At 32.6% G+C, this 69,296-nt stretch overlaps 8 protein-coding genes across 12 annotated transcripts; 2 read left to right on the top strand and 6 right to left on the bottom strand.

Annotated features, from left to right (window-relative positions):
• Positions 1 to 4,122: 4,122 nt before the first annotated feature.
• Positions 4,123 to 10,772, bottom strand: LOC114423503 (ABC transporter C family member 3-like). Its single transcript, XM_028390287.1, has 10 exons — positions 8,207 to 10,772; positions 7,928 to 8,014; positions 6,812 to 7,441; positions 6,452 to 6,616; positions 6,072 to 6,366; positions 5,752 to 5,966; positions 5,237 to 5,542; positions 5,054 to 5,117; positions 4,465 to 4,704; positions 4,123 to 4,374 (listed from the first exon to the last, which is right to left on the bottom strand). The coding sequence occupies exons 1-10, from the start codon at positions 10,574 to 10,576 to the stop codon at positions 4,256 to 4,258; spliced, it is 4,491 nt and encodes a 1,496-aa protein (XP_028246088.1). The 5' UTR covers positions 10,577 to 10,772; the 3' UTR covers positions 4,123 to 4,255.
• A 7,806-nt stretch (positions 10,773 to 18,578) lies between these two features.
• Positions 18,579 to 21,508, bottom strand: LOC114424219. Its single transcript, XM_028391071.1, has 7 exons — positions 21,428 to 21,508; positions 20,924 to 21,301; positions 20,429 to 20,514; positions 19,980 to 20,052; positions 19,105 to 19,323; positions 18,829 to 19,020; positions 18,579 to 18,743 (listed from the first exon to the last, which is right to left on the bottom strand). Exons 1-7 carry the CDS (start codon positions 21,506 to 21,508, stop codon positions 18,579 to 18,581), a joined length of 1,194 nt encoding a protein of 397 aa, XP_028246872.1.
• Positions 21,509 to 22,744: 1,236 nt separating this feature from the next.
• On the top strand, positions 22,745 to 28,289 carry LOC114423504. Of its 4 annotated transcripts, none has more exons than XM_028390291.1 (8): positions 22,745 to 22,961; positions 23,077 to 23,132; positions 23,636 to 23,926; positions 26,469 to 26,776; positions 26,851 to 26,977; positions 27,060 to 27,335; positions 27,452 to 27,553; positions 27,632 to 27,802. In XM_028390291.1, the coding sequence occupies exons 2-8, from the start codon at positions 23,109 to 23,111 to the stop codon at positions 27,650 to 27,652; spliced, it is 1,149 nt and encodes a 382-aa protein (XP_028246092.1). In that variant the 5' UTR covers positions 22,745 to 22,961; positions 23,077 to 23,108; the 3' UTR covers positions 27,653 to 27,802. The 4 variants fall into 4 exon arrangements, with proteins under 4 accessions (XP_028246092.1, XP_028246093.1, XP_028246090.1 ...); XM_028390292.1 differs by having other exon boundaries at positions 27,452 to 27,547; XM_028390289.1 differs by having other exon boundaries at positions 22,747 to 22,961; positions 27,659 to 28,289.
• Positions 28,290 to 30,410: 2,121 nt separating this feature from the next.
• Positions 30,411 to 34,520, top strand: LOC114423505. Of its 2 annotated transcripts, XR_003668846.1 has the most exons (8): positions 30,411 to 30,626; positions 31,063 to 31,359; positions 32,341 to 32,651; positions 32,727 to 32,853; positions 32,941 to 33,144; positions 33,260 to 33,346; positions 33,714 to 33,883; positions 33,991 to 34,133. XR_003668846.1 is itself a non-coding variant. In XM_028390293.1 (7 exons), exons 1-7 carry the CDS (start codon positions 30,579 to 30,581, stop codon positions 34,345 to 34,347), a joined length of 1,431 nt encoding a protein of 476 aa, XP_028246094.1. In that variant the 5' UTR covers positions 30,411 to 30,578; the 3' UTR covers positions 34,348 to 34,520. The 2 variants fall into 2 exon arrangements, 1 of the variants encoding a protein (XP_028246094.1); XM_028390293.1 differs by lacking the exon at positions 33,714 to 33,883 and having other exon boundaries at positions 33,991 to 34,520.
• Positions 34,521 to 43,043: 8,523 nt separating this feature from the next.
• On the bottom strand, positions 43,044 to 45,881 carry LOC114423903 (cytochrome P450 71D9-like). Its single transcript, XM_028390813.1, has 2 exons — positions 44,645 to 45,881; positions 43,044 to 43,801 (listed from the first exon to the last, which is right to left on the bottom strand). The coding sequence occupies exons 1-2, from the start codon at positions 45,599 to 45,601 to the stop codon at positions 43,187 to 43,189; spliced, it is 1,572 nt and encodes a 523-aa protein (XP_028246614.1). The 5' UTR covers positions 45,602 to 45,881; the 3' UTR covers positions 43,044 to 43,186.
• A 6,959-nt stretch (positions 45,882 to 52,840) lies between these two features.
• LOC114423506 (cytochrome P450 71D11-like) lies at positions 52,841 to 54,985 on the bottom strand. Its single transcript, XM_028390294.1, has 2 exons — positions 54,038 to 54,985; positions 52,841 to 53,642 (listed from the first exon to the last, which is right to left on the bottom strand). Exons 1-2 carry the CDS (start codon positions 54,941 to 54,943, stop codon positions 53,019 to 53,021), a joined length of 1,530 nt encoding a protein of 509 aa, XP_028246095.1. The 5' UTR covers positions 54,944 to 54,985; the 3' UTR covers positions 52,841 to 53,018.
• Positions 54,986 to 57,735: 2,750 nt separating this feature from the next.
• Positions 57,736 to 60,094, bottom strand: LOC114424625 (cytochrome P450 71D9-like). Its single transcript, XM_028391490.1, has 2 exons — positions 59,085 to 60,094; positions 57,736 to 58,582 (listed from the first exon to the last, which is right to left on the bottom strand). The coding sequence occupies exons 1-2, from the start codon at positions 59,991 to 59,993 to the stop codon at positions 57,959 to 57,961; spliced, it is 1,533 nt and encodes a 510-aa protein (XP_028247291.1). The 5' UTR covers positions 59,994 to 60,094; the 3' UTR covers positions 57,736 to 57,958.
• Positions 60,095 to 62,606: 2,512 nt separating this feature from the next.
• Positions 62,607 to 64,929, bottom strand: LOC114424686 (cytochrome P450 71D9-like). The gene is made up of 2 exons (XM_028391543.1): positions 64,027 to 64,929; positions 62,607 to 63,442 (listed from the first exon to the last, which is right to left on the bottom strand). The coding sequence occupies exons 1-2, from the start codon at positions 64,927 to 64,929 to the stop codon at positions 62,819 to 62,821; spliced, it is 1,527 nt and encodes a 508-aa protein (XP_028247344.1). The 3' UTR covers positions 62,607 to 62,818.
• Between the last annotated feature and the right edge of the window lie 4,367 nt (positions 64,930 to 69,296).

Below are 69,296 nucleotides of genomic sequence, written 5' to 3' on the forward strand. Positions count from 1 at the left end.
AGTCATGTCACTCTCACTAAGTAAAATCATAGAGAGACCATTCATTTTCACGTTTTGCGAGAATACTTCAACCATGTGAGATCGATAAATGCTTAAAGGAGCACTCAAACTGAGTGTATTTACCCCCAAGGCTTAGACTCTGAAGAGTCTGTTAAGGTTTCTCTCTCCTGATTCGGGTTCAACCCAGAAAGCATTTTAACTCGTAGACTCTATATATGAACTATACAAAACACACGACTCCTCAATTATTCTCAAAATAATTTTAACTCGTCGCACCTCAAAGTGATTTAACTCACCGGGTTCCTATAGTGGATCTCAACACAATATTCGTCGCACATTAACTTATTGTCCTTAAAGGGTCTTACAGTCGTGTGATTGTATGATTCATAATTCATAACTCAATGCACACAACATCTCAATACACGTGTGATTTCACAATTTAGCACATACTCAACTTGTCAATTACTCACAGTTCATCATACTTTCATAATCCCAAGACATCGTGTTATCATACCTCATGTAACATCCCATCTAAAAAATCACACATTCTCTCCCAACCCAATTTTTAGAACATAGTATGACATTTTTGGGAGAAACAAATAGTCAGACGATTGAGAACTCCACATTAGGTTTTATTTTTCCAAATGGAATGATTATTTACAACGATAGTGGTGTTTATATTCAAACTTCCACTCCAGTACCCATTCAAGTACCTAACGCTTGTGATTTTGAAACGCTAAAAACCAGAATATACAATACCCTTCAGCTAACTGACAAACAATATTTGGATGAAATTTACTACCGACAGTCATTCACAGATACAAGTAACCAATTTCGCTTTCAATGTATGCAATTGAAAAATGATGATGATGTTAACACAATGTTAATGTGTAATCATCAATTTTTGTGTGTTGGCCTGCTTGAGTTATTATGGACCATTGGTAGTACACCAGATGATATATTAAATTTACTTCAAGCCATTATGACCCCTACTCATGATGCCCTACTATATTACAATGGGAGGTGGAACATGCCACGCCAACATGACTTTGTCGGTTACTCGTTCACAGGAAAAAATCCACCATCTCTAGTGGTGGTGATCCGAATATAGAAGAAAGAGATGGTGAATTGAGTAAGGGATATGAGACTAAAGAGCTTTGCATTGCTGGATCTGAATTTGATAAAGAAGACACATATAAGTTTGTCAGATACAAGAAAGAAGAATTGAATAAAGATTTCCAGTTCAAGATTGGTATGGATTTTTGCAGCCTACAAGGGTTTAAAGAAGTAATTGTTGAGCATTCTATAATAAATGGGAGACAGGCTGTGTTTCGACCAAATGACAAAGTGAGGGCTAAGGCCAAGTGAAAAGACAAATGTGGGTATGAGATTTTTTGCAACAAGGTTGGCAAGAGTTCCATTTACAGGATTAATACTAGCAGACCAAAATATCATTGTGGAAAGGTTTTTTAACAACAAGAATGTTAACTCTAAATGGGTGTCTAAAATTACTGCTGAGAAGTTGAAGCCCAATGATGATGTAAAATTGACACAAATAATGGATGTTGTGAGGTTCAAGTATGGTATCGGCATAAGTTTGGTTGTTGCTTGAAAAACCAAGATGATTGCTAAAGCAATAGTGGATGAGGATGCTATCAGATAGTACTTTTATCTAGAAGCTTATGGTGAAGAGCTTGAGTGTGTATGTGAAGGGAACAACTACAAACTTATATTAGAAAGATCATCGTGGTTGTTGCTACCTAGGTTTGTGAGATTTTATATGTGTCTAAAAGGAAATAAATTGGCCTCTAAGCATGCTTTTAGACCCATAATAGGTCTTGATGGGTGTCACTTGAAGAGTAAGTTTGGAAGGCAACTATTGATTGTTGTTGGTAGAGATCCTAATGATCAACACTTGCCTATAGCATTTGTTGTGGTGGAGAATGAAACAAAGGATTCATGGAAGTGGTTTTTGGAGCTTCTTATATATGATATTGGAGACATAGAAGCCAACAAATGGTTATGCATTAGTGATTAACAAAAGGTTTGTTATATTTGAATCACTACATTCTTTTAAATCTACATTTTTCATTTATTAACTATACTTTCATGTTTTTTATTTGCCTCTATTTCAGGGATTGGTTCAAACACTACAAGTAATGGGAACTGGTGATGAGAACTGATTTTGCTTAAGACATTTGTATCAAAATTTCAAGAAAAAAATTTGGTGGAGCCGTACTTCTCAGAGATTTAATGATGGTTGCAGCAAAGGCAACATATGAGGAGGCATGGAAAGACAAGATGACCCAAATTAAGGAGGTGAATGGACAAACACATGATTGGCTGATGAATACAGTTGACAAAAATGCATGGTGTAAGCATGCTTTTCTCATTATTCTAAGTGTGATATGTTGTTAAATAATTTAAGTGAGTATTTCAATAGCACCATCTTGGTAGCAAGGGAGAAACCAATTATTACATTGTTTGAGTGAATTAGGTCATACTTAATGGTTGGGTTTGTTACACAAAAGGCAAGGTTAGAATATATAAGGGTGAAATTATGCCTAAATCTATAAAGAGGCTAGATGGGCAAATTGAACATAGTCTTAACTAGACTGTTGTGTATCCTAGTCATAAGAAATTGAAGGTTACTCATGCTTTAAATGGTGACAAGTTTTTTGTCAATTTGATTGATAATTCTTGTTCTTATAAATTTTGGGACATAGTAGGTATTCCATGTTGTCATGCAGTGGTAGCATTATAGTATGATGGCTATAAACCTGAAAAATTTGTGCATGAGTATCATAGTAGAAAATTTTATCCGACGTGATCAGCTTACATGTCACATTTAATCCGACATAATATCACATGTAGCTTGCTAGCGTGTACAATTAAAGGCCACATCAACAATTAATGGATCCCTTTTAATGGCAGGAACCTCGCACAAAGTTTTTCAAATAAGAGGGATCTATTGCAAAGAATACATTTATTAGGGATCAAATGTAAAATTTGAATATATATTAAGGATAAAAAAAATATATTTAAGCTTTATTTTAATTATATTTTAATGAGGAGTAATATTCAAATGAATGATTTTTAGACTTATTGCATTAAAGGGAAAATTTAAATTTTGGTACCTATTTTTAGAACATGGCTATCGGTCCAAGAGGCCTTTTTTTTTCAAGACAAAAGTTTATTTTTATTTTAAACTAAAATACAATTTTGGCCTCCTATTTTTCTAGATACACGATTTTAGTCATCCTATTTTTTAATTGATACATTTCATCTTTTATTTTTAAAAAATTCACAATTTTAGTCTTCTAATTTTTTAATTAAAATATTTCGTTCTCACTTTTAAAAAATTCACAATTCCAATTTTTGTAATCAATTTCAAACATTGACTATGTATTTTTTAATTCTTTTTTCTATAAATTAAAGTTATTATCAACTAAATAATTAAAAAGAATATTTGTCACATTACTAATAAACAGACACATGTCAGTTAATATTAATGGAATACACGATCAACATTTAAAATTGACTACAAACTAAAATCGTGATTTTTTAGAAGTGAGAGACAAAATGTCTTAGTTAATTAAAAGATGAAAAGACTTCAATTACAAATTTGAAAAAAATAAGTGAGTTAAAATGTCTTGATTGCGTAAAACCTTTATTTTTTATAATGGCAATAAGTGAGTTCAAATGAATTTAGATGATCCAAATAAAACTTAACAATAAGTCTTACAATTTGATAATTTGTTAGTTGTTAACCTTTTCTTTTTTTGTCAGAAACCTTTTTTTTTTTTTTTTACAGCAGCTGCCTTTTCTACTAAAAATACTGTTATAGAGCAATTTCGGGTTTGATATTTTTCTATGATAAAGTTTTCTGTAACTAGCCTTCACGAGAACACAGGCTAAATTCTTTCTTGAACAATCTTAAGAGTAAATCTTCAGTGTTTTAGCATTATAAAATTAGTTTTCCTAAATATTGATCAATTTGCAGAATACACCTACTTCTTTAATCTTAAGTTAAGCCATTTAGTATTACTGATAAAAATAAATGAGCACTGATAAAAAAAACTAAGCCATTACATTAAGTTTATTATTTTGTTAGACTAGCCATTAAGTTTTTCTAGTTGTTATTTAAAGAGTACGATAGTATGATATTCTATTAAATGAGAACAAGACACAGTGATTATCATTGTAATTTCACCAACTTGATGCCATTTAACCAAAAAAAAAATTTAAAAAACCCTTATTTTAGTTGGTCAAAACTGGAATTGGACCTTGTCGTATACTCTGCAACAAGTTGAGCAAAAGAAGATAACTTGTCTTCTAGCAACCTTGTTGGGGAATCATACTCCTCAATAAGTCCTGCATCAATGTCCAATAACATCATATATAAAAGTACATTAAAGAATTTGAAGTTCAAAGAAGAATTGTAATATAACAGCCTATTCTCACCTTGATTAAGTAGTAGAACCATTTCACTATCAATGACAGAAGTTATTCTATGTGCAATGGTAATGACTGTGCAATTAAAGAAATGTTGCCTTAGAGTTTGCTGAATCAAATTATCTGTAGCTGTGTCAACAGATGCAGTAGCTTCATCAAGCACCAAGACCTTACTCTTCTTAAGCAACACCCTACCAAGACAGACCAATTGCCTTTGCCCCATACTCCAATTCTCTCCATTCTCACAAACTGCAGCATCCATTTTGAAATTAGATTCACTCCTAGAATATATATATATATATATATATATATATATATATATATATATATATATATATATGTATGTATGTATGTATATGTATAACTTAAAAATAAACACTATGCATTGCATTGTCAGTGTAAAGATTTTTAGACTAGTTAATTAGAAAACACTTCAAATATGACTTTAAAAGTAGTTATTACAAAAGTAAACAATCTTACCATACAATACAAATTGACAATCTATTATTGGATGATAGTGTAAAAAACTTTTACGCTATCCATGTATTTAAATTAAGTTCATATATATTTATGTTCAACAAGTTTAAGAAAATCAAACCTGCAGACTCTAGTTTTCCTTCTTTCCTTCTAACTTCATCTCCAAGTTGACACTTATCAAGGGCCTACATAAAAGAATGCCAATGAGTGAAGGAACTACTAATATGAGGAACAACCACAAGTGCAATGTTTTGGATTGGATAAAACCTAGTCTCTCTTCGTGTGACAAATAAAACCAACCCACCTCCCAAATTTGTTCATCTGTGTACTCTTCCAATGGGTCTAGATTACTTCTCACTGTGCCTTCAAACATAGTTGGATCCTGAGGAATAATGCTCAGTCTAGACCTCAAATCACGCAGTCCAATGGAAGAGATGTTGACGCCATCAATCATAATTCTCCCAACAGTAGGCTCAACGATTCGGAAAAGTGTTTGTATGAGAGTTGATTTACCACTTCCTGTTCTCCCGACAATTCCAGTTTTCAGTCCTCCATGAAATGTGCATGCAAGGCTGTGCAACACAAATGGCATATGTGGAGCATAACGTACCTTCATGCATCATTATAAACGTAGCACAAAAGTCAAGCACTAGACTAATAGCTATGCCATGAGTCCATGACAAATATTGCATACAAGTCAAATTTTGTTCAGAAGCTAACTTCAAACCATAGAGGATAAAGCACCTAAGCTCAAGTTTTGTAAATCAACAACAAAATGAAAGGATAATAAAATGCAAACATATTAAGAACTCCAATTACCTGCAAGTTGTGGATATCAATTCTGCCACATGATGGCCAAGAATCATGTGGTCGGTTTTCCTCTACAACAAGAGGAGGCTCACTAGGAATGGAAGTATACTGAAGTATTCTTTCTACTGATATAATTTTGGTCTCTATGTTGCAAAGTTCCCATATCATCCATGATTGTACAATGTTCAGATTAAGGCCATAGATTACAGCTAAACCAGCAACACCTTCAAAACAAGAAAGAGAAAGGTTGTGGGATTATGTTCTAATGCCCCATTATAAATTGACACACTTTTGACTGGTAAACAAGATACTGGATTTGAGTTTTGTACCTGAATCTATGAATCCCTGTGGAATAGATATCAAGAATATCAAACAAAAGGAAAATGTGATAGAAGACAACATATCTAATCGGAAGCACAACCATTCCATAGCACCAGCATTGTTGAACTTGGGGCGAGAATATCCATCCATTAGTTTCATAATTGTTTGCTGAAATCTTGGTACTTGATCAAAGCTCCTGATGATTGATGCACCTGATATTGTTTCAGCAAAGTGTTGGATGACAGGAGCTTTGCATACCCCAACTAAACGGGATAGCTCCCGAGCCGATGGTAAATAATATTGCTGCAGAAGTTTAAGTTTGTAAGATGTCAACTCATAACATGATAAATAAATTTGGCAAATGATAGCATGGTGCCAAATAAATTACCTGATACCAAATGCTAATTGCTGTGATAGGAACGAAGACAATGAAAACCTGCCATGCTACTTGAGACATCACCACTATAATTCCAAGAAGATGTACCACAGAAGAAGCAAGTGATCCAGCTTGAAAAGGAATGTCTATATCCACTGCACTTTGGTCAGTCGAAGCCTGCAATAAGCATATAATTGATTTCATTTTAAGAAAATTCTCCCTATAAAAATTGAAAAGTGAAAACAACTAACAAAATTAATGTGACTATTAATGAACTAATAAATTGTATGAAAAAAATATTTAAGATTCGTATATCCTTCTCAAAATCAGAACAAAAGAAATAGATAATGTGGTATCCACAGTTCCACATACCCTATTAAGGATTCTTCCACTTGGAGTGGCATCAAAAAATGACATTGGAGCGCGAAAAATGCAGAAATGCATGCTGTTGAAGAGTAGAGTAGCTGTCTTATAACCAGCTGTGGCAACAAGTGTTGCTCTAGCAAGGACACAAACAGAACTTCCTATGGCCAAAGCTACATAGACAACTATAAGCATGCTTCCTCCAACAGAAGGCTCAACATCAGTTGAGATAGGAGTTACCAAAGCCATCCAATAGTTGCTTCCAATTTGAAGAAGTTGGAACAAAATTTCAGCCAACAATATGAGTGGTACAAGTGCTCCTCCATATGCTGCTATTATATATTTCCAATAAACTGAAAACCCAACTTTACCTTTCTCTCTTTCTTCTTCTTGAACAAGCTGACCTTTTAGATGTGATTTGTCATCTTCTCCACCATTTTGCACATCTTTCTTTACTTCTTTTTCTTCAACAGCATGAGAAAGAGAGACACTTATTTTAGCAGATACTGTCCCTCCATCTAATGAATCAAGTGCAAACAAAGCTTCTTTATGAGCACCAACAAGTTCCATAAAATCAGTGCCCGAGATGAGCAGATCATTATATTTTCCACATTGAGTAATATTCCCATCTTTCATGACCTAACAAGGCATAATTAGATATGAATGGTATGAAGAAAACAAACAAACACTTTTGAATTAATAAAAGACTTAAATATGTTTTTGATCTCTAATAAATATCTAACTTTTGATTTTGCTTCCTAATAATTTTTTATTTTGTGTTGCGTCCTTAATAAAGCAACAATTTTGTTTTTGGTGCTTGATACTTTTTTTTTAGTCCCTGGTAAATTAGCGAATTTTATGTTTGCTCTCTGATAAAAAAATTTACATTTGCTATTAGTTAGGACAAAAATAGAATTTGCTAATTTATTGGAGAGAAAACACAAAATTCATTAATTTATCAATGACTAAAAAAAATATCAAAGACTAAAAACAAAATTATTGTTTTATTAGGGACTCAACCCAAAGTAAAAATTTATTAAAGGACAAATGCAGAAATCGAGTATTTATTAGGAATCAAAAACATATTTAAGTCTTAATAAAAACACAACTCTGAAAATTGTTTACCAAGATAAGGTCAGCCGCAGGTAAGAACTCTACTTGGTGAGTGACATAAACCACTGTCTTTGAACTTAAAAGGCCTAGTAAGCATTCCTGCCATACACAAAACATGAAAAGGTTCATTTACTGAAATACTGAAGATATGATGGTTATGGTCATCAGAAGAACCACATTTTTCACAAATGTTTGAGAAAGTTTGCAGTTAGTAATACATAGAAAGAATCTTAGTAGATTGACAGCACAGTCTATATTGCAAATTATAAGAAGGAACCGAAAATGAGTTACCTTAAAAAGATGAGATCCTGTATGAGCATCCACAGCACTAAACACATCATCAAATAGATATATATCAGCATCATGGTATAGAGCACGAGCAATTTGTATTCTTTGCTTCTGTCCACCACTCAAATTTATCCCCCTCTCTCCTATAATAGTCTGATCTCCAAATGATAAAATATCTAGATCCTTCTTTAGGCAACAAGCTTCAAGGACCTTCTCATACCTTTCCCTTTCCATATCCTTGCCAAACAATATATTATCCTCTATGGTGCTACTTTGTATCCATGGTGACTGAGCTACATAGGCCTTTGTTCCACACACCTGTAGGATCCCTGATTTCTTTGGTACTTCTCCCAATATACAAGAAAGTAAAGTAGACTTGCCTGATCCAACAGTACCACAAACTGCAACCCTCATGCCATGAAAAACTCTTAGATTTATGTTTTGCAATGTTATATTAGGGGAAAATGAATCCCAAGAGAAATTCCCATCAACCACTTCAATTGCTATATCAGAACTACCCGGCGGAAGCTTCTTCACAACATCAGATAGCATCTCATCGAGACGAAGGAAAGATGCAATCCTGTCAAGAGAAACCTTAGTTTGTGCCATCATTGAAATTGTCTCTGGAAGATTATAAATGGGTTCTTGGAGAATCTGGAATGTTGCAAGTGTAGACAAGATCTTCCCTGCTTCAAGAGGAATCCCTATCAGCATACAAGTACCAAAAGTAACCACAGACACAATCGCTGGGGCACACCAAAATAAAAATATGATGATGGCTAAAGTGTATATAACTTTTTTTAACCAGCCTTGCTCAATCTTTCTGAGTTTAGTTATCTTAGACAAAAACTTCATTTCCCATCCTTGCAGTTTGAGAATCCTCATGTTCCTTAAAATCTCAGATGTTGCTTTCATTCTCTCATCTTTTGACTCCATCAACTTGTTGTGAAACTTCTCTTGGGTTGAACCCAAGGGAATGTTTGCCCACATTACAATGAGAATTGCAACAAATCCAGCAATTGTAGCAAGCCCAAGATTTTTATACAAAACCAACAAGCCTACTAAAACCTGTAGGACTACTAACCACAGATCGTGTAGGTGACAACTGAATTCACCAACTCTTTCTGCATCCACACTCATGAAGTTGATTATTTCCCCTGTGGTCTGTCCTTGCTTTGATTGACATGAAAGGTTCAAAGCTTTGTTATATATGATTGTCACAAGCAGTGCTCGCATTCGTATTCCAACCTGCTGCAACCTAAAGAACCAGTGCCTCTTTGTCAGGCACTCCACAAGCTTTGCCACACAAAATGCAGACACCAAAACAAGGCCCTCTTTTTCAAATTGTCGTTTTCCATTAAGGTATTGAACAAAACCATCAATGAGATAGGGACCGACAAAAGTCGCCAATGTGTTCACCAATGCAAGGATAGCTGTGACAATAATCTCTGTCCAGGTTGAGAATACTAATGACTTCACTAACTCAAGTGTGGTCACTGTGTTACTTGCTCCACAACATGCCTTAAGCTTATCCCTAAAAGTTGGAAATGCTCCAACTAAACTGTCTCTTTTGTCGAGTTGGGGAACATCCTCAAGGTCCAAAGTCTTCTTCTTTCCAAGAGTAATCAGAGGACCAACCCAAGAGAAGGTAAGAATGCCAAAAATTCCAGCATTAGAGTAAGGGGTATCAGTGTCACCCCCCTTGGTCTCATTAATCCCAAACACATCATTATCATTTGAATCACCATTCAAAAGAGATTCTTGAAGAGTACTATTTCTCACTCCAGCCTCAAACTTTACAAAAAAACCCAAGTAACAGAAGAATAAACCCACACAAACAGAGGAAACATCAGAAACTAAGCACTGAATAGGCAAAGCAGCATGCTTTTCATAGAGAACAATGTTCACTATAAAGCAATAACCGGAAACAAAGAGGTAAAGGACGCACCAAGCTCTGAAGAAGAACGGCAATCTTGTTTCCCTTGAAATGAAGAGTTCCCCATGCAAAAAAGCACCACCAACCCCCCAAGCAACCGTTTTGAGCACCAAATCCAGAAGGGTCAGAAACTTTCCTAGTGACCAACCATTTTTATACCAACAAAAGTAATCAAACAAAAAGAGTAGAAGATTTATAGCAGAAACAACGAAAGAACAAAGAGGAATCCTTGCAAACAAGGTGTTATTATTGTTCTCTTTGGAGCGTTCTCTGGCTCCTACAGTGACTTTCTTCCACAGTAATGACACTAAAAGCGCCAATAACAACAGTAGATGAAGAACACCAGATAAGCCATGCACGAAAACCGGCTTCACCAAAAATGTCACAAAACTACTGCCAAAGTGTCCTAGAGAGTAGAGTGATAAGACAAACGACATATTATATATAGTTGAACAGTTAAACTTTAATAGCAAGGAATTTGAGGCAAAGATTCTACGAAATGGGGTGGTATCAGAATGAAAATGAAGTTATGGTCAAAAGAATGAAAACAAGATATGAAAGATGTAAAGAGTGAAGGTCAACGAAAGAGCAAGACAACTAGAGAAAAATGGAGGCTATATTTTCCCGTATACACCAGCCCTCTCTTAACTACGACTTTCAACCCGTGCAACGCACTCTCTTAACTACTTTCAACCCGCGCAACGCACGGTTTTTTTTTTAATTATATATATATATATATATATATATATATATATATATATACTTATTTATATAAATAAAAAATAATTTTTAAATATTTAGTATTATTTTAAACATAATTATATTATAAATGAACATTTTGATTAATTATATTTTTAATTGAGTAAATTTTATCTTAAAAATTAGATATATTAAAATGGTTAAAGTACTCATTTGATCCCGATTCTTATTTTTATAATCCTTAAAGTGTTTTTTAGTCTCTAAAGTTTACATTTCAATTCTCTTTTAGTCCCTGTGGTTTTTTTAGCATGATTCTTAATTTTTTAGTCCCTATAGTTTTCAAATTACAAGGACTAAAAGAGAATTAAAATATAAATTATAGGGACTAAAAAGAACACTTTTAAACTATAGGGACTAAAAGAGAATTAAAATGTAAACTATAGAGATTAAAAAGATCACTTTCAAATTATAGGGACTAAAAAAATTAAAATCATGAAATTATAGAGATCAAATGAGTAATTTAACCTATTAAAATTTACTGTAACTTTTGATTCATTCAAGTAATAATGATGATACAATATCTTTTGAAAAATAAATATACATAAATAAAATTATTCATTTTAAATATTTTTAGTTTTGAAATATATATATAAATATTAAAATTAATTTTTTTTTGTTAAATATTATATTTTTAATAAACACATGTTCTCTTTAAACTTATTAAGTCTTCTGAATTTTACTATAATTTATTTTCTGTCCAAGTAATAATATTAATACAATGAAACATAGAAGTTAAAGAATAATAAATATAATATAATATAATATAATATATATATATATATATATAATGCATAATATTTATTTAAATTTGAGTGTATATTTATGATAAAAATTAAATATTTTTAAACGTGTTGAAATAATATGAATTCTATTAAATAGATATGGTCATTAATTATTTTTAAAATTATAATTTTACTTATTTTGAATATATAATTTTGTGTAATATTTTTAAAGTTTTGAAGTTAGAATTAATTAATCTCAGTATGATATAATATAAATTGAATAATCCTGATTTAATAATAATTATTATTTATTTTCCCTTTGTTTTAGTTTTATTTTCATTGCTTACTAATTTTCAAAATTTATTTATAAAAATAATGATATGTTTCAAACTTTAAATATTATTATTTATATATTGATTAACTTATTAAAGATGTCACCAATTATTTTTATTTATTACTAATCTTTAATATGTTATTAGTTATTATATTCTAGGCAAAATTACATTTTTGGTCGTCCAATTTGTCTCCAATTTTGATTTTGGTCTCCCTTTAAAATTATTGACGAATTTTGTTCTCCTACTTTATCCAATCATGCAATCTTGGTCCCCCAATTCAAAATTGGACGTTGACTATTATAAAGGAATGTTGACTGTCACGTGTCACGTTCTTACTAAATGATAATTGTCATGTGTCATGTTTTGATTGGATGTCGAATCCACAGAAAATAAAATGTATTGTTGTTGTCCAATCAGAACATGACACGTGATAGTGATACGTGACCGTCAACATTACTTTGTAACCCTCAATGTTCAATTCTAAATGGGGACCAATATTATGTGATTGGATAAGATAGGAGGACAAAATTCGTCAATAATTTTAAATTTTAAAGAGGGACCAAAATCGAAATTGGAAACAAATTGGGAGACCAAAAATGTAATTTTACCTATATTCTATTGTTTCATTGTAATAATAATTATATTCCTACATATCTTAGCTATTTCAAATCAATAATATTTAATTGATAGTTATTATTCTTTATGGTCTAAATGTATATGGATATTAAGTTATAACGTCTTATGATTAACCTTTATAAATAAATGTTGCATTATTAATATTTTTATTATTATTATTATTATTATTATTTATCAATTTAATTATTTAAATTATTTATTGTAAGTTTTAGCATATATTTCAAAACTAAAAATATTATTATTAAATTGATTGTATTAATGGTAATTATTAAAAAATTTATAGTGATAACATGTATTTTAAAGAAAATAAATTAGTCAATTGATAGTTAAAAATTATCATTCATATCATTTGAAAATTGATTTGAATAAGAAAAAATAAAAATTTGTAATGGAATTATTCAAAATATGATTGATAAAAAAAAATAAAAATTGTCACCGTAATAGAATCTCTTCATGTTGAACAAATATAATGTAAAAGTAAGATTTCTAATATAATAATTATAGAAGAAAAAATATAAAACATATATAAAAACATAAATAATAATAATAATAATAATAATAATTAAAACTTATAATAACATAACACAAAATTGAAGAAGAATCAAAATATAAATATAAACAACACATAAAATAAAAATTTAAACAGATAAAGTTTTATCAATTATGAATAGATATTCACCTTATACATTACTGATTTAAAAGAGTTAAATTCTCAAATTTGACTATGATCAATAAGACATTCAAGTATCTTTTTCATACATAAAAATAAAAATAAAGAATGAAAAAAATGATATATGATGAAAAAAGAAGAAGATAGAAAGCACCCTCAAAAGAAATTGGGAGGACATTTACAACCTTTTGAAGTAGAGTTTACATAGAAAATGAAACCATCAGTTTGATAATGAAAGCTGAAAATAGTAATATAATTTTAATTATAATCAATAACTATTTATTTACAGGAAAATCCAATCTTAAAACTCATTCATGTATATATAACGGTTTCCTATTAATCTTGTTTAATATGATTAAATAGTATTTTAATACATGTAACTGTTAAATTTTATTGGTATTCAATGTGTAATTTCAATGTGGAATTAAAATAATGTAAAATATAATTAATTTTTTTATCATTGAACAAAAAGTTGTTTTAGAAAACATAATTTAAAATTGAAAAATATTGTTAACTTTATCATATGATAAATTTTGTAACACATAGTTTTAAATATAGTTGTTTTTATATCAAAGTGAAGCCAATAGTATTTATTATTTAATTATTACATTTATAGTTTTTTAAAAATTATTTTATAAAATAAAATTTACAATAAAAATAATGTAAACATTGTTATATTTATATGAACTATTAGTCCTATCATTAATTTATGTTTATCTAATTAGTTCTAATTTAAATAATTAACATTTAATATAAATATTAATAATTTTATTTTTAATATATATATATATATATATATATATATCTAATTTTCATATTTTTTAATTTTCATATTATATTATTTTATAACTTTAAAGTAACTAATTATAAAAATAAATAAATCTGTGCATAGCTAGTAATATTAAACTAGTGTAAACTTTTACATTTAGTTTATTTAATAATTTTTCCTTCATATTAATTTAATGTGTAAAATTAAATATTATAAATAATTTAAATTATTTTTAATGTGAAAAGTTATTGATTTTATTAAAATATATAAACAATTATTGATTAGTGCTACTGATATAGTGACACTGGAATGTTCTTCTTCTTTCACATAACTAATAACTCATTTTGTTGATGTGGCAGCATGATATGGAGAAGTCTCTCCTTTCACATTACTAATTTTACTAATGTGGCAATGTGATATTGAGAAATTTCTCCTTCCTTCAAATCACTAGTTTTGCTAACGTGGGAGCCTCATACTAAGAAATTCAATTTTCATATATTATAAATAAATATTTCCTCATCCACATTACTTCTAAATTTAATTCCCAAAATACATTTTTTTAAGTTAAGAAGTCGGGTTGGCCCAACTCGACTTCCCAACTCGATTTTTAAAAAAATATTATTTTATTAAATATAATTTTAATTTTTTTAAAATAATGAGCATTTTTTATTTAATAATTTATTAATAGTCTTGAAATAAATAAATAAAAAGGCAAAGTGATTAAAAAAATAAATTGATTAAAAATACAATGAATATATAGTTACCACATCTCAGTTCAATTTGGACAAAAATATTTCAAGTAATTGAATTATGCTAACACCTATAGTATGCCTTTATCGTTTTTCAACTCTGCTATTTCATATTCGATTAATTTTTCTGAATATTTTGTATGACCTCTCTTTCAAAAGAATAATTGTATGACCAGCTGTGATTCGTGAATTTTATAAGGGTAGGGGTGTTCACGGGTACGGGTCAGTCATAAATCTGAATTGACTCAAACCAATCCAAACAGTTTGGGTTGGATCATTTATGTATTTGGATCAAAATCGAACCGAATTAATCAAAACTGTTCATATACATGTTGGTGGGTTTAGATTTATAGATCCGATTAAAATCGAACTGAACCAATCAAAACTGATCAAATTTTTTAGAGTTGTTTGGTTTGACTTTAAACATTGCTAATATTGGAACTCCAAGTGTTGAAACTGCAAGTGTTGGGACTACTAGTATTGGAACTTCTTAAATTATTACTTTCAGGTACATTATTATTTGTGTCACCTTTTCTCATATTTTTTTTGTCATGTTTATAGTATTAATGGATCATATTTTATTCATTTGTTTCAGCAAATCTGGTTATAACAAACCTGATTGTAGCAAATTTGGTTGCAACAAAGCTTATTACTAGAAATTAGTTTATAAGAAATAATTGTGATTCAGACTATTATAGTAAATCTCGTTGAAGAATATTTTGTTTTAATTTGTATTATTTTATTTTAGAATATTATGTTGATGATATTAAATGAATCAATTTTACTACTTTCAAACTTTAAATTTAAATTGTGAGTTGTCAATTCAATGGTAATTTTCTATAAATAATATAGACTTGACTAATTCACACAGACTTGTCAATTTCAAGTGTCTGCGTTTTAGTGAGTTATCATTTTTTGTTATTTTTTTTTTGTTAACATAAACTAAAATAAATGATTTATTTCATTACGTAAAGTAAGTAGTACAAACAACAACATAATGAAGTAGGCAATGCAAACTCATAATAACATAATGTTAAAGTACTGAACACCGACATAGCACACCACGAGAAAACCTCAAAGCATAAACAACTAACACACGGATCATCCCCAGATTACCAACCTCTCGTTAAGTGCATGATATGTTCACGCACACCTCTCATTCCAGTATGCTTGGGGCGCTACTTGCAGGATATATCACTCTGTTACAGGTTTGTTAAGATGTCATGAAATTTTTTTTCATTGAAGTTTATTATTATATGTTGTCATGTATTTTTAATAAATATTTTTGTAAAATATATTTAGTGTTGGATCTAGGAGCATTTTTCGTCTGTTGCTTCCGTTGTTCCTGGCGAGGATTACGACGAGAGGAGACCGCGTGCATGTCGATGGACCTCTGGTAAGGCATTGTCCGTTTTCACATATTGGAGGCGTTTGGATAGACTGACCCCTAACACAGTGTGCTGGATTCCGTACGGTGACCACCGTTCATTTAGAGAATCTGAGGTCATCTCATTATTTTCCAGCCATCTCAGATGGGGCCCCTTGACGGTCATTCACCGACCAGAGAGGGTTTACGACAGTTCGACTACATCTAGACTATTCCGCCACACTCTGCTGCGTCTTCGCTGTCTATTGCAGAAATTGATGATAGATGGATGCAGTTTGGTGAGTACATTGCACCTGTAAGGCAATTATGTGCAATGTCTGACCACTGTTCGTCAGATTACATGTATTGGTTTTACATGATCTTGCACCCATTCATGAGTCCGACACAGCCAAGGGATCCTCCTAGAGTACCGCCAGTTCAGCAACATGAAGAATTTGTTGAACCAAATATGTATCAGCAACCGATAGCGGCAGCGGCACCTAATAAGGCAGACATTGATGTGCATCATCTTCGACATGCAATGGTAATAATTTTTTTTTATTTTTTCTTTGTTGCTTTGTTTAGTATTTGATTACTAGCAATTGTTATGTTTGTTTTATTTCACTTGCTAGGATGACTTTGTAGCAATTGCTGATAGGTTGGACATGCTATTGAACCTGAGGATATTGACTGAAGGAACAAAAGTCTATACCGTTGTTGAAGAATGTGTGGGCATCGCAAGATGCTACATTGGCCAACCAATTGTAGGTCACAAATCAAAGCAAAGGTGGCGTACGAACGATCATTGAAGTTTTATTTTGGCTTTGTAAATTTTCGGTTTATAATTTCTGTATATTATTTATTTTGGATAGTTTATTTATTTTGTATATTTATTTATGGACAATGACACTTGCTTATTTATTTGGAATAATTATAATTTTGTGGATAATTTATTTATTTGGTTCATTTGGTTAATATTTAATTTTAATCATTATGTGATATAAATTGTTATGATTTCTTTATCCTTAATTAGCCTTTAATTTTGCATTAAAAAATAAATTAATTGGTGCAACTAAAATAAATTATGCACGTATGATACATCGTTACCACAATTGACAACATATTGTGAAATGCATGTGTATTAACATAAAGCGTGACACGACATTGTCACACTTGACAACACATTCTGATGGAAGATAAAGTGTGACACGACATTGTTGTAGTTGACAACACAAACAAAAATCATCTGCACGCGTCTCTATTTTTTTAAAAAAATTGAAGCAGTGTTAGTGAAAACCATCTATATATATGACACATGCCAACACTCTAAAAAATCACACATTCTCTCCAAATCCAATTTTTAGAATAAAGTATGACATTTTTTGGAGAAACAAACAGTCAGACGATTGTGAACTCTACATTAGGTTTTATTTTTTTAAATGGATCGATTATTTACAATGATAGTGGTGTTTATTTTCAAATTTCCACTCCAGTACCCATTTGAGTACCTAACGCTTGTGATTTTGAAACGCTAAAAACCAAAATACACAATACCCTTCGACTAACTGACAAACAATATTTGAATGAAATTTACTACCGGCAGTCATTCACAGATACATGTAACCAATTTTGCTTTCAATGTATGCAATTGAAAAATGATGATGATGTTAACACAAAGTTAATGTGTAATCATGAATTTTCGTGTGTTGGCCTGATTGAGTTATTATGCACCATTGGTAAAACACCAGATGGTATATTAAACTTACTTCAAGCCACTATGACCCCTACTCATGATGTCCTACTATATTACAACGGGAGGTGGAACATGCCACACCAACATGACTTTGTCGGTTACTCGTCCACAGGAAAAAATCCAAAAAAATTTGATATTCCTTCCGGATGTACCATGTATGAACTGAAGGATTTGATCAAGCAAGTTGCACTTCATGGGATTCTCCCTTATGGTATTCATGAATCACAAACGGTAAGACGATTGTTTTTTCGACAACCAAGCCACTGAGTATTCAGATAAAATTATCAAATTTGAAATTATTGAGCTAAAACCTAACGATGACGTGCTAAAGGTCTTAGTACAGTCTAACTACTAGAAATAATTTGGGTCAATAGAAATTTTAGCTGTTTTTAGTAAACAGGTAATGGAAATGGAAGATGATGTGTCTTGGTCGCAACATGATTCAATGCAAAATTAGTATTACTTAATTGTAGTTTTTCATGCAAATTTTATTTGTTTTCACTATGTTCAAGTTAATGTAATGTTTGAATTCGTGTCCATTAGTGAATGAAACTGTATGATTATTATTTTTAAAGCTTTTAATAGTTTTGTACCTTTTAAAAATATTGACTGAAAGCAAAATTCTGAATGTCAAAAAAATAATAATTTACACAAACATCATTGCTAATAAAATTTTATGTTCATGGTTCACCTAAATCAACAAATTCGGTATTCAGCCTAGACAAAGTTGTGTAATGTTGCATTCTAGTTATGTACAGAGTGAGCCACTGTTTTGCCCGATAATGACAATGTGTTCTCCACAGCAACGCCACTGGTGGCAAAGGATAGTGATCTCGTAACAAAACCTGTTACATAACGACAAACAAATTGAACGTTAGATACCCAACTACAGTATTAGCAATTTTACTAAATTCATAATTATGTAATTACCTGTACAAAATGATTTCCATACACATTATCAATGTATATTACACGATGCATAGAAGAATCTAGTGGCGGCTGACTTCTAAGAGGAAAAAATGTCATGCTTTGTTGTCGTGAAAGAGAAATAACGATCACGTTGTATCGTGAAGCAATGACGTATCTCATATCCGTAATATTCATCCACTTGTCTATGGTAACCTACATGTAACAAACAACAAATAGTGGTTACTTAAAATGTTATTTTAACAAATTAAAAAATGACATAATAATAAAATTACGCACCTTAGATAAGTCGTCAACAAGTAGAGAACACTTTAATTCCTCAAATCTCTCTATGCCACCAACCAGGTTAATATACATTTTGGACCAGCTAGTCAGTTCTTTATGCAGATGGTTCCTCACCAATGACCACGATTCTTCACCTATACCCAATAACGCAGCTATTGCACGATAACCACAATTACCATATGTTTTGACATCAATAATGTTTTCAATAGAATCCTAGATACAAGGATAAAATTGATTCAACATTAGAATATTCCGTCTCTGTATTGGGTCCTGAGATGATGATGCACTACGTTTCACTGATGAATTACTATTTTGCACAGAGTATAACACATCAACATACTCCCAATAAGACGGATCGCGTTTTGTTGACTTTTATTGTTTGGTAAGCGGTTTTTTTGGAGCACCCTTGGTCTTCACTTTTTCTTGAGGAGGACACATGGAGTTCATATCAGGGTAAACAATTTCTCACAGCTTTGACTTCAAATGTATTTTACCATAAAAAATATGGTTTCCATCTCCTCAGTTATGGTCACCTGCGTCTCACTTAACCCTTGATCTGAAAAACTAAGTCTCCGCCAAAAAATATGAATTGTCTCCAGTGGTATGGACCTAACAACATATTTAAACAACTCACATGCACATGGAAGACCGTGGGTACACCTCATGACACATCCACATCATGAAGGGTTTTTGCCTGTGTAAGCTACACGCTCATACTCAACATTAATTTCATTTAAAGCGTACCTTGATACCATACAAAGTAGTTTTTTGTACAAGGTTACTTTAAACATATGTCCAACCACGTGCATGCTTGTCTCAAAAGATGCTTTAATTCAGGTGTGTTGAAGTGTCATCATATTATTCATTACTTCCCAAACACTGGATATGTCACCAACAAAGTTTTGTAGGAGTCTCTTTAGTGACCAATGAGCACTCTCAATCCTACAGATGAAATATGCAAAAACATGTAAACAATCGCATCATTGTCATTTAAGTCAACACTTCAACAAATGAAAACAAACAAAAAACAATATTCATACCTGTTTGTAGTTGTGTTTCTTAAATGCATCACTTTGTTTGTCCATGCTTTCACAAATCTTTCTGTGTGGAATCACCCATGTTTGACACACATAGTCCATAAACATAAGCCACGGAGAGCAAGCCATTTCAAAGTTTTAAGGTACTCATCAAAAGAATTCTCATTGGGATAATGAACCAAACTCCCCCAAGCCTCTATTATACAATCCCATGCATTCTTTTGAGCAACCCGGGTTTTACACTTTGCCTTCACATACTTGTTAATGTGGAACCGACACACCAAATTCGGAGCATCCGGGAATACAAAGACAAATCTCTGTCAGTGACAATAACCCCGGGGAGTCCATCAGCTCTCATGGAAAGACCCTGAAACCGCTCTAGAGCCCAAACAATATTATTAAGACATTCTCATTCCAAGTAAGCAAAACCAGCGGATAATATCATTCCTTTTGGTGTAACACCAACAATATCAAGCAACGACAGTTTGTACCTATTTGTAGGTACTGTCGATCAAAAAAGGCAAATTACAAGAATTGGTTAACTTTACTGCATCAGGATGACTCCAGAACAAGTCACGTACAACATTATCATCCTTTAACCTATGCCAGTGAATATATTGATCTCGATCAAGCAGCATCATCAGTTGTTGCATTTTAGTGTTACTCCCTCTTATGGAATAATAGTAAACATGTCTCGCATTGTAAATTTGTTTGATTGTTGTATAACTGTTGTCATTGTGCTCCTTCAACGTCAACAAAATATTTCTTGGCTTCACCATGGAGTTCATCATATCAGCAACAACAATCTTCTCATTCTTTGTCAGTTGACCTGCATATGGATGCCCAACCAATGACTTTGTCATTTCATGATTGTGAATCCCACAAATTAACTTCACCATCCAGTCGTCTCCTCCTGAAACTAGCTTCGCACGCAACTTAAACGGGCATCCACATTTTCTACTGTCAGTGCATGTTCTTACCAAATTATGTTTCTTAGGCCTATACGCCCCACTCCTTTCACAAGCTATCAACAAAAATGAGGCTTTTTCTCGAACACTGGTATTGGTGTTTGACCTCATTATAACGGCAACAAATCCAATGTCATGAGCCAACAGTCGAGCCCATTGTAAAACTTCATCACGGCTACCAAACAACTAGAACACAATTCAAATCAGGTTTGCCATAAGTAAACATCTATGTAATATAATTACTGTACCAACAACAACAAATTGCACAAATACCTAAGAAGTATTGAAGGCATCAGAGCAATCAATTTTAACGCCAACATCTTCCTCATTTTCAACATTCATTTCAACTTCTTGAGACATCATACTATCATACATCCACTGATCTTCATCCATCTTAATAAAACATTTAAAAAATTCAATTCAATAACAACAAATTCAAATTCAATTCACACAAATATAGTTGTTTACACAAAATATTTTATAGGACTTTTTCATTAAAATGTCATATAAATCTAATAAATACATCCTTCACTAAAAGACATGATTCAGTTAAACATGTAAATACATAATCATTCTCATATAAATTTGTTTAATTATTAATCATTAGTATATTCATTTTTAAGCAATGTAATATTAGTAAAACTAGTCAAAAAAAATTTACAAAATTACTAATAATTAATTTAACAATTAAAAATAAAAAATTTCCGTATGACCCATACGAATCAGCAATCCATATAGGTTGATTCGTATGACCCATACGGATCAACAATCTGTATGTACTTCGCGTACCTCTTCTTCTTCGGAAATGAAAATCGACCGAAATTCATCGTATGTTCCTCACCAATGCACGTACACAACCGGAGAATAAATACGCTTCCAAATCACCCTTAACGGAAGCAATGTACATTGAGTTACGGAAATTTTACGAAAAAAATGACGTTGCAGAAATAAAAAAAATCCTACTGCTATTTATAACCAAAAATACCCATAAGGCCTCCAAAAGTTTTGTTATTAAAATTTGTTACATACTTAAAAAAAATATTAATTAATGGATACATAAGAACATATATTTTTCTTTAGTACTAGTTTATTTGTGGTCAAGCTAGTAATAATTGAATTTATATTTTTAATATTATATAATATTTTTGTAATAAAGTAATATAAAATTATAAAAATTAAAATTAATATAAATGATCAAATTATATGTTTTATAGGATAAAAATTAATAATAATTAACAAAATAATTTATACTCTTGTAAAATATTTGAATGTGTTTTACTTTTCTTAAAAATATTTTAGATTAAAATAAAAAGTGAAAATAAAAATAAAATTTGAAGAATTAAAAAATATTTGTTCAAACCAGTTTTTACACGGATTTTGATTGATTTTATATCATTTTTTAAATTCAATCAATCTTTCATCTGTTTTAGTCTACCAAACCATTTCTCGATCGGACCCGTTGAATTGGGGAATTCAATTTTGTTTAAAACAGTGATATAACTTAAAGAAAATTTACTATGCTGAATTTATTATCAATTGATAATGAAGTTATTAAATAAAATTAGGGTTCATTACAAAAAAAAAAAAAAAGTCGGTTAAAAAACCACGCTTGTTTGTAGTGACCGCTCGTTTGGTGCCAAGTATAGCGACTGCTGTTTTCGGTCGCCGAGTAATTCCCCAAACGCAAATTCCCAAATCATATAAAAATTGACTCACTGACTCTGTTTTTCTTTCTTAACCCTAATCAATGGGTAGAGTCCCTCAGTCCCATTATCGTTGTCTTGCGTCGCCGTGCTCCAATCACGGCTAAGGTCACTGGCGGTGACCCTATCAACCTCTCCAACCTGTAAAAATGATGCTTTACTCTAATGGGGTTGTTTTGTTTTTATTTAATTTTTGCCTATGACGTGTTTGTGTTTATGCTTTTTTTTTTTAATTTCATTTTTAATTTGGGGTTGCAGAAAGACGGAAGAAGAAGTAGTTGCCACTTGATATGGCTCCAAAGAGGAAGCGCCAGGTAATGCCTTTTGTTTTTCATTCAATGCATCTCATTCATTAGGATTCTCCCTTCACAGTTATGATGACCTTAAATTAGTTTCTTTTTAATCACTGTCATTACTGTTATTTTTTATTTTATTTTTTAGTGACTATTTTGAATATCAATTTTGTGTAACGCCTTGCATGTGTCTCTATGTTATTTTTCATGCTATAGCAATGGTGGGTTTGAAAGACCCATCAACTCTTAAATTAGCTTACCCCCTCAGTTTTCGTTTTGGAGATAGATAGCTCAAGTTGAATTATAAAATGATTATAAGTCTTGGCTGGATTAATTAATTGCTTGAAACCCAGGATTTAAAGCAATGTGAATTGGTTTGAAAGACTTGGGTTTATGAGAGACTTCAAAGGGGATTTTGCTTCTTTATCTTGTTTTATGGATGAACTAGGCAATTTATAATGGATTCTCACCTTTATAATGATGTTCTCAACAGAGTCTGCTTGGTTAATTTTGTGTAATTGCAGATGGCAGTCAGAGATCAGAATAAAGGAAAAGCTTTTAAGAGTCATCCAACTATTCAACTTGCTAGGCATCTAGCAGAGATGACTTCTCAAATTCCTCCATGTGTTTCATCACATGCAATATCTCATCCTACTGATCCTCCTGCTAGGACATCTGATGTGATTCCTCCACCTTCGATACAAGGGGTACAATCACCATGTACTTCACAACCAAAAAATCCAGATGCAGGATGTACCCTTGACATGGCCTCAGAGAAGAGAACTGCTCTTCGCACAAAGTTTGTTAGGCAGAAGGTAATGCCTTTTATTCTTCATCAATGAATCTCATTGATTTGGGGCATCCTCCTCCACAGCTGTGATGAACTTAAATTTGTATATGTTTCAATCACCATCATTAATGTTGTTCCTGTTGTTATTTTTTTAATGACAAGTTTGAATCTCAGTTTTGAGTAGAGCCTTGAATGGGTTTCTATATTATTTTGTATGCTATAGGAATGGTGGATTTGGAAGCCCCATGAACTCTTAATCTGCAAACCCCCTCAGTTTTCATTTGGAGATAGCTTAACTTGAATTATATAAAATGGAATAAAATCTTGCCTAGATTACTAGCTTGAAACTCAGGATGTAAGGCAATATGAATTGCTTTGAAAGACTTGCTTTATGGCAACCTTCAATGGGAATTTTGCTTCTTTATCTTGTTGTATGGATGGACTAATTTTATTAAATTCTGTATGCAATTGTGCTTGTGCATGAATATGGTGATTTTCTTTTTGGCTTAAATATGTTTTTGATCCTTGATATATACCTGAATTTTGCGTTTGATCCCTGATAAATTTTTCCTTCGCATCTGCTCCCTGATATTTGAAAAGTTTTGTTTTAGATTCCTATCGTTAGTTAAGTGATGACGTATCTATTAAATATTTGATAACGCTATTTGTGGCGACTCAAAAATTGTCAATATTTGTTTAACATCAAATTTAAATTTTCTAGCAGTTAAAAACCGTCAGAATCAATTAAAGTAAAAAATAAATAAATAAAACATTGAGAACCCTCTTCCAAGTTATCTACTAGCCCTTCACCTACCTTTTTCTCCCTTCAACCTTCATCTTCCAAAATAGATCTCAATTTTTTTTTAAAAAGAAACAGATCTCATTGATAACAACTTCTTCGGCCCAATCCCCTCTTCAATCTCTTCACTGTCAAATCTCCAAACCTTAACCCTTTGATCCAATTCCTTCTCAGGCACAATCCCTCCCTCCATAACCACCCTCAAATCACTCCGATCTCTCAACCTCGCACACAATTCCCTCTCTGGGTATCTCCCAAACTCAATGAACTCCCTCACCACACTCCGCAGACTCAATCTCAGCTTCAACAAACTAACCGATTCAATCCCGAAGCTCCCACCCAACTTGCTCGAACTCACGATGAAGGCCAATTCTCTATCTGGACCTCTCCAAAAACAGAGCTTTGAAGGGATGAATCAGTTGGAAGTGGTGAAGCTCAGCGAGAACGTGCTTACCGGAACCGTGGTTCTTCCTTTTGTCGTCACTGCAACAAGTGGACTTGGCCAACAACACCTTCACAGGGGTGCAGATCTCGAGGCCACTTGCGGCACGTGGGGGAGGCAGCAGCAGCAGTGGCAACAGCAACCTTGTCGTGCTGAACCTCGGGTTTAACAGAATCCAAGGCTACGCGCTCGTGAATCTCGGCACATATCCCATGCTGTCCTTCCTGTTGATTTTGTACAACACGCTGCGTGGCGCAATCCTGTTGGGGTATGGGCAGATCAAGTCCATGAAGAGGCTGTTCCTCGACGAAGGTTGAGATCTGTTTTTCTTTTTTTTTTTATAAATTGAGATATGTTTTGGGATATGAAGGTTGAAGGGAGAAGAAGATAGGTGAAGGGCTGGTGGATGACTCAGAAGAGGGTTCTGAATGTTGATTTATTTATTTTTTTACTTCAATTGATTTTGGTGGTTTTTTTAACCGTCAGAAAATTTAAATTTAATTTTGAAATAAATACTGGCAGTTTTTGAGCTTGTGTTATCAAATATTTAATGGACATGTCATCATTTAACTGAAGGCAAGGAAACAAAACTTTTCAAATATCAGGAAGCAGATGCGAAGGAAAAATTTATGAGAGATCAAACGCAAAATTCGGGTATATATCAGGGATCAAAAACATATTTAAGCCTTTTTTTTCATTTGAGTTGCTCATTGATTCTATGGTCTTCACAGTTATTATATGATGCTCTTTGGGAGTCCAACACTCAAAAACAGTGTTTTCAATGTTTCCTACATAATTGTATTGTTCATACCATGTAGTGCTTATTGTTTAACTTTTGATGATTGTATAGTTGGACTGAATACTTTTCTTCATTGATTTTACCATGCTTGCAAAATGTAATGAACAAGCTCCCTTATGAAGTTGATGGATTGCATGCATCTCTGTATAATTTCTATTGGATTTTCTTCATTTGTTATTATAACTGATTTTATGACTTATTCTTGCGAATTCATTATATGATTGTAGTGTATGTATTTAAAGTGTTGTATTTAATACATATTTTGATTCTAGATATTGGGCTTCACTCATTTACAACTCAAACCTTTGATCCTATATAAGCTCCATATCATGTTTCTTTGTTTTGATTAGTTTTGGATATTTTCTCCCCTTATTGGATATTTTTTATAGTAGCCGAGTTTTAAGGGCATTGGGTAAATTTTTCATGGTTTAATAAGTTGAATAGATGCAGTCCCAGCTTCTACACCAATATTTTGGTAAGATCCTTTTTTATCTTGTCCTCAACATAGTCTGCATTGTTAATTGCAGGTGGCAGAGAAAGATACGAATAAAGGAAAAGCTTCTAAGAGTCATCCAACGAAACAACATACTGCATATCATGCACAGACGACTTCTCAAAATCCACCATGTGCTTCACAACCAACAAATTCAATGGAAGGGGCACACTCACCTGCTAGGACATCTGATGTATCACCTCCACCTTCAATGAAAGGGGTACGCTCACCATGTACATCACAACCAACAAATTCAGATGCAGGACGTGCTGATAGATCTTTTGCTTCATTAGAGACACAGAGAAATGAGGCCAAGCCAATTTTATATCTTGATGGGCAAGGGTATGTTGCTCTATTTTTTTACTTATTTGACTATGGCTTTTCAAACTTGTGACATTTACATGTAATATTTGCAGATTCTTACCTTCTCGCTCTGCTGCTAATGGGATTGGGGATATCCTCAAGAAGAATTTTACTGATCCTTGGCCATCATGGAAGAAGATACCAATTAGCACTAGAAACTCGTTGTTTGAAGAGTTTTTGGTTAAGTTTCTTATATTATTATATTTGATTTGGATATGTATATTTAGTCTACTTTTGGCTAACTTGTTGCTTGTATCTATAGGAAAAGTTCTCTGTTTCTCCACCGGATTACAATTGGGCAAAAAAGAATTTTGAAATGCGAGGTTCAGTATTGCTGAAAAATAATCTAAATAAGGCTCGAACCACAATGGATAAACCTCATTGGATTACAGATGGTGTTTGGGAGAGATTGTGCAATCATTGGAGATCTGAAGGATTCAAAAAGAAGAGCACCCAAGCAAAAACAAATCGAGCATCTAATTGTGGAGCATCTCACACTGGTGGCTCTATTAGTGCTTCACAGCATAGAGCTAATATGGTTAAGTTGTGAATTAATATAATTTATTGTATTGTTTATCTCATATGATTTACTGTAATAATCTCTTGGTTTAACTTGAAATCTAACAATATCTTGTATTCTTTGTTCTATTTTAGATGAAAGAGACTGGAACCATTCCTACTCCATTGGAGTTGTTCCGTCGCATGCACCAACGTAAGGACAACACATGGGTGGATAGGAGATCACAACATGTAAACGTAATGAACTTTCACGTTTATAATCGTGTAATTGTTTGTGGTGTTGTTTTAATTCTATTTTGGTTTGTTATGAAACAGTTATTAGGCTTATATTGGTGATGACAGGAGGTATTTACACGCACATTGAAACAATTGACCAAAAGAGCATCGGCACAAGGTAAACCTCCACCAAGTGAGTTAGATGTGTGGTGTGATGTAGCTAGATCAAAGAAAGGAAAAGTTTATGGGTTTGGAATGGAATCTACAGTAATGGCAACAAGTCCTTGCTATCGTTGCTCATCTTCTTCATCAATGGAGTGGGTAAAAAAACAAGAGTTTGATGAATTAGCAAAAGAGATGGAAGAAGTTAAAAATGAAAGAGATAAGCTTCAAGCCAGAGTTGCAAACACTGAGAGGCTTGTTGAGCATAACAATGCATTAATACGAGAATTGATTGAAAGCATGAAATTTACTGTAAATGATAGTCAAGATGAAGGCGAAGAGTCTGACCGTGAATATGAAGACGAGGAGTCACCAAGTGAACCATAGTGACTAGGGGTGAAAATGAGTCGAACAGTTCAGTTCGGCTTGTTTACTATAAAGGTCAAGTTCAAACTTTTTTAAAAGCCTTTTAAAATAAAAAGGTCAAGTCCAAACTATAAAAAAAGCTTGTTAAGCTTGACAAGCTGGTCTGTTTAACTAACAATAATAATAATAATAATAATAATAATAATAATAATAATAATATTTTATCAAATATTATTTTATTCAGATTTTATTCCATCTAGATTTTATTTTATCCAGATTTTATTTCATCCAATCTTATCTTATCCAGATTTTATTTTATTTTATTTATGGGCTTGAACTTAAAATAGATTTGTAAGCTTTGGGGTTGAGGACCTAATCCATACATTTTTTAATATTATGCTCTTTTTATTTTCTTCTGATATACTTTGTATTTTAACGACTTGAATTCAATATGATTTTGTTTATCAATTATTTTTGGATTTGTACATTACTTATACAAAATTTTATAAGTTTCTTTTTTTAGTTAGTATTTCACTAGGTTTTAAAATAATTAATTAATCAAAGACGTCTTTAAGCAAACTTTTAAATAGGCTTGTGAGCCAAGTCAGGCTTTTATGTAAGTCGAGTCAAGCCTTGTGTCAAGTTCAAGCTTTACGTATTCAGTTCAAATCTAGTAAAGCTTAGCTTGACTTAGCTCATTTCCACCCCTAATAGTGACTCGTGATTTACTTTTAATGTAATCGTTTCTCGTATTGCAAATGTTTTGTACTTAAAACATGTTTTACTTTAATGTGTTTATATATTTTTGTTACATGTCTATTATATACTTTAATACATTGTCAAATGCTTTACTTTAGTGTGTTTATAAATTTTGTTATATATGTCTATTAGGTTCATATACTTCCTTTTAAAAAAAGGTTCATATGTATTTTGAAATGTTATTTTGAATTTATGTCTATTAGATTCGGAAAATAGAAATGTGATATATTTTAAGTTGATTTTTCCCTTCCTAGATTACAAACCGATTTAGTGGCATATAATTTTTAAAGTTGGTTGCTAAATCAGTCAATAAATAAGCCTTTAAATCAATCTTTGAAATTTATTTGAAATTGGTCTCTAAAATTGGTTGCTACACATTAGCGAGTAGTGACTAGTGGTTTAGATTTTGATTATTATCGATAACTAATTTAGTCATTAATTTGTTTATTTATTAATTTGCGTACTTCTAAGGACAATTTTTCTTATAGTAATAAGGTTGAATAGACAAGTGCATATTTTTCTTAATAAGATGTCAACTCCTGCAAGGCATGGGTATTTTGATTTTTTTTCACTTAATGAACAAATTTTAGTATAAATAAAAAAATAAGATATGTTTACATGTAGTTTACTTCATTGAAAAATTATAGTTTATGTGAAAGGATTGTAAATCTTTCTATACATTTGTTTTGAATTGTACAAATACTTTTATTTAGTTTACTAATTTTATAAGATATACCTTCTATTTTACTAATTTTTTTGTTGAAAATTTTAGTTTTATTTTCAATTTAATTATCAAGCAAGCTTTAGTATAACACTTGTTTACATTAATCCTATATTGCAAATAATATTTTTTATAGTAGTTACAGTAGATTAGAAAAAAAACTAATCATTGATGTTTGCATAGAAATTAACATATGTTTTTATACCGGCTTAATTGTACTTTTCTTTCATGTAATTATACAATCTCACAAATTTTCCCCAAACACATTTTGCTTCTCAATTTACAAAAATGTCATAAATTTTATTATTTTATCATATTTCACTAAATGTCAAAGGAAAAAGATGACTTATTTTTATCCTTACTTTTTTATTTTCTCATTTTCATCCACTCTATTTCAAGATTTTCTTCACCTCTGTTGCAACATGAGAATAGTATTACCTTACTCCATTTCATTTTATTTTGTCTCTTACCATCAATTCTTACCAATTGGTCAATTACCAAGTTCAGTGACTGAAATTCTAGCAGTCGCTAAATTTCGATCGTTAAACCACATTGAAATATAGACTCCTCTCATAAGTAAAAATTTAAATATGTTTTGATATTTAATATATATTTAATTTTTTATGTTTAATTCCTAATAAATTAATAAATTTTATTTTAGTCTGTATTAAAAATAAAAAATTTTTTTATCATAAACAAATATAAAATTTATTAATTTATTATGAACTAAAAATAAATATTAAAAATTAAAAATAAAATTATTATTTTATTAATAACTAGTTGTAAAATAAAAATTTATTAAAAAATAAATATTTATTAGAAATAAAAAAAACTTATTTAATTGATACTAGACAGCAAGTCACATTCGTTCCCAAATCATTAAAATCCCTACCGCAAATCCTTAGAGCGAAGAAATTGGCGTCTGACATTCTCCCTCACTCTCTTTTCAGTTAGGGTTTGCACAACGGTGGTGAGGTTGTGGATTCCCAAATTTTGAAGGTAATTTCTCAGAAGCAGAAGAAGTAGTTGGCACTTGATATGGCTCGAAGGAAGAGTATTGCTAGCAGAAAATTAACTAAGCGTCAGGTAATGAATGCCTTTTATTATTCTTCATTCATTTGGGCTTCCCTATTCACAGTTATCATGACCTTGAATTTGTATATATATTTTTTAATCACTTTCATTACTGTTATTTTTTACTGTGTAGTTTGAATTTCAGTTTTGTGTAATGCCTTGCATGTGTATCTATCTGTATTATTCTGTATTCTATTATAGAGATTTTGGATTTGTAAGTAGGGGTGATGGATTTAAAAAGCCCCATGAACTCTTAATTAGCAAACTAACTAGATATCAGCTTTTCAGTTTGTTTTCTGTTGTAACAATTTTTCTTCTTCTTTCTGTTATAGGTGTTTAAAACAGTTAGTGATTAAGTTGGTTTTAGGTGATGGAAGCTGAGATGGTTGGATATAGTTGGCAAACAAGCAATTTATAGTCTGTGTTGTTAATTTTGTGTTAATTGCAGATGGTACTGGCAGAGAAAGATCACAATAAAGGAAAAGCTTCTAATAGTCATCCAATGAAACAACATACTAGACATCTAGGACAGACGACTTCTGAAATTCCACCTTGTGCTTCATCACATGCAATATCTCGTCCCACTGATCCATTTGCTAGGACATCTGACGTGATACCTCCCCCTTCAATACAAGGGATACACTCACCACATACTTCACAACCTACAAATCCTGATGCAGGACATACCATTGATATTCTCCCAAAGATGAGCAGTGCTATTGGCAGAAAGTTTGTTAGGCAGCAGGTAATGCCTTTTATCCTTCATTCAATGGATCTTATTGATTTGGGGCTTCACCCTTCCCAGTTATGATGAGTTTTATGGTGCTGTAGCTGTTACAACTATATTTATGCAGAACTATTGAAATGTACCCATTTTATGATCTGATTCTCAATCTTGTCTTTTTATAAGGCTATTAAAATGTTTCTTTTACACGAAATCTGATAGGAGGCAATAAATCATCGGAACTAGATAGCTTTGCAAGATTACATGAGATAGTAACTTACAGCATGAATTTGGTTGTTGAAAGGTGTATGGATTAATTTCCATCATTCCATGTGCTATGTGATCCTTTTAGGTCCTTTGGGTTATTATTCATGACAAAGATTTTTTTTTTCTTTTTCCCGGATAACATTCATTCATTCAAGCACAATGCAAGATCTTTACCATTAGGAAGTTAAGAAATAGAGGTACATTAGGTAAGTTTTTCATGGTTCAGTCCCTGCTTCTTGATTTAAGCACATTGGATAACATTCATTCATTCAAGCACAATGCAAGATCTTTACCATTAGGAAGTTAAGAAATAGAGGTACATTGGGTAAGTTTTTCGTGGTTTAAGTCCAAATGGTGCAGTCCCTGCTTCTTGGTTTAAGCACATTGGATAACATTCATTTGGTTCATGCACAATGCAAGATCTTTACCATTAGGAAGTTAAGAAATAGAGGTACATTGGGTAAATTTTTCATGGTTTAAGTTTAAATGGTGCAGTCCCTGTTTTTATGCCAATATTGTGGTAAGATCCTATTTCTTACGGCACCTGTCTTGTGTGCGTAAATTCATCTTGTTCTAATCATCAGTAATTCATTTACTATGTTTGTCCCTTTTCTTTTATTTTTTTTTTCTTTCTTCTGACTGTTATTGTTTTTCAGATGGCAAACTTTCAATTTATAATGAATTCTCATCTTTGTAATTATGTTCTCTACATAGTCCACATTTTGTTAATTGCAGATGGCACTGGCAGAGAAATATCGGAATAAAGGAAATGATTCTAAGGGTCATCCAATGAAACAATGTACTACACGTCCAGTGCCGATGACTTCACAAATTCCACCATGCGCTTCATCACATGCTATATCTCGTCCCACCGATCCATTTGCTAGGACATCTGATGTGAGAGATCCACCTTCTATACAGGGAGTGCACTCACCATGTACTTCACAACCAACAAATTTAGATGCAGGACATACCCTTAGATCATTTGTTGCATTAGAGACACAAAACAACGATGGCAAGCCAATTATATACCTTAGTGGACAAGGGTATTTTGATCTATTTTGTTTCTTATTTGACTTCTGTTTTTTAAACTTGTGACCGTTTACACATAATGTTTGCAGATTCTTACCTTCACGCCCTGTTGCTAATGAGATTGGGGATATCCTCAAGAGTCATTATACTGATCCCTGGTCATCATGGAAGAAGATACCAATTATAACAAGAGACTTGTGGCTCGGAGAGTTTTTGGTTAAGTTTCATACGTTGATTATGATGTTTAATTTGGATATATATATTTAGGCTACTTTTAGCTCATTTGTTTTCTTCTATATACAGAGAAAGTTTTCTATTTGTCCACCGGATTACAATTGGGCAAAAAAGAATTTTGAAATACAAGGTGCAGCAATGATGAAAAATATTCTAAATGAGGCTCGAACCACAATGAATAAACCAAATTGGGTCAAAGACGATGTTTGGGAGAGATTATGTGAGCATTGGAAATCTGAAGAATTAAAAAAGAAGAGCACCCAAGCTAATATGGTTAAGTTGTCATTTAATACAATTTATTGTATTGTTTACCTTGCATGATTTAGTGTAATTATGTTTTTCTTTAAAACCTACAAGTTCTTAACTTGTATTCTTTGTTCTGTTTTAGAGTAAAGAGACTGGCACCCTTCCTACTCCATTGGACTTGTTTCGTCTCAAGCATCAACTTTCGGACAACACATGGGTGGATATACAGGTGGGTATAGGGGTGTAGGCCCATGGATGGTTCGTTGAACCCACAGACCAAACGGTTCAGGAACTCCAAAACTGTCAGTCCATTTAAACATTAGCTTATTTTGCCTGATCCATTTAACCTGTTATAAACAGATTACTTTTTTGAATTAATTACTTTTTTGAATAATATTTATTATTTTATAGTTTTATTAGTGTATTTGAATAATTATTACTTGGTATTTGATTAGTATACGTTGATTTCTTTCTTAGTATTTCAATATTTATAGTTTCTTGATGTAAAAAATTAGAGATATTTCAAATTTTTTTATCATTATTCAAAAAGTTGACTAGTGTTTTCAATTTTCAATTTTTTTTTATTATTGGGCCAGCAAATCAGTCCATTAGCCTGTGAGATAAGTGGGCTGGATGCAGTCTAGGTAAAAATGTGGTCCATTTAATGTGGGTCAGCTTGGTGTAGTTCATTTAATTGAAGACCAAAATGGACCGAACTGACCCATATACTCAGCTATAGGTGGATAGGAGATCACAACATGTCAATGTAATGAGCTATCACCTTTATAATCATGTAATTGTTTATGGTGTTGTTTTATTTTATTTTGGTTTGGTATGAAGCACTCATTAGGCTTATTATATTGGTGATGGCAGGAGGAATTTGCACGAACATTGGAACAATTGACCAAAAGTGCATTTGCGCAAGGAAATCCTCCACCAAGTGAGTCAGATGTCTGGCATGCTATAGTTAGAAAGAAGGGGCTTGGAATGGTAGGAAGGCCTTGCTATCATGGCTCATCTTCATCAATGGAGTGGGTAAAAAGACAAGATTTTGATGAATTAAGAAAAAAAATGAAAGAAATTAGAAATGAAAGAGATAGGCTTCAAAGTAGAGTTGCAAACATTGAGAGACTTGCCGAGCATAACAATGCATTGATTCGAGAATTGATGGAAAGTATGAACAAGCCATCTACAATAGATGAAAGTCAAGATGAGGATGGGAGTAACTGAGTGAACCATAATGACTCATTGATGCTGATTTACCTTTAATGTGATTATGTCTAAAGGCAAATGTCCTGTACTTTGGATATTAATGTATTCATAGTTAAAAAATTGCTAATTTAGTGACTGATTTACCTTTAATGTGTTTATCAACTGATTTGCTCACGTCAGCTACTAAAAAATTGGTTTTCAATGACAATTTTTCTTATAGTGGTATAGGTTGAGTCGACGTGTACATATTTTTCTTAATTGCCTCCAATAGCTTCCATATGGTGAATAGGTAATGTTTGATGCATCATGGTAAACTAGCTGGTGACCCGTGCTCTGCACGGGTTGGAATTTAATATTCATAATATATTAACATAAGTTTAAATAAATTTCTATAATCTTAAGTTTTGTCTATCGTATTTATTTTGGACCTTTTTTTGCTTTACTGGAGGCCAGAAAGGTCATTTTTTGTTTAAATATTATTGTATGTTATAATAATATTATAATTAAGTTTAATCATAAACGAAGAATGAGTCTACATTATTTGATAAATAGTGTTAACTAACATTATACTATCATATATCTTTTTAATTTATATGGGTAGAATTGTAGGAAAACTTTTAGATTCATATGGATGAATTTTCACCAATTTAAACATGGAATTTTTTTAGTTGTGACACGAACTTGGATTTAATACTACACTTATTGGGACATGGCAAATTAACTCAGTCAAATGCACTAATAGTTTTGCAATAAAATTAAGTAGATGAATAGAGGAAAATAGTAATGTACGTTTGTCGTGATTTTAGGTTTGTAAGTCAAATGAGTTACTTACCTTATCCATATTCTAGATTTACATTAAGGAAAGAATGTTAATTTTTTAATTATCTATATTTTAGAGATATATTAATTCTTTTCAAAAGCTTTGACCCATTCCTTGTTTGCAAATCTCTTAAAGCGTTAACTTTACCATACATCCACCTTATATTGAAACATATCAATCAATGTGAAAATATTAACATGCTAATAAATATTAGAAAATGCTGAATGGTACGAAAATGAACGAATGACACAAATGATGTGGTGTCTCATTTAGCCTAATGGTACGGAAACGTTCACCCCTAAATGATGTTGTGCCTTATTTAATTTTATTCAAAAAATAATATTATAGATTGGTATTCAAAAAATAATATAAATATATATATAAATCGACTTATCAGGTTTAGAAGGTTTTTTAATAAGCTTAAGCCTGGTCTATTTAATTTAATAGATTTTTAAAAAAGTCTAAGCCTAACCTTTTAATTAAATAGGTCAGTTCAGGTCAGACTTTATGTAGGTCAGATCATAGGTCTCTGTAGGTCGGTCTGGCTTATTCCCACCTCTATTCTTCTTAGTAGTAGTTTTTATTAGCATAAGGGTAAGATGAAAGGTGTGGAACTAGAAGAGGTTGACACATAAGCAAATCATATGATGTGGCGAAAAATATAATATTGACGTATAAGCGTGCATCTCAGAAATTATATATATTATAAATAGATAGTTGTAGCAGATAAAAGAAAAGGCTTGCTTAAAAAGATGGCATCCTGTGCTTTTATAATCTCTCTACATACTTCATGTGAAGAAACTACGACATTTGTTAACTTTCCCATCTTCAGATTTTAAGTGTATTAAGGGTCCATATTTGTTAATTTGTCATGTTTCTTGGGAGTTATCTGTGCTGGTTTGACATTATTGATAACCGCAACCGTAAGTTTTATACAGATAAGCTTGGCTTTATGGTAGCGCTAATAATTAATGATCTGAATGCAACACAAGGCAATACTTTGCAACCAAATTAATAACTTTCATAGTAGAATTATTCTCATAAAATTATTTTCTGCCTTTTTTTCTCTTGAATTGAACCCCTTTTTTTCTCCTGAATTAAAAGTATACTTACTACAAGCCAGAGAGAGTTGAAACTAAATAGCTAAAAATCTTGTTTCATACCATCTTAATAAAATCAAATCAATAATTTTTTTTCCTGATAGTATTTGCTTTTGAACATGATCACTACGGGGGCATCCCTCGACTTTGTCGTCTTTGAGTTTAATTAGCCTTGTAAATTGAATATAGCCACATCGTTTAAAAAAAACTTTTAGAGACACATACCTCAAATATTTCTCCATTTACAAATAGAATCAAAGAAGAATAATCTAATAATGGTTAACACAAACAACTAGTCCTTATAATTTTACCCAGTTTGATTTTGCGTCTTCATTGCACTTTATCCTTTTGGATATGGATTCATACTTTTTTACTCGATCATTAAATTTTGATTCCTTACTCCTTATAGTTAAAAACCATAAATCTTAATGTCTATAAGCATGAGGAGCCAGAAGTATTATAGGTAAAGTAAATCAAGCCACTTTCATTGTGGCACTACATATATACTAATCAGATAACTTAATTAGGATAGTTAAGACATGACATGCATACTTAAATAGGTGACCTATTTATAATAGCAGGTGATGAATAATATGAATCAAGCATAGTCCGTTTTTTCTTCTTGCACTAAGCCCAAATGATTCGCTCATGTCAAGTTCTTCAAGTTTGATTCCATTAGGCAGCTTCCAATCAAAATGGTAAAGCAAATGAGCAAGTGGCAACTCAATGTCAGCTATGGCAAATGCAATGCCTGGTCCTCCTTCCAGCACCAAAAGGAATAAACTCAAAATTTGTGCCTTTGTAATCTATTGAGCTATCCAAAAACCTCTATGGCTTAAATGTCTCAGCATTAATCCAATACTTAGGGTCTCTTCCAATAGCCAAGCATTGATGAAGACCCTTGTTCTAGCAAGAATTTCATATCCATTGATCTGACATTTTTCTTTGCTTTCTCTAGGAAGCAATAGTGGTGTAGGAGGGTGTAGCTTTATTGTTTCTTTGATGACACATTTTAAGTATGTTAATTTGTCCAAGTCAATTTAATCTACACCCTTTCTCACTACTAGAAAATAGGCTTTCTACATCGGTTATCATGCATCGTTGTAGCCCGGTGTCGTTGAAGATGTTGAATTCTGACATTTTACATCGGTTATTAGGACAACCGATATAGATATTTGCCCATTTTAAGATGGGTTGGTATCCAAACCCATCTTAGAATGCTAGATTTCTACATTGGTTGTCTTGAAAACCGATGTAGAAAGTCATCATTCTACATCGGGTGTAGCCTGAACTGTTGTAGATTCCTACCCCACGATAAAGCATTCAAGTTGATCTGTAAGGCTTCTACGGATCAAGTTGATTCGTAAAAGGCTTACAGATCAATTTGATCCAAAGGCTTATGGATCAAGGATATTTTCATCATTTCATCTTAAGTGTTGGGTGCACCTAGCAACACCCCCACTTTTTTTAGTTACTAGCAACAAAATTACAGGCCTATAAGTGTAACAAAAAAAAATCTTATATATTTGTACTCATACATTAATAATTTTATGTTACAACAACAAAAACAACGCCTTATCCCACTAGGTGGGGTCGGCTAATTAATAATTTTATGTTAAACAAGACTTTTCCGAAGCATTCCAAAACTACGTGAAACAATATTCCATTCAAAATATAGCGTAATCTAATGCATCATTTTCATCATCACTATTGTTAGGAATAATTCAAAGTTTTAAAAAGTTGTAAACTGGTAGTTATAAGGTTGGCTACGTTTGCTTTCTTATAACCAACAAGTAGTTACTATTAACCTGCTATATAAGCAAGGTTCCTCCTGTAATCAATAGAGAAGTGAATAAGCAATTCAATTCATTTTTCTGTAAAAGTGTAATAGTTAACATGGTATCTAGAGCTTATACGAACCTGACCTGTGAAGATTAGAAAGAGGGAGAGCAAGCTTCTGTTGACACCAAAAAAACTGAGGGAAACCCTTCTTCTTGAGATTCTTTTTGTGAGTGATTCTTCATTGTTTTCACCATCATATCTGTGATTGTGGTGGCTAAGTGGGGTTCTTGATAGTCAAGAACGCGGGTAGAGGAACCTCTGAGATAGTAGTTGTGTATAGGAAAGTGAAGGAGGATCAAGGTGCAACATGGCTGGCTCAAACAGTATCATTCAAGGATCTTTACTGGTTTTCGATGGAAAACTGTTTGATGATTGGAAGGTCAAGATGCTGGCAATCTTTGGCTTCCAAGATGTATTTGAAGTGGTGACATTTGGGTTTGAAGATCCTGGAAGGAAAGCCACTGAAGAACAGCAATTGGATTTCAAACAGAAGCAAAAACTTGACTGCAAAGCTCGATTTCTCATCTACCAATGTGTGAACTCAAAGATTTTCAACAAGATCTCGAAGGCCTCTACCTCTAAGGAAGCATGGGAGATTATGATGAAAACATATGGTGATGGAGAAAAGAACAAGAAAGTGAAGCTACAGACTTTGAGAAGGCAATATGAATTACTATGCATGGAAGAGAAAGAATCAATTTCAGATTACTTTGATAGGATTCAAGAACTGGTTAATGCCATGAGGTCGTGTAACGACAAGATCCCCGATGAACTAGTGGTAGACAAGATCTTGAGAACATTGCCACCACGATTTGATCATGTGGCTGTTGCAATTGAAGAGTCAAGGAACTTAGATGACATGGAGATTGAAGAATTGCAGTACTCCCTAGAGGCACATGAAATGAGGATCAATGAGAGAAGATCCAATCAAGAACAGGCACTTCAAGCAAGATCCAACTACAAAGGAAAAGGGAAAGGACCATGGAAGGGAAATAAGCCATGCAGTAATCAGAAACACCAAGATCAAGGATATAATGCAGGCAGTGAATTCTTTAAAGGAAAGAAAAGTGATCAATCACAGAAGAAAAATGATAGCTCCAATGGCAGCAAGGAATGGAAGTTTGATAAGAGGAAAGTGAGATGTCACAACTGTCAAAAACTTGGTCACTATGCACGAGACTGTTGGCAAGGAGAAGGTGCTAAAAATAAGCCAAAGAATCAGGCAAATCTGGCACAGGATGAAGGATCAGATTCTGAAGTTGTAATGCTCATGGCAACCACAAGTAAGGAATCCTCTATTGACACCTCTTAGTACTTGGATTCTGGATGTTCCACTCACATGACAGGGAAGAAGGAATGGTTCATCAGTTTGGATGACTCATCAAAGAGAAAAGTCCGGTTTGCAGATGATAGTAGTCTCACTGCAAAAGGGATTTGTTATGACAATGGAAGACAATTGCCTCAAGGTATTTGATAGAAATCAAAAGCTGGTTATCCAAGCAAATCTGTCCCAAAACAGGACATTTAGGATTGGGATGAATATTCTGAAGCATCAATGCTTTGCAACCTCTGAAAATAAGGAGGAATGGTTGTGGCACCTCAGGTTTGGTCATCTCAACTTCAAGGATCTACACCTACTTACTAGCCACAAGATGGTTGAAGGATTACCCCATATTGTAGTCCCTAATGAGGTGTGCAGAGAGTGCATTGAATGCAAGCAAACCAGAGGAAACTTCAGCAAGTTTGTTCCTACCAAAGCAACTGAGAAGCTAGGGGTCATCCATTCTGATGTGTGTGGTCCTATACAAACAGAAACTCCTGGAGGCAGCAGGTATTTCATCTCTTTCATTGATGACTTAACTAGGAAAGTTTGGATTTATTTGATTAAAAGGAAGCATGAAGTCCTAGATGTCTTTAAGAAATTCAAATGCTTAGTTGAAAAGCAAAGTGGAAAAATGATTAAGGTACTAAGAACTGATGGTGGGGGTGAGTATGTGTCAAAAGAGTTCAAGGAATTTTGTGAAAGTGAGGGGCTAATTCACGAGGTCACACCACCTTACACACCTCAACACAATGGCACAGCTGAGAGGAGGAACAGAACATTGCTAAACATGGTGAGATGCATGCTTAAGAGCAAAAACCTACCATGTTTCTTGTGGGGAGAAGCTGTATCAACTGCTGCATACATATTAAATAGATCTCCCACTAAGAGATTTATAGATACTTCACCAGAGGAAGCATGGACTGGAGCCAAACCGAGTGTTACACACCTGAGGATCTTTGGGTCAATATGCTACAAGCATGTTCCTGATCAACTTAGAAGAAAGCTTGATGATAAGGGCATGCCACATATCCTAATTGGTTATCACTCAACTGGAGGCTACAAGCTGTATAATCCAGAAAGTGGTCAAGTATCCATCAGCAGGGATGTTATTTGTGATGAAACTAGAAGCTGGAATTGGAATTCAATTTCTAGTGAAAGTCAGTCCAGGATATTGTTAGAAGAAGAAACACCTCCAGCTGCACCAATTACTAACCAAGTTCCTAGTGTAAGGAAATCATCAAGGACAAGTCAGCTACCAATAACTTTGAGGGACTATGAGCTGTTTCAGGATTCAGAAGTCAACTTAGAAGGAGAATTGGTCCATTTTGCACTCATAGCAGAAGCTGAACCTGTCGAATTTGACAAAGCAGTGACTAATAAAATGTGGGTGAGGGCTATGAAGGAGGAGATTGACTCTATAGAAAAAAATCAGACCTGGGAATTGGTGGATCCTCCTTCAAACAAGAAGCCTATAGCACTAAAATGGGTTTATAAAGTGAAGGTTAACCCAAAGGGGGAAGTGGTGAAACACAAGGCCAGACTTGTAGCAAAAGGTTTTCTGCAAAAGGCTGGAATTGATTATGGTGAAGTCTATGCACCAGTGGCTAGGATTGAAACTGTCAGATTTGTTGTAGCCATTGCAACTAATGCTAACTGGTCCCTGCACCAACTAGATGTTAAATCTGCTTTCCTAAATGGTCCATTAGATGAAGAAGTTTATGTGCTTCAGCCACAAGGGTTTGTAGTGAAGGGTTCAGAAAACAAAGTGTACAAGCTGAAGAAAGCATTGTATGGCCTAAAACAGGCTCCAAGAGCTTGGAATAGGAGAATCAATAGCTTCCTGTCACAGATTGGCTTCAAGAAATGCACCTCAGAACATGGATTGTATGTGAGATGTCTGTAGGACAGCAAATCAGAGACATTGATTGTATGTCTATATGTTGATGACCTCTTGATTACTGGAAGCTGTGAGGAAGAGATTACTGCATTCAAAAATCAAATGATGAATGAATTTGAGATGAGTGATCTTGGACTTCTCTCCTATTTCCTTGGAATGGAGTTTAGAATGACTCAATATGGTACAGTGATGCATCAGTCCAAATATGCACAAGACCTACTGAAGAAATTTAATATGCAGCAGAGCAATCCAGCAAGAACACCAGCAGAGGTTGGCCTTGTGTTAGAGAAGGAAACTGATGAAGAACCAGTTGACCCCACTCACTATAGGAAAATAGTTGGGTGCTTGAGGTACCTATGCAATACAAGGCCTGATTTAAACTTCAGTGTTGGGCTAATCAGCAGATTTATGCAAGAACCAAGGCAGTCTCACTTGCTAGCTGCTAAGAGGATTATGAGGTATATTCAAGGGACAACCAATTTTGGAATTCTATTTCCTAAAGGTGGAACTGACATAGGACTAGAATTGACTGGATACTCTGATTCTGATTGGTGTGGGGATAAAAATGATAGGAAAAGCACTGCAGGATACATTTTCTTTTATGGAGGAGCACCAATCTCTTGGTCCTCCACCAAGGAACCAGTGGTAGCACTATCATCCTGTGAAGCAGAGTATATTGCAGCCTCAGAAGCTGCATGCCAAGCTATGTGGTTGGATGCCCTGATTAAGGAGTTGCAGTTGGAAAAATCAGGAAAGGTGAAGCTGTTGGTAGACAATAAATTTGCCATTGATTTAGCAAAGCATCCAGCTTCCTATGGAAGAAGTAAACACATAGAAACAAAGTTTCACTTCCTAAGAGAGCAAGTCAATAATGAAAAGCTGAAGATTGAGCACTGCAGAACTGAAGTTCAGCTTGCAGACATACTCACTAAGGCTTTGAAGCTAGAAAGATTTAGATGTTTAAGAGATTCCATTGGAGTTGTTTGTGTAAATGCAACTTTGAATTAAGGAGGAATGTTAGGAATAATTCAAAGTTTTAAAAAGCTGTAAACTGGTAGTTATAAAGTTGGTTACGTTTGCTTTCTTATAACCAACAAGTAGTTACTATTAACCTGCTATATAAGCAAGGTTCCTCCTGTAATCAATAGAGAAGTGAATAAGCAATTCAATTCATTTTTCTGTAAAAGTGTAATAGTTAACAACTATTTCTTATATCCTTGCCATCCAATTTTATTTGGATACATAGGAAATAAAGAACAAACAAAACAACTATAATCCTTGTCATCCATTTTAATAAAATAAAATCGCTTTCAACAAGTGTACAAATATCTCACAAAAAAAAGTAAACAAATGTAAATCATTAGAAAATATGTTTATATAAATATATAATAAAATTATTTTATATTATCAATATATAATTTAATTCCCTCTTATTATTATAAGTTATACTTATGTACGATATGTGATATATATTTGATGGAAATGATGGTGGATTAACTTGTGAATTTCCTCTTGAAAAAGTTGTGTATTTCATGAGTAATTTTAATATTTCAGACTTCTTTAAAAATAAAAAACCAATCTAATAATTTTTTACAATCTAAATCAAAATAAATTAAATTGGATTGAATTTTATTTTAAAGTTAAATTAATTAGATGATCATTGAAGAAAATTAAAATAATTGGATCAAACAATTTTTTCCCTCCAAACCGATCTGTCAACGCCCCTGTCATGATATCCAAATATACACTTTTCTTTATTTTAACTCAGTAAAGAAACATGCTGATCAAACATTAATACAAATATACAATAGATATCAAGTTTTCTTTATTCTCAATTCTTTTATTTTTACTAATTACTGTAGAGCTTGTGTAGGCTAAGGATGGAAAGTGATAGGAATGAGGCACAAGTCATCTTTTCTACGAGCTGATACTCCAAGAGCTTCAGTCATGTCCAAATCTTCATTCTTCATTCCATTGGGAAGTTTCCAATCAAAATGATACATTAGAAATGCAAGTGGAAGCTCAACATTGGTCAAGCCAAATGTGAGGCCAGGGCATATTCTTCTTCCAGCACCAAATGGTATGTACTCAAAACTATTTCCTTTGTAGTCGACAGAACTTCCAATGAACCTTTCAGGATAAAACCTCTCAGCTTCACTCCAATGGTTTGGATCTCTTCCAATTGCCCAAGCATTGACTATGACCTTGCTTTTGATTGGTATGTGATAACCATTGATCTCACAATCTTGTCCACATTGTCTTGGAAGCAAAAGGGGACCAGGAGGGTACAGTCTCAATGTCTCTTTCACAACAGATTTCAAATATTTTAGATTCTCCACGTCACTTTCATTGGGGTGTCCTACTTTACCACCAAACACATCTCTTACCTCAGCATGTATCTTCTTCGTTACTCTTGGATTTTTTATCATCTCTGCCATTGCCCATGTTATGGTAGTAGATGATGTCTGAGTTCCACCTCCAAACATATCCTTCAAAATCATGACATCAAGATGTTGCCATATATGAATTTTATGTATAGGAAAATTTGAAGGAATACCAACATGCATTGCAAGTTAATTTGCAGTGGAAGAAATACACAAGGAAATAAAATCAAACCCAAATAATAGCAGAATCCACCAATAAGTGTAAGTAATTAGTCCAATACAAGTGGGCAGCATAGGACTTACTGTAAGTTAGAGATGTAAACCTAGTATACAGAAAGATCATTATACAAAACTTTGTGCTTTGGAAGTTGAAAATATATTTCAGGTTTGCTTGTTCTGTTCCAAGTGTAAATTGATGTAAAGTGTAGGTGGCTAAGGTTCTGTTTGGATAAACTTCTTTATAAGGATTCATAAGATAAAATAAGAAGACAAAATGAAATAAACTTCTTCCATAATCTAAAAATAGCTTATATGCATAAGTTAAAATCAACATTTTGGAGACACTAATATGAGAGAACTTCTACAAATTAGATTTTTCAAAGCTCATTTTAGCCTACAAGAGAAAGTTAGTTTATTTTTCCTTTTTATTTTCTTTTCCTATAAGTACTTATTGATAAGACTTGTTATTCTATTCTTATTTGGAATTGCTATACTAGTGTCAAGTGGCGACTTAGTTTTGCTTCTTAATAATTTACATCTTTGTGATGATAAATTTTCTCAATACAATGTAAAAGTTAACTAACACTTTTCAGAAGTTATTAGCACACAACAGCAAGTTAATAAAAAGTAAGGAAACAACAAGCTATTGGTTTACCATAAGGAAGATGTGAATTGTTCATTACTTTCTACTAAGCAGATAACACTGATGGAAAACGTCAATACTCTTACCAAAATCACAGCCTTGATACTATTGTCACTTAAGCCAAACTCCTCCTTCATGAGCACGTCTACAAGATCATCCGCCACTTCTTCACCCTGGCCTTGTGTGGCACTTGACTTAGCCTCTCTATGTTCATTGATGATGCTTTGCATTATCCGGTCGGCTTGTTGATGATACTTCTCAAGCTTAGGCTTCAGCCCTGAGATGTGTTGAAGCCATTCAGCAGAAGGGTACAAATCTCCCAAGTCAAAACCTCCAGCAGCCTCTGTGCCTTCCCTTACAGATGATATGAATTTTTGATGGTCCCTACACTTGTTTCCAAGGGCTGTCCTTGAAACAATTGTAGATACTGTTGTAAGCACTTCTTTGGTGAGATTGATGGCTGACCCTTCTTTTGATGCAATCCTTTTGATGAAATTAGTGAGCTCTTCCCCTCGGATTGGTTGGAAAGATTGGACGCATTTTGAGCTTAATAGCTCCGATGTACAAATCTTCCTTAGCCATCTCCAATAATCACCATAAGGTGCAAAAGACATACCCTTAGAATCATAAGACATTATCTTTGAAGCTAGTATTGGAGGCCTTGATGAAAAGATGAGATCATTGGTGTTTAACACCTCTTTAGCATACTCAGGGGATGAAACCACAATGGTAGAAACCTCTCCAAGCTTCAGATGCATCAAGGGTCCATATTTTGCTGATAAATCTCTTAGCCGACAATGGGGAAGGGAGCCAACAATGTTGAGTATGTTCCCTATGATAGGTAGCTTCCATGGCCCTGGTGGTAAATTTGGAGTTGAGGCAGATTTCTTTTTCATTATTTTGTGTGCCATAAACATAAAAATGAAAATGGAAAAATGGATGTGAAGTAAATGGTTTGAAGATTCATGGTGGAAACAGAACGCCTTCAGTTTTACTGATGAAACTGTTTTTGCTACTCTTATAGATTGTAGAACCTTCGTCATCAATTATTGGGCATTAGTAATCTCCTGATTACAATATATTATGCATTTTGATGATGTATTGGATGAAAGCAACACCAATTCAAAATGGACAAGGATGTTAGCATAGCCAAAAACTAGAAACAAAGATATATATTTCTATGTACAAGATAGTGGTTGAGGTAGTACATCAAGAAACAAACATTTAGTTTTAAAAACTCCATAGCAAAATCGTACTGCTTAGAAAATTGCAGAACTTGTGATAGTTATTAAATTTTAGAGCAATCCTTCTCATAAATTTTAGACAGATTACATTGAGATCCGCTGAATTTAGGCTCAATTACAATCAATACCCCTTAGCGACTGAAAACTCCCTTGATTGACTGATACACATTACACCTGTATCCTTCTTAGCAGTAATGATACACTCTTACGTGACATACCACATAACTCATGTCCTAAATTTATAATAGATTTCACTATAGAGGCTTACAAACTAACTATTTAGTATTTACATTGTTGAGACTAATTTAAAAATAATATAAATTAAATGTAATGTACCCTAAAAATTATAAATCTTAAGAAAATGTAAGCAAATGACGTGGCATCAAAGTTAATTAACATTAGGATAAAAAAAAGCTTTTAAACTACGCATTAGTCACACAGTTTTAATTATCTGTTAGAGCCAAGCATAGCAAAACAAAGCTTTATTTCAGTTGACAGTAGAAGGCTTCATAAAAGTTAACTTTGATGCTTCTGTAAGACAAGGCGTAGGCACCAGAATGGGCATGATATATCGTGATCATAAGGGAGAAGTTTTAGCTGCTGCCACAAATTTTATACCAACCTGTTTTGATCGAACAGTTGCTGAAGCGCTCACTTTTTGTTGGAGCATAACAACAGCTGCTCATTTGGCATTACCACAGACACACTTTTTTTTTTGGTGAAATAGGTATCCCTCTGTCGAAAGCCAAAAACTAATCCTCCGAAATACTGAGATCCATTTAAGAGATTAATATCTCACAATATATGTTTTTTCATATGCACTGGTCAGGGATTGAACCCATGATCACATGCTTAAGGGACAAAGTTATCTACCAACCATGCCATACCATGTTGGTACCACAGACACTCTTTGAAACAGACTGCCAGAAACTGCATGTATTGTGGCAGACCAGGAATAGGCATGATAGATCTTATTCTTATGTGGCTCAGATTCTAAGAGATTGCATGTCTTTAAGGCAAAGAGGAAGGTTTTAAAAAATGGTCTGCAGTTGTGATTTGGGCTGCAACATCAAGGTTATTGTCTGTGACCATAATTGGGACTGCATTGGCTGCATTTGTTTGTAGTTTGCCACGATATCAACAAAAATGAAACCGCAACGCAACCGTGACCTTGCATAGTGGTAATTTAGTTGCAGACAGATTAATTAGCTGCACTAGCTTTTGATTTGAAGGAACACGTCTGGATTGAGGAGACCCCTCACCAGGTGTTAGCCTTTATGCAGTCAGATGTAATTTCCTCTCAAGGCGTTTTGCCTCTTTGATAAAAATTACATCTTACCTCAAAAAACCTCAGTTGTTACATTCTTTATTATTCATAATAATCATTTTTGTTTTTGGATACTGTTCAATGTATTTTATTCTAAAAACAAATAATCATTTTGGTGCCTTTGTAATCAGACAGAAACAGAGGAAACCACAAAGGAAATGAAATGAAGACTTGTTATGAAAGAGAAAAAAGGGCTTGGTCTTCAGACGATGTGAACTATGTTCAAGTCAATGGAGAAGGAAACTGAAGAGACTTTTCCAAAAAAAAAATTATTATTTTTCTGATTAACTGAAAGCCTGAACTTAATTGTCATTCCATTTGAAATTCTTTTTATTGTTTTTCTGATTTTTCATTTTATTTTGTTTGCCTTGTATATGTAGGCTTAAAATGATGTGGTGAGACTTGCAAACACCAATGGTTTAACTATAAGCCCGCCATCCATCCATAGATGAAACATTTCTTTGAAAGATTTTTTCTTCCCTGTACTTTTTTTTTTTTTTTTGCTTTTTAAAACTAGGCATCCTTTGTAATCCAATAACTTGTCCTTTATCCCCCGAGGTAAAGGTTCATGCATTTTAAGTTAGTTTTCTCTAAAATAAACTAATCTAAACATAGATATAATTTTAAGATATCTAATTTTACTAACCTTTGTAATGCTCTAGCATATACTTCTTTTGGAGCTTAATGGTAAGAGCAACTTTAAAAGGCTAAATAGCCTATAAAGACAAGAATTTTTGCATTTCTCTTTCATACAATACATGGACTTGTGTTCTCTTTCTAAAGATATTGTTTTTCTTTTCCTCTCCATCAATAAGAACAGTTTTATATTAATAATGAGGTACAAATTATTTAAAGTTATATCTGAATGCAAACTCACAGGAAGATCATGTTATCTTTTCAAATGTTTTCTCGACTTATAATTTGTTTTCCTATATTATTGCATCATATCCATGAGAAGTGTCAAGATTGGAAGGGATGATGAATATTTACATGTATAGTATACAAATATTGCTGATATGGAATCTTTAAGCGAATATGCATAACAATAGAGTTTGACATTTTATACATTTGATAATATAAATTTTATTTTTTTGTATAATATGAATGTTATCGTTTCGTGTGTTTTCTCTTCCAGGTTTGTAATTTATCTTATATATATATATATATATATATATATATATATATATATATATATTATTGCATATCTATAAAAAATATCAAGATTGGGAGAGAGGATGAATATTTACATGTGTAGTATATAGATATTGCTGATATTGAATCTTGAAGCCAATATACAAGATAATGAAGTTTGATTTATACATTTTATAATAAAAATTTTATTTTTAAGAGATCAAGTAGCCGCACGATCGTGCAGGTTTATGCCTTGCTGGTTTAGATTGCACACCATAAATACAGATATTTTTTCTGCTTTGATTCTTGAGCTATGAATTAAGAGCCAAATATTAGTTGTTTAGACACAATAACTACCAGAAGTACAGTAGGTATGGTCATAGAAAAATGTAGGAATTTGTATCATATATAGGGAAGAGGGAAACAGATCATACTTCAAGGAAATTAGATAAGAGTGAGACAGTTGATGTAGACGTTGGGAATCCAATTTGATGGTATGACCTATGCAGTCCCTGTAGACAGCAAAAAGTTCATTAAAAACAGAAGCCTCAGTAACCCACAAGCATTGATGAAAGAACCAAATTTGGACACAACAATTTCAGATAGTTTCTGTAGTAAAATTAATTGACTATATGGCATTGGCTATAGGTAGCTGTAACAAATCAGAAGAATTTTAAGTAAATAAGGCTTGTATGCAGAAGGACAACAGTGACTGCATGTTTGAAAACATCCTTATCCATGGAAATGAAGGGTGAATTCTGAATATGAAGTTACAACCACAAAAAAATGTTCTATTTTACATTTTCCAAATAGCTTTACACATAAATCCCTCAGTTCACAAAATTAAACTATAGCTCGGATAATAACCCAAGAGAAGCCAATCCATAAGAAATAAAGATCACCATTGATTATTTACAATGAGTAGCAAATGATTAACCAGTTTATTCTCATGCACACATAAAAAAGCATTATTAAGCCATGATATGATTCTTTTTTCAGCAAGTCCTTTACTAAAAAAATTTAAATAACTGGCATTCATTTCATTGCATGATTTTCTAGTTTTTCTTTTAAAAAAATGCTGAACAGCCTAAAGCTAAAACACAAAATTAAAAGACTGATAGTTATACTAGAAAACTGATCCACTTTTGGATGATGTGAAGTAAAAGGCTCTACTTCAAGGAATTTAACATACACGCAGAGTTCTGGTTTCAGGAGAAATGCAGAGAGATGCACCAACTCTATGGAATGTCCTTCTGTTAGGAAGCAGTGGGATTCTATTGTTCCATTCAAGCAGAGTGAATATTGGAATTGGAAGGTTGAGTGTATTAATTACATAGAAAGAAATCAAACTAACAAGTAGAAATGTCAAAAATATACATCAGAAGTTCAGTTCAAATTCAAACATCTTTAAAATTATAAATGTTTCTGTCATTCTTTACTCTTTAGTATCAGAAAAATTCATCACATTCTGAAATGGCAATAAAAAAAATATTCCTTAAACAAAAGCTATCATGTATGAAAGGCTTCATGTAACAGCCGTAACTTTCCGTAACTTTTAATAAGTAATTAAGAAATTAATAAATTAATAAATAAGTAAAAAAAAATTATTAGGTCATAAATTCCCATAAGCCAAATGTTAACCTATAGCAGTTTTTTAAAAAACATATTTTGTTCCTTTCTTCTTTTTTTACGCACAAGAACCCTAACAGAGCAATTAGAGGAGGAGCTTTAGAGAGCATCAGAGACGCCACAATTGCTAACAGAGAACATTTAAGCGACTACATCAAGGTAAGGGATGAGTTACTCACGCCTGGGGATTAGAATGAACATGTGTAGGGATCCCTAGAGGATCAATTTTTGGGTTATTTTGGGGTGTTTATGAAGTTTAATTATGTTTTCATGTTTAATCGCGGATTGAGTGTGTTTGGTGAACCAATTGGTGTTCTGTTGTGAGTTTGTTGTAGAATTGATGTGTTCTTGTGTTAGGTGTGTACATTAGGAATTAGAATTCTTTATAATTAGCATAAAAATTGTGTGGTGGTGATTTTGTTTATACCAGATATGTTGGCCTTTCAATCTTGTTCTTTTTATTTTTTTTTTATTTTTTTCACACCGCAGTGTATACGTGTACATATATATTAATATTGTTTTTTTTACAAACTTTATATTTTATTTCACGTGGGTGATTTCTCGTCATGAAATTCATATGTGTAGGGATTGATGGATAATTGAATTGGCTAAAATCATTTAAAGAAATTAACTAAAGTTGTATTCACATTGTAATTAGGCATTTTTTTAATGTTGGTAACTTAGTTGAAATATATTTAGAATATAGGTATACATGTTGTTCATATAAAACAATATGAGTATATATTTTATTGTTATATATAATTTGTATTTACTTAATGATATATTTGATATTATTGTGATTATTTTATATTAATATATATTTAATATTTTTTATATATTATATATATATAATATGGTATATATATATATATATATATATATATATATATATATATATATATATATATATTGAATATAATATACTTATATATATATTTTACGTGTACTTTATAGTTATTTGTTTATAAGCCTTGAAGTTAAATATTGTATGTTATTATTATTACAATGCATTGTTATTTAATTGTTGAGTATATTTTGTAATTAGTTAAAGTGTGAAATGTTAAATTCTAGACATGAAATATGGTTGTGAATGAGTGTGAGATTGATATTTGTAGTGATATTACTTGTCATGTGAGTTATGAGTTATACAGTAATCCGACCAGTGTTTTACCCGACCAGTGTTTACCTTGAGAGAACTTTTATGCGCAGTGTTAAAGGAAATTGTAGGATTCCTAGTTAGGATCCTGAAGGGTTAAACTATAACGCAATTTGTTAAATATGTTTGAAATGTAAGAGTGAGGTCGTGGGTATTATATAATTCATAAACAGTGTCTGGGTGCAAAAAAAAAAAATTTTAGGGGTTGGACCTGAATCAGGAAGGTGAGGCCCAAACGGATTCTTCGGAGTCTAAGCCTTAGGGGTAAAGATACTCGGTTTGAGCCATGTGGTTGGGGCATTCTCGCAAAACAGAGTAACCCTGACTGGTCACCTCATGATGTTACTTAGTGAGAGTGACCGAGTATACCCATTGTGTGGTGTGCTTTGTCATGTACTCCTAAGCGCCCCAGTGTTGTTTTTCACTGACATAGTAGCACATTACATATAGGCTTGAGTCTTAGTATAATTGTTGCATAACACTTGTGTTTGAATTTCATTGAGTTAACAATTGTGGTTGATGTTATTTTATGGAGTGTGTAAACTTGAATGGGTGTGAATAATGTGTGCGATTTTGTGCAGTAATGTTATTTATATAAATTCAGCTTTAAGTATTATATGTTTCCCATGCTCTAATGTTTTGTTATATACGAATGTGATAACTCACTCCCAGTGTGTGTTTGTGTTTGGGCTGATTGCCACTTTGTTTCAGGTGAGCATTCATATGATGAGTCACATGCTAGAGATGGAGAGACTTAGTCTGTGATAGGGATGTGATAGGGATATGTTCTGATAAGTGTGACATTGGAGCATAGGATTTTACTTCGCATATTATGATTTTTGCATGTTATGATTTACTGAATGATATAATTGTGTTATATTTTTCTACTTTAGTTTTTTATTATTATTTATTTAGAGTGAACGACATTGTTTTGAGCTGGGATAATCTTATCTTTTATTCAAAAAAAAAATTCTATTATGTTTTCACTAAATGGATGTGAACCTTTATCCTTTTGAATTGATTTAAATTAAATGTGTTTAAAAAGAAAAATTATTAATTAATTTTGCATGTTTTTTTCCTTCTTTTATTATTACGTGTTTATAATCTTTTAAATAAATTTTGTATGATTTATTTAGTTAGTTATAATTATAAGGGTAGAGGGCGTCACACTTCAGAAAAAAATAAGATCACATGTACAATATTTTAAGTAGAGTCATGCTAAATTGTCCAATATGTAACTAGTTGAATATATAATATCCATTACTATGTGTTTTTGCTTCCACAAGGAGCAATACAAACATCTTGCCACTGTACAAATTACGACCTTTTGTTTTCCCCAAATTAAAGTACAAAGCAATATTCTCCCAGTCTCATATCTTACATTGGCATTTTCTTGTAGTTTTTCTCATTGTTGCATACCCACAACAATATAATATTGAGTTTTTCTATATTGGAAATTCACACAAATGTTTTTATCAGTGAGAATTTTAGACCACGTTTCACAAGAAATTTTTACTTTTAAGTTTCACCACCAATGTCTTCTCCTACAGCATTAAAGAGGATTTTTACTATGATACCAAAACCAATACATACTCTCAATTCGAAATTTTGTGGTCCAAAGATAAAATAAATAAAATGTCTTGGACTAACTTTTTTTCACCTATGCATAAAAAATACAAGATGAGGTTTGGTTTTAATTAGATGAACAGATATGGTTGCTGTGTTATTACTCAAAAAATTGAATAGTTGGAGTTAAAATCTAATTTGTAAAAATGGTAGCAAATGACACGGCCGGTATCAAAGTTAATTAACATTGAGGATATATAAAAGCTATTTTAATATGCAGTAGTCACAATTTCCATCTTCTGTTACAACCAATCACAGCACAAAGTCTAATTTCAATTAACAGAAGATCTTTATTCTGAAGTAAATGTGACAGCCATCACCAAATGTTTCAGTTTCTCATTCTGAGCTCATGAGACAGGCAAAGGATGATATGGAAAAGGAACCAAGAATAGATTATCTTTTCTTATAGTTGTGACTCCAAAATCCTCACTCATGTCCAGTTCTCCACTTCTCATTCCACTTGGAAGCTTCCAATCAAAGTGATACAACAACATTGCAAGGGCTAGTTCCGCAGCTCTCAAAGCAAATGTGCTTCCTGCGCATATCCTTCTTCCAGCACCAAAAGGAATGAACTCAAAATTACTCCCTTTGTAGTCAATAGTGCTATCAATGAACCTCTCAGGATAAAACCTCTCTGATTCAGTCCAATAGTTTGGATCTCTTCCAATTGCCCAGGCATTGACTATGACCTTGGTTTTGGCTGGTATGTGATAACCATGTATCTCACATGTTTGACCACATTCTCTTGGCAGCAAAAGAGGAGCTGGAGGGTGCAACCTCAAGGTCTCTTTCACAATTAGTTTCAAATATTGAAGTTCATTGATGCAATTTTCATCAACCCTTGCTTTCATATTGCATACCTCTCTCACCTCAGATTGTGCTTTCTTCATTACTGTTGGATTCTTTACCATTTCAGCCATTGCCCAATCTATGGTTGTTGCTGTTGTCTCACCTCCAGCAGCAAAAATGTCCTGAAAAATAATTAACCGATAAGATTAAGATAGTGCAAGGATGCCCAAAGAGATAGTTAAAACAGAAAGAAAACCTACTTGCTGCAAGGAATATGTGGCAAATATTTCACTACTTCAAAGATCTCACTAGTGGGAAATAAGATATAAAGGGGGCAATTGTTGAACATTTAGGATCTCTGTTTGATTCTCTTCTCACTTTTTTATTTTAAAAACTATTTTTTTAAAAATAATTTTATGTTATTCAGCAATCAATTCCTCATCCAAAATCTATTAAGTTTGGAAGATTGTTTCCAAAACAAGTGTTTAAAACCAACAAACAGAAATAACTAGCAGACAGTGTCTGAAAAGATTATGTTCATAAAATGTATATCCAAGAGGTTATGATATATCCATACCAGAATTATGGCCTTGATGTTGTTTCTAGTTAAGGAAAAATCCTTCTTGCTCCCATCCTCATATTGTATGAGAACATCCACAAGATCTTCTTCTGCTTCACTTTGGTCATCCTTGGCTTTCGAATTTGCCTCTTTATGCTCATTGATGATGTTTTCCATTATCTGATCAGCCTGTTGATGCAACCTCTCAAGCTTAGCCCTCAAGCCAGTGACATGTTGAAGCCAAGTAACAGAAGGAAACAAATCTTCAATGCCAAAACCTGCAGCAAGTTTTGATGTTTTTTTAACCACTGATATAAATTTTTCTTGGTCTTTGCAATTCTTGCCAAAGGCAGCCCTTGAAGCAATTGTGTAAATTGATGTAAGTACTGCTTCAGTGAGGTTGATGGGGGATCCTTTCTTTGAATCAATCCATTTGACAAGATTGAAGAGCTCATCTTCTCTAATTGGCTGGAATGAGTTGACGCGTTTTAGGCTTAAAAGCTCCAATGTGCATATTTTTCTTAGCTGCCTCCAATAATTTCCATAGCCAGCAAAAGCTATACTTGTGGAATTGTAAGACATTATTTCAATAGCTAGAACTTTAGGCCTTGTGGCAAAGTTAATGTCATGGGTTTTCATCACTTCCCTAGCACACTCAGGGGATGAAATGACAATAGTTGAAACCTGTCCAAGTTGAAGATGCATCACGGGTCCATATTTTATGGCCAGGTCTCTTAATTTTCTATGGGGTTGAGAGCATAGCAGATTGTATATATTTCCTATAATAGGTAGCTTTCTAGGACCATGGGGTATTTTACAAGTTGTGTCATCAGTTTTCTTGGGTTTCTTTCTTATTTTTTGTACTATAATGGTTGTGAAGGCAAAGGAAATAAGAACCAAAAAGTAGAAGAATAATAGAGCCATGGAAAAGAACTAAAAAGTAGCAGAGTTGTAATACAAGTCTGATCCTACTGATGTCTATTTATATACACATGGCTCAGTATTTTGCTTGGTGATTACTTGTTAACTTTTCTTTTTGGTTAGAACACTATATATCATCATCTTCAGATTCTCCTATATTTAGAATGTTTTGTTCCGTGTTTGATTTCTTTTCTATGGAATCTTTTGCTACTTTAAATTGAAAAATAGTTCAGTTTAGCTCAATAAAAAGGCTATCTTTATTTCAAAAGAGGACAAATGGTCATTTTCATGACTTAAACATTATCCTTGTACTGGCAGCATCTTATTTTATAGAGTAATCATACACAAACATCTCCTTATTTTAAACATCATTCTAATACTTTTTTTTTTCTGGTGTCAAATAACGTATCGGAAGTTAATGTAAAGTTTTCTGTTTTATAAGTTTAATTTTGATTGACTATCATCATCTTTAATAGTATGCATTAATTGTAAATCTTCTTACTTGTAAAATAACTATTATAAAAGTCAGCATTTTTTAATATAATAAACTATAATAAGATAACTTGTAAAAACTTTTATGGTGTTAATATGTTCCAACTAAGTTATTATTTTATGGGTTTAATTTTGATATTGCTAGTGTAAAACTTCACACAATAGTAATCAATAGAAATCACACTATATATTAAATAACAATTTTAAAAGTATTTTTAATTATAAATTACTTTAGATATGATTTTTTTTAAAATTACTATAAAAGTCTACAATTTTTTAGTTGTATAAAAATCCATAAAAAAACCTTTCCACTATCACAGTGTTTTTCAATTAAATTATTATTTTATTAGTTACACTTCCATGTAAATATTTTTACAGTATTTAGTTCCAAATTATTTTTTTTAGCTACTTATGTTCCTCTATTTTAAAATTAGTCAAAATTGATCTTTCCATCAATTCTCTTCTACTTAAAATCCTCAAATTTTCTATCCTTACTTCTATAATTAACATTTTTTTTTTACTTTGATATTATCACTAACAGAGATTGTAGACGAAGTTTTGCCAATTTTACCACAACAGGTCAGTACAAACAACTTTGCCTAACAGGTCAGTACAACTACAAACAACTTAGCTTTCATTGAAAATCCCAAAATTTGCTTAATGCGTAACAGAGATTGTAGTTGAAGTTTTACCATTTTTACCATAACAGGTCAAATATATACAAACAACTTTGCTTGTCTTGAAAATCTCAATTTGTTTTTTAAAATTAAAAATCTCAATCTATTTATATTTATAATATATAAAAGCTTAACTTTTTACTATTACGCTGCCACCTCAGCTCCAATTGATGATTTGGAGGAAGGGGATCGTTTTTGTCTTGTTTATCACTTCTCTTTTCCTTCTCTCTTCTTCAATATTACTCACAACATAACAAAATTTATACCAAAAAAGTAAATATATTATCCTTACCTTATAATTTATTATAAATTTTGTTTAAATAATAATCTTGTATAATTCATCAATATATATTTCTTTACCCAATAGAATGTAATATAAAATATTATATTTTCACATATCCCTTTTTAATCGGTTATTTTTAGAAATATAGTTATTAAAGTTATTTTACGAACAAACATAACCTCAAAAATATATCTTTTTTTTTCTTACTACTCTTTTCTTTTATTTATATATAGATAATTCAGCCCATAAATACAAATATATTGTTCTGCATTGATTCTTGAGTTACGAATGAAGAGCCAAAATATTGATTGTTTAGACCCAAATACTGTCCAAAGTACAGTAGTTATAGTCAGAAAAATGTAGGAATTTGTAGCAGCGCATATATAAGGGAGGAGAAAACAGATCATAGTATCATACTTCTTCAAGGAAATTAGAAAAGAGCGAGATAGTTGATGTAGACGTTGGGAATCCAATTTGATGCTATGACCTTGGCTATCCATATTGCTTCATGAATAGTATGTACTATGAAGTCCTTATAGACAGCAAAAGGTTCATTAAAAACAGAAGCCTCAGTAACCCAAGCATTTATGAAAGAACCAAGGTTGGACAGACCAATTTCAGATAGTTTCTGCAAATTTGATAGTCTCTCAATCACTTATCACTCCCATCAACTCGGTCACTGCGGAAAAATATGGCATTGGCTATAGGTACCTGTAACAAATCAGAAGAATTTTATGTAAATCATGTTTGGTCTGCAGAAGGACAGCAGTGACTACATGTTTGAAAACATCCTTATCCATAAAAATGAAGCGGTGAATTTCTTCTCATGCACACATAAAAATGCATTATTAATCCATGATATGATTCTTTTTTTAGGAAGTAAAAGAAATTCAAATAACTTGCGTTCATTCCATTGCATGTTTTTCTATTTTTGTAAATAAAAATGCTGAACTACATATCTATGATAGTTATAGTAAGATATCTGATCCACTTTTGGATGATGTGAAGTAAAAGCTCTACTTCAAGGAATTTAACTTACACAGAGTTCTGGTTTCAGGAGAAGGGCAGAGAGATGCACCAACTCTAGGGAATGTCATGCTGTTAGGATGCAGAGGGACTCTCAAAACATTATTGTTCCATTCAAATATAGACATCAAGAGAAGTTCCGTTCAATAAGATTTTTGGGCACAAATATTAAACAAAATCAATAGATATTTAGGTAAAAACCATTCAGTAACACAAGATAAAGGTTTGGTGAAATTAGATGAACACCTGCGGTTGCTATGTCTTTACTCGAAATTCAAATTGAATAGTTGGAGTTGAAGAATAATTTAAGAAAATGGTAGCAAATGACACGGTATCAAAGTTTATTAACATCTTGTTACAATAATGTCAAGTGAGGATAAAGAGCTATTTTACTATGCATTAGTCACACAATTTTCATTCTCTTTCACAGCCAAACATAACCTGATAGCCGAACAAAGTCTTATTTCAATTGACAGTACATCTTTATTCTGAAATACATGTGACAAGCATCACCAAAGGTTTCAGTTTCTCATTGTGAGTTCATGTGACAGGCAAAGGATGATATGGAAAAGGAACCAAAATTAAATCATCTTTTCTTCTTACTGTGACTCCAAACTCCTCACTCATGTCCAGTTCTCCACTTCTCATTCCATTTGGCAGATTCCAATCAAAGTGATACAACAACATTGCAAGGGCTAGATCAATAGTTCTCAAAGCAGATGTGCTTCCTGGGCATATTCTTCTTCCAGCACCAAAAGGAATGAACTCAAAACTATTCCCTTTGTAGTCAATAGTGCTATCAATGAACCTCTCAGGATAAAACCTCTCTGATTCAGTCCAATACTTTGGATCTCTTCCAATTGCCCAGGCATTGACTATGACCTTGGTTTTGGCTGGTATGTGATAACCATGTATCTCACATGTTTGACCACATTCTCTTGGAAGCAAAAGAGGAGCTGGAGGGTGCAACCTCAAGGTCTCTTTCACAATTAGTTTCAAATATTGAAGTTCATTGATGCAATTTTCATCAACCCTTCCGTTCGTACCGAATACCTCTCTCACCTCAGCTTGTGCTTTCTTCATCACTCTTGGATCCTTAATCATTTCAGCCATTGCCCAATCTATTGTTGTAGCTGATGTCTCACCTCCAGCAGCAAAAATGTCCTGAAAAATAATTTAATCAAAATAGAGTAAATTAGAGTGATCCCTCTTGAAGTTTTGTCAAATTCTCCTCGATACCCCTTACTTTTTTACTCCTACACTAACACCCCTTAATTGTTTGAAGACACCCCTATAGGCTCATAGGTTACATTGATACTCTTCCTTACCCAAGAAACACATTACATCGTATACCCTTATAAGGGAAACTGGTGTAATGATAAAAAAAAAAAAGTAGGGAGGTCAAGAGCAATCTCAAGAAATCTTAAATGATTTTAGTGTGATTTACTCTTATGATTAAGATAGTTCAAGCATGGTCAAAGACATGCTGCATGCTGCAAGATTTATATGGAAAATATTTTACAACATCAAATATCTCATAAGTGGAAAGAAAGATATAAATGGAAAACCGGACAACAAACATATTTATCATACTAATTCTACTGTAGTAACTAATTTGAGCAAGATTATATTTATGCAAGAATTTGCAAGAGGTTAATATCCTTACCTGAATTATGGCCTTGATGTTGTTTTTAGTTAAGGAAAAATCCTGCTTGCTTCCATCCTCATATTGTATGAGGACATCAACCAGATCTTGTGCTTCACTATCGTCACCCTTGGCTTTTGACTTTGCCTCTTTATGATCATTGATGATGTTTTCCAATATCTGATCAGCTTTTTGATGCAACCTCTCAAGCTTAGGCCTCAAGCCAGTGAGATGTTGAAGCCAAGTAGAAGATGGAAACAAATCTCCCATGTTAAAACCTGCTGAAACTTTTATTGATTTTGTTAGCACTGATATAAACTTTTCTTGGTCTTTGCATTTCTTGCCAAAGGTAGCCCTCGAAGAAATTGTATAAACAGATGAAAGTACTGCTTGAGTGAGGTTGATGGGGGATCCTTTCTCTGAAGCAATCCATTTGACAAGATTGGAGAGCTCTTCTTCTCTAACTGGCTGGTATGAGTTAACACGTTTTAGGCTTAAAAGCTCCAATATGCAAATTTTTCGTAGCTGCCTCCAGTAATTTCCATAAGGAGAAAAAGCTATACTTGTGGAATTGTATGACATTATTTCAGTAGCTAGGATTTGAGGTCTTGTGGCAAAGTTAATATCATGGGTTGTCATCACTTCCTTAGCACAGTCAGGGGATGAAATGACAATAGTTGAAACCTCTCCAAGTTGAAGATGCATCACGGGTCCATATTTTATGGCCAAGTCTCTTAATTTTCTATGGGGTTGAGAGCATATAAGATTGTATATATTTCCTATAATAGGTAGCTTTCTAGGCCCGTGGGGCATATGCATGTCACAAGTTGTGTCATCAGTTTTCTTGGATTTCTTTCCTAGTTTTTGTACTATAAGGATCGTGAAGAGAAAGGAAATAAGAGCTACAAAGAAGAGGAATAGTAGAGCCATGGATTAGGAACAGAATTGTAGTGTTAGTCTGATCCTACTGGAATATGTTTATATTCACATTGTTCAACATTCTCCTTGACTACTTGTTAACTTTGCTTTTTGTTTGGGACACTATCATCATCTTTAGTTTCTCCTATATTTTGGAATGTTATGCACTGTGTTCGATTTCTTCCGTTTAGTTCAATGAAGACGTTATCTTTATTTCAAAAGAAGAGGACATAAGGTCATTTTTCACGAGTAAGACAAACAGAATGAGTACAACAAGGTGGTTTATGGGGAGTATCTTATTTTATTAGTTTAACTATTATAGATTGCGAGTCTAAATAAAAAAAATTCTTTTATTTCAACTAATTAAAAATTATCTTAGGCTGTGTTCAGATTGGTGGTAAAAGGTAGAGTAGAGAGGGATGAAATGAAGAAAAAGTTGTTTCATTGTTTAATTTGTAAGAAAAAAAAAAAAAGAAATGGAACATATATAATAGAAGAAGATGAATCATGGGTCATTTCATTCCATTGCTTAACTCCAATTTTTCCACCAAATTTGGGGTGTACTTGATAGACCAAAGTTTTTAAATTATAAATTAAAACGATTATTCTTAAATGATTATATATTCAAAATAAAGATAGTATGAAAATTAAAAAGTTATAACTTACTCTTATCCATTTTTTTTCCAAATAATGGAATGAAATCTTTGATTCATTCTATTATAAAATATTCAAATAAGATAATGAAATTTTTCTTCCATTTTATTCAAATTCATCTCATTTTATTCAAATAAGATGTATACACCAAAACTGAAAGATATTCTCTCTATTATAAATTATAGATTTTATCCTTTAAACATACACATATTAAAGTTGAGAGAGAGTTGAGCTTGCAGTATATGACACATTGACAAATTGTGCTGATATGGCAAATTAGTAAAGTGATGTGACAGCATATGATTGTATAGCTCAAAATTTCTATATTATAAATAGATTGACATTTTATGAATACATGGGTATTATCACCCCCACGGGCCAAAGCCTGCTGTTTAAGTTTTGTCATTTTTACCGCATAACAGGTTAAAGAAACAGATGTATGTTTTGAATAAATACAAACAACTTTGCTTGGCTTGAAAATTTCAAATTTTCTTAGTGCCTTATTAGCTTTTAGATTTGGTTGGATGAAGAAAATGAAAGAATGAATATGAACAAATAGTTGGATACACCAATTTTTCATGCTCCATTGATGTTTTAAAAAGTCGGCTACAATTTGTAATGGATTGAATTGAAGACAGGCTTCAACAAGCATTTCCCTAAAAACAATCTTATCCCATAAGAAAATAGGCAAAAATTCTTTGATTGTTAAAGATGACTAGTATAGGAGCATGGAATCCCACATAAGTGTGAGTACAGATATTGCAGGGAGAAATTGCAGTTGATGCATTATTAAGCTACGAACTAGGGGGAAAAAATCCTTTAACTAACAAAATAATGCAAAAGTGTTCCTTAACATGATATTTGAAAAGGGGTTTCACGATTACAAAAACTTCAAAACAGCACAGTAAAAATTGCCACAGCCTTTGTTATATTGAAGTTAGCTATGAAACTCAGTTCACTAGGACTTCAGAACCAGAAATGTCTGATCTGAAGTAAATAAATTAAGGAGTCTCCAAGGTCGTTTTGCGTGTGAGTGAGGGAAGGAGCAAGAACTAGATCGGATTGGGGCAAATTTTAAAAAGTAGTAAAGCTGATCTAATAAATATATAAGCATAATTTTATACAAAATATTCATAATTATGTGTTTTCAGTTCAAGATAATTCAGAAACTTAATAAAAAGACTTCAATATGTTTTAAGTCTCTGCAAATATAATTCTATACTTCTATCTAGTTATAGTCATTATAAAATTATTTGTTACTTTTAAATCCTGCCAGTTCCGTTTAATCCTTATCATTATATTTAGTGTTGATATGACTTATATGTATATAATAGAAAGGCTTATCATTAATTTCCTATTTAGCTGCATTTTTAGACAATCAATACAAGTCTTTCAAAACTACATTTGCAATAAAATATAGATTAAAATACATCTTTAGATTCTCCGATGATACCATCAAATTTTACAGTGTGGAATTGGTCTTTGTATTTTGCCTATGTTACTCCGTTGATTACTCTCGTATTTGGGATTTGTATTTTTCCGATTACTGCTTCTCCATTATCTCTCTTACATATGATATGAAATTCATTCAATATTTAATATTTTCCATCCCAAGCTGGAAATACCAATATGCACCTCCTAATTAACTTGCGGGGTGTTAGAGGTTATTAGTTAGTCAAGAGAAGTTAATCGGTTAGTTAGCTTGATTAATTAATTTTAGTTGTTTGTTACTAATAAGCTCTATAAAATGTATCAATCATTGTTTTCTATCTTCCTCGTTTTGAATCAAACTCACTTTACTGATTTACTATATAATTAGTGTACAATACTTAAAAAATGAGACTCTCACTTTGTCCACTCTCTCAATTACTCTACTATATTCTCTGATTCTCTCTTTTGTTTGTGGAACTGAGTAAACATGTATTCTCTCACTCTCCTTATCTCCATGTACAAGATTAGAGTTTCTAATCCTTCTTGAGAAAATGTGAGCAACTGATGTGGAATCAAAGTTAATTAACAAGAGGATAAAGGTTTTTTTAACTATGCATTATTAGTTACACAATTTCATTTTCTATTACAGCCAAACATCGCCGAACAAAATCTTATTTCAACTGACAGTAGATCTTTATTCTGCAGTAAATATTATAGGCATCACCATATGTTTTAGTTTCTCATTGTGAAGTTCATATGAAAGGCAAAGGATGATAAGGAAAAGGAACCAAGAATAGATCATCTTTTCTTCTAACTGCGACTCCAAACTCTTCACTCATGTCCAATTCTTCACATATAATTCCACTTGGAAGCTTCCAATCAAAGTGATACAACAACATTGCAAGAGCCAGTTCAATAATTCTCGAAGCAAACGTGCTGCCCGGGCATATTCTTCTTCCAGCACCAAAAGGAATGTACTCAAAATCATTCCCTTTGTATTCAATAGTGCTATCAATGAATCTCTCAGGATAAAACCTCTCTGGTTCAGTCCAATAGTTTGGATCTCTTCCAATTGCCCAAGCATTGATTACGACCTTGCTTTTGGCTGGTATTTTGTACCCTTGTATCTCACATGTATGACCACATTCTCTTGGAAGCAAAAGAGGAATTGGAGGGTGTAACCTCAAGGTCTCTTTGACAACTTGTTTCAAATATTTGAGTTCATTGATGCAATTTTCATCAACCCTTCCCTTCATATTGAATACCTCTCTCACCTCAGCTTGTGCTTTCTTCATTACTCCTGAATTCTTCACCATTTCAGCCATTGCCCAATCTATGGTTGTTGCTGATGTCTCACCTCCAGCACCAAAAATGTCCTGAAAAATAGTTTATCAATAAGATTAAGATAGTGCAATGATATCCAAAGAGATAGTTAAAAGAAAAAGACAGCCTGCATGCTGCTAGAATTATGTGGGAAATCTTTCTCTTCATGATAGATCTCATAAACAGAAAACAAGATATAAAGGGGAAAGTGTTAAACATTTAGGGCCTGTTTGATTTCCTTCTCATTTTTTGTTTTGAAAACTCTTTTTTAAAATAATTTCATGTTATTCAGCAATCAATTTCTCATCCAATGTCGATTAAGTTTTGAAAACTGTTCCCAAAACAAGTGTTTTAAAAATTGAAAAAACAGAAACAGCTAGGAAATGTTTTCTCATTAACTTCTTTTGTTTGGTGATCGTAGCTCAAAATTGAGTCATGCATCTAGAGTGGTACTGCATGCATGTGGTGAGGCATGCACTTGGTGTAAGTGTCTATTTTCTATTTCTTTTAAACTAGAATTCGTTTTTCAAAATAAAAATCAAACACACCCTTATCTTATTAATTCCACTTTCATATATAGCTAGTGTGAGCAAGATTATGTTCATAAAATGTATTTGTAGGAGGTTATGATCCATACCAGAATTATGGCCTTGATGTTGTTTCGAGTTAAGGAAAAATCCGGCTTGCTACCATCCTCATATTGTATGAGAACATCCACAAGATCTTCTGCTTCACTTTGGTTACCTTTGGCTTTTGACTTTGCCTCTTTATGCTCATTAATGATGTTTTCCATTATCTGATCAGCTTGTTGATGCAACCTCTCAATCTTAGGCCTCACACCAGTGACATGTTGAAGCCAAGTAACAGAAGGAAACAAATCTTCAATGCCAAAACCTGCAGCAAGTTTTGATGTTTTTTTAACCACTGATATAAATTTTTCTTGGTCTTTGCATTTCTTGCCAAAGGCAGCCCTTGAAGCAATTGTATAAATTGATGAAAGTACTGCTTGAGTGAGGTTGATGGAGGATCCTTTATGTGAATCAATCCATTTGACAAGATTGGACAGCTCTTCTTCTCTAATTGGCTGGTATGAGTTGACACGTTTTAGGCTTAAAAGCTCCAATGTGCAAATTTTTCTTAGCTGCCTCCAATAATTGCCATAAGGAGCAAAAGCTATATTTGTTGAATTGTAAGACATTATATCAATAGCTAGGACTTTAGGCCTTGTGGCAAAGTTAATGTCATGGGTTTTCATTACTTCCTTAGCACACTCAGGGGATGAAATCACAATAGTAGAAACCTCTCCAAGTTGAAGATACATCAAGGGTCCATATTTTAAGGCCATGTCTCTTAATTTTCTATGGGGTTGAGAGGATAACAGATTGTATATATTTCCTATAATAGGTAGCTTTCTAGGACCATCGGGTATTTTAAAAGTTGTGTCATCAGTTTTCTTGGGTTTCCTTCCTATTTTTTGTACTATAAGGGTTAAGAAGATAAAGGAGATAAGTGCTGAAAAGTAGAGGAATAGTAGAGCCATGGAAAAGAAACAGATTTGTAATATTAGTCAGATCCTACTAGTGTCTGTTTATATAGACATTATGGACTATGTTGTAGTTAACTTTTCCTTTTGTTTTAGACCCTTTATCATCTTCGGTTTCCCCTATATTTGGAATGTTTGTGTTTGATTTCTTCTCTATGGAAGTGTCTGTCGTTTTAAATTTTAAAAGGAAAGGATTTAGCCTGACTTGTTGGTACAATTGTAGTGGTTCCGTTTAGTTCAATGAAGTCATTATCTTTAATTATTTCAAATTAGGAGAAAAATCCTTTTACATGAATAAGGCTATAACATGAGTGCAACTATTTTATATTGGTTTTTATCCCTCTATAGACACGAAATATTGTTGGGAGTTAACAGAATAAATCCCTTCACGTGAGAACTCAAAATAGGCATTAAGTGAAAATGTGAATACATATAGAAATAACATCAATATTTAAAAACAGATGGTATTTGTCGTATGAGATATCTCTTTAACATTACCTAGGTATCTTTTTCTTTTTCTTTTTCTTTTTCTTCACTCTTGAGAAAAAGATTACAACGTCAGTCTTTCTTTTTTAAGAGGCTTATTTCTTACTCAAATTCTTCTATTTATAGAAGGTAATGACTGATTTGCAAATATCAAAATCTTGTGCAATTGTGCCTACATCTTTTTAGGTTATAGTCAGACAGCTATTGAATTAGTAAAATTTTCTTCAGACTTGAGAGAGAACCACCTTAATATATAATTGCTTGATCGTGATTCCCTATTAATTATGAAGAAATTTTTTTAACATGTTTATATACACATTACTAATATAATTAAGCATTGTCCTTAACTATCTGCGTGTTTGGTTAAGCATTTATCTATCAATGTTTTGATCTGTGTCAAGTAGAAACTACAAATCGTAGCTTTTGTGATATTTTTTTACATTATTAATGTGAAAATATCATGTTTTTGCATATTTAATTGATGTACAAACAATTGCAGGCTATGTTGTTATCTTTTCCTTTTGTTTTAGGCCTATGGTCATTATCATCATCATCATCAATTTCTCTCATATATTTAGAAAGCTTATTTCCATGTTTGATTTCTCTCTGGAAGTGTTTGCTATATTATAGTTTAACATTAAAGGATTTAGCCTGACCTATTGGTTCCGTTTAGTTCAATGAAGTAGTTATCTTTATTTCCAAAGAAGATGACAACAAGTACCTTTTCATGAAGGCAAACGAAAATGAGAGCAACAACGTTGGAAGCATTTTATTTTACTAATTTAATTGAATTTTTTTTTCCCTTAAGTTTGATCTACATGTTAATTTGATCTCCAGTTTTTTTTTCAAACTAGTTATTTATAAAAGTAAGTAAATTTGGTTCTTCAGTATAATTTCTGCCCTAAAACCAATAAATTCTCTTTATTTTTTTGCCGAGTTTCTGACGTCTATGATATTACATTATTTATATATGTGTGCGTGTGTTTATGACTCCCAAGAGCCTGTCGTTGAAGTTATGTAATTTTTACCATAGTAACAATCAAAGAAACAGATGAATGCTGTGAACATACAAACAAGTGAACAACTTTGCTTTTCCTTGAAAATCACAAAACTTACTTATAATGCGTTATTAATTTTTAGTGTTTGGTTGGAGTGAACAAGAACTAAGAAAATGAAAGAATGAATATGAACAAGTATTAATTAGGATACAGTGATACACCTATTTTTTATGCTCCATTGACACCCTGATCTAGCACGCACCCTGTACAGTGAATAATTGAAGACAAGCATTTCCCTAAAAAGAATCTTGTCCCTTAAGAAAGTTAGGGAAAAAAATCTTTGATTGTTAAGGATGACTAGTGTAAGAGCATGCAGTCAAGCATAAAGTTATTAAATTGTTTGCAGATTGCAGAGAGAAACTAAATATGATGCATGATTAACAACCAATTGGGAAAAAATCCTTTAACCAACAAAATAAGGTACAAGTGTTCCTCATCATAAATTTGAAAAAGGGTTTCACGGTTACAATATTTCAAGACAGTACAACAAAAATTGTCACTCAACCTATTTTAAACTCATGTTAGAATATCGCAATTTGCCATTTCTCCCTTGCACTCATGAAAGATATATCAAGAGAAAATGGATTTTTTTTTAAAAGGCAAATATTAATTATCAATTTATTAATAGAAAGGATTCCAACTCATAATCTATTCCTTCTCTTTCTCCCTTCAACCACCAAACCAACCATGGATATTATCACTCTGTTTAGAAAAAAATTCAAATATCAGAGTTCTGTAAAAGTCACCGGACAAGAACAATCCATTCCATTCCATGTACTACAATGATATCATATGAAAATTTGAATATCAATAATGTGTTTTTAGTTATTTTCAAAAGAAATGTAGGTCTGCCTCAAATAAAGTAGAAGACCCTGCTGCCCAAGAAAAATGATCCATATTAAAATGTACCTTCACATTACAGTATCAAAATATGGGAAGATTGGACTCAAATGTTGTTGGGGCCTATGCCTCAATATTGGGCTTACAACTGGTTGAGACTTGGGTCTCTTGGACATGTGGACTTGTTGAGGGTAAAAGCTACAAGGGGGAGTTGATATTGGCCACTAGACCAATGTATTAACCTTTCCTTCCAAACCATTTTTGTATAGATATATATTAGAAACAATCTTGTTACAAGGTAAATAGCATCAATTTTGGAAGCACTTCAGGATTTTAGATGGTAATAAAATTGAGAGTTTTATCCAATACCGTTCATGTGATTTTTCACTCCATAGCATCTTGATAATTTTCATTCCTTGTATATATAATGAAGCCATCATAGGATTTAGGCACACCGATTGCAGGATTGCACTTTCATATTTTCATCCTCGTGGTTTTATCCCTTGGATGCATCTGTACACACATTTTCTTTTAGTGGCAGGATAGCCACCCATGAGATACTCAGAACAACTTGCTAAAGGGACATGCAGGAAAGCCATATATGTTTGAAAGAGAAATATATATATATATATATATATATATATATATATTATTTTTAATTTTTTTTGGTATATAAAAACTTAGGAGAGGTAACGAGGTCCCAATACTCAAAAGTCAAAATCTAAAAGAAACATCCCAGTAACTAAACACATTACCTAATTTTAACCACAAACCTGATTCTTTGGCAAAAACAAACGTGCAAAATATGGACCACTGAAAAAAAGTGATTAAGTGTTGGAAAATGACATGTATGTAATAGGCATGCAACAGACTAGGGTGGGGTGGGGACAAGTATATTGTTTTCCGTATTTGTTCTCTATCTTCAACAGGATAATTAATATATCTTTCAAGGACGTGGATGGGCTGGGTAGTTACATACTCATCCATGTTCCTGTTTTAAAAATTTGGATAATATTGGTACATGCACTGGGTCAAAATGGATATTTTTATCAAAATTGGAATGGATTCGGATAGATATTTGTTCCTAAGAAGATTCTTGATCAAGATCATTTTTAATGAAAGATATCCATAGTTTGTAAAATAAAATAAAATTAGGAGAGTCGCAAACAGAAATTATATCTTGCTAATTAATTACTTTAGAAGCCTTTATTTACTTCTCAGATATAAAGATGTGTTACCATTGGGGTCTTCCAAGTTACAACTGATCATACCAATTCCATAGCTTGACATTCTGACTCTAACTATTTCTAAGAAGCCCTAGCTTCAGCACCTGGCTCTGATTCATAACTTAATCTCATCCAACATGTGGATATATATGTCATTGGCTGACCAATAATGTTAACAATTTTGGACACCACAACAGCAATTTTTTTACTTCAAATCATACAACTGAGAGCCAATAATCTGTTTTGCTGCATGTTTTGATTTTGGTTTTCACCTTCACACACGGAATTTATTAGCGTGAGATAATTTTTCTTAAGTGTGTGCAACTCAACATGGTCACTTGGGAGCAAGTGGCATCATCTTTGGACTTTCTATACACGTTTTGTACTTCAAGTCATCAACCATGTCGTCCTTTAAAAATAAAATACTTATGCATAATTTGTATTTTTTTTTCAAAATACCAGAATAATAAAAATATTCATTATAATACATTAATTACTTTATCCTTTTTTTCTCTCTCTCGCTTAAGAAATAATTGCAGTGTATAACTATAAACATCAGAGTGTCATATCAATTTCGGTTAATAATCACGGCCAAAAACATCAATTAATCAGCATGAGATGGTTAAAGTTTAATTGAAAATCTTGAGTTTCAACTCTAAATATACATATGTATTAAAAATATACTCAATGTATTAGATACTCAAATTTACAAGTATAATGTTTTACATTGGTTATATGCATATTTAAAGTAAAA

Source organism: Glycine soja, chromosome 8, assembly GCF_004193775.1.
Source record: "Glycine soja cultivar W05 chromosome 8, ASM419377v2, whole genome shotgun sequence".
NCBI lineage: Eukaryota > Viridiplantae > Streptophyta > Magnoliopsida > Fabales > Fabaceae > Glycine > Glycine soja.

Bases quoted from the DNA above. Each gene is read 5' to 3' on its own strand.
- LOC114423503 (XM_028390287.1), bottom strand. From the start codon at position 10,576: ATGTCGTTTGTCTTATCACTCTACTCTCTAGGACACTTTGGCAGTAGT. The intron at 6,617-6,811 runs GTATGTGGAACT...TGCTTATTGCAG, and splicing joins GTGGAAGAATCCTTAATAGG to GCTTCGACTGACCAAAGTGC. The intron at 5,967-6,071 runs GTACAAAACTCA...CTTGTTTTGAAG, and splicing joins ACAGGGATTCATAGATTCAG to GTGTTGCTGGTTTAGCTGTA.
- LOC114424219 (XM_028391071.1), bottom strand. From the start codon at position 21,508: ATGGATGAAGATCAGTGGATGTATGATAGTATGATGTCTCAAGAAGTT. The intron at 21,302-21,427 runs GTTAAAATTGAT...ATTGTGTTCTAG, and splicing joins AAAATGAGGAAGATGTTGGC to TTGTTTGGTAGCCGTGATGA. The intron at 19,021-19,104 runs GTGCGTAATTTT...TGTTACATGTAG, and splicing joins TTGTTGACGACTTATCTAAG to GTTACCATAGACAAGTGGAT.
- LOC114423504 (XM_028390289.1), top strand. From the start codon at position 23,109: ATGGCTCCAAAGAGGAAGCGCCAG. The intron at 23,927-26,468 runs GTAATGCCTTTT...TGTTAATTGCAG, and splicing joins CAAAGTTTGTTAGGCAGAAG to GTGGCAGAGAAAGATACGAA. The intron at 26,978-27,059 runs GTTAAGTTTCTT...TTGTATCTATAG, and splicing joins CGTTGTTTGAAGAGTTTTTG to GAAAAGTTCTCTGTTTCTCC.
- LOC114423505 (XM_028390293.1), top strand. From the start codon at position 30,579: ATGGCTCGAAGGAAGAGTATTGCTAGCAGAAAATTAACTAAGCGTCAG. The intron at 32,854-32,940 runs GTTAAGTTTCAT...TTCTATATACAG, and splicing joins TGTGGCTCGGAGAGTTTTTG to AGAAAGTTTTCTATTTGTCC. The intron at 33,347-33,990 runs GTGGGTATAGGG...TGGTGATGGCAG, and splicing joins ACACATGGGTGGATATACAG to GAGGAATTTGCACGAACATT.
- LOC114423903 (XM_028390813.1), bottom strand. From the start codon at position 45,601: ATGACGAAGGTTCTACAATCTATAAGAGTAGCAAAAACAGTTTCATCA. The intron at 43,802-44,644 runs GTAAGAGTATTG...ATGATTTTGAAG, and splicing joins GTATCAAGGCTGTGATTTTG to GATATGTTTGGAGGTGGAAC.
- LOC114423506 (XM_028390294.1), bottom strand. From the start codon at position 54,943: ATGGCTCTATTATTCTTCTACTTTTTGGTTCTTATTTCCTTTGCCTTC. The intron at 53,643-54,037 runs GTATGGATATAT...ATTATTTTTCAG, and splicing joins ACATCAAGGCCATAATTCTG to GACATTTTTGCTGCTGGAGG.
- LOC114424625 (XM_028391490.1), bottom strand. From the start codon at position 59,993: ATGGCTCTACTATTCCTCTTCTTTGTAGCTCTTATTTCCTTTCTCTTC. The intron at 58,583-59,084 runs GTAAGGATATTA...ATTATTTTTCAG, and splicing joins ACATCAAGGCCATAATTCAG to GACATTTTTGCTGCTGGAGG.
- LOC114424686 (XM_028391543.1), bottom strand. From the start codon at position 64,929: ATGGCTCTACTATTCCTCTACTTTTCAGCACTTATCTCCTTTATCTTC. The intron at 63,443-64,026 runs GTATGGATCATA...ACTATTTTTCAG, and splicing joins ACATCAAGGCCATAATTCTG to GACATTTTTGGTGCTGGAGG.